Source organism: Antechinus flavipes, chromosome 1 (assembly GCF_016432865.1).
Source record: "Antechinus flavipes isolate AdamAnt ecotype Samford, QLD, Australia chromosome 1, AdamAnt_v2, whole genome shotgun sequence".
Classification (NCBI taxonomy): Eukaryota; Metazoa; Chordata; class Mammalia; order Dasyuromorphia; family Dasyuridae; genus Antechinus; species Antechinus flavipes.
The window spans coordinates 706,221,251-706,290,903 of record NC_067398.1 but is presented as its reverse complement, the minus strand read 5'-3'; the positions used below and the strand labels follow the sequence as shown (position 1 = coordinate 706,290,903).

The following is a 69,653-nucleotide window of genomic DNA, read 5'->3' as shown; positions in this document are numbered from 1 at the left end:
CTCAAATATAAAGTCAAGATAATGGGATCGATCCAGCTAAATTCTAAAAGATTCTTTACCAGGTTGGCCACAGGGAAAAGGAGAACAATCAACCAGTCATTCAGCTGATGAGCCTTTACTGAGTTTCCTTTTGACTTTCAACTGTAAGCTCCCCATGGGTGGTCTTCCCCACAAGATTGAGCTGTAGATCATTGCCGCCCCCAAGAAGTGCCATCTTCTCAAACTGTTTTTCTCTGTCCTGCGGCCACCGTCATGCTTAAAGGATGGGAGGGTGATGACATGGCCTGCTGGAGAGCCAGAGGCCTGGGTGGGCACAGGGAGGAAGTCAAAGGGTCCTCAGCTTTTAGCAGCAGAGAAAATAGAGGAAGAATATGGGTGGGGTGGGAGAAAGTTAGTCTGCAGAACCTGCAGCCTTAGAGGCTGGGGCAAAGGCCTGGAAAAGGTGGCCACCTGTGGCCCGGCACCTGGGCAAGCTTCTGGCTTGGCACTAATTGTCATCCTTGCCCTTCAGATGCTGTCAGACACATGACCGATGCTATGCAGCTGCCAAGAAACTGGACAGCTGCAAGTTCCTCCTGGATAACCCCTACACTAAGATTTATTCCTACAGCTGCTCTGACAATGAGATCACCTGCGCAAGTATGTGCACCTCAGACCTCACTGTGTCCTTGAGGGCCAGTAGGCCTCTCATAAGGGGAAAGGACACCTGATTTAGTGTCCTAGAAAATTCAGGCATTCCCTGTTCTAAGGTCCCTCCTAGCTCTGACATCCCCTGTTCTAAGGCCCCTTCCAGCCCTGACATTCCCTGTTATAAGGGCCCTTCTAGCCCTGATATCCCCTGTTCTAAGCCCCCTCCCAGCCCTGATATCCCCTGTTCTAAGCCCCCTCCCAGCCCTGATATCCCCTGTTCTAAGCCCCCTCCCAGCCCTGATATCCCCTGTTCTAAGGCCCCTCCCAGCCCTGACATCCCCTGTTCTAAGGCCCCTCCCAGCCCTGATATCCCCTGTTCTAAGCCCCCTCCCAGCCCTGATATCCCCTGTTCTAAGACCCCTCCCAGGCCTGATACCCCATGTTCTATGGCCCCTCCCAGTCCTGAGATCCCCTGTTCTAAGGCCCCTCCCAGCCCTGATATCCCCTGTTCTAAGCCCCCTCCCAGCCCTGATATCCCCTGTTCTAAGACCCCTCCCAGGCCTGATACCCCATGTTCTATGGCCCCTCCCAGTCCTGAGATCCCCTGTTCTAAGGCCCCTCCCAGCCCTAACATCCCCTGTTCTAAGATTCTTCCCAGCTGTGACATTCTATGATAAAAGTCAATTGCATAAATCCGGGATGTTCCTCATGCTTAGCTCAGACCTTTTTCTGTCTTCCCTCTTTAGGCAAAAATAATGAATGTAAAGCCTTCATCTGCGACTGTGACCGCAATGCTGCCATCTGCTTTTCTAAGGCCCCATACAATCCAGAACATAAGAACCTGGACACTAAGAAACACTGCTAGACTGCTGGCCCCCAGCCCCCCCAGAAGCAGCCACCTTCCTCTGAGCCAGTAGGTGGTCTCTTTCATTAAAGCATCCTTTTGAAAGGTTTCCTGTGGTCTGGCTTTTTCTTTCCTCCCCTTGGGCGCTTGGACCCAAGGATTGCCCTTAGCAAGGTTCTGTTAGTCTTCTCTCTAACTCTTGACATCTAGAGGAAGGCAGAGTTGGGAAGATATTCAGCACTGAAATCACCCAGTGTGGTAGAAGAGAGCACCAGGCCCAACATCGAAGAGGCATCCATTTACTCCTGATTTTTCCACCTGGGACAAAAGTGACCTTGGGAAGAGAAAACTGTATTAATGAACAAACGACGAACGAACGAACGAATGAATGAGAAAACATTTCCTGTCAAGCTCAGATCTGAGTCCCACGTATGAGAAAGGATATTGGATTTCAGGATAATTTATAATATGATGTCTGGGGGTTTCATGTTCTTCCAATCTTTCTAGGCTTCCTGGTTCAAAACTTGAAAATTAATTCATCTTTGATTCCTCCCTCTTACTGCCCTCATCTCCATCTAAATAATTGTCAATTTTTGTCACTTTTAGGGCTATAAACATCTCTTAAATCGGTCTGAATTATCCCCATTCTTGTCCTGATCACCTCTGGACTACAGGAATGGTCTCCTTACCCACAACCTAATTCTCTCTTAGCATTCATTTTCCTTATAGCTTTCAAAAACCTCCCTAAGTACAGTTGGGCTGACTCTGTCACTCTGTTGTCCAGAACTTTTGAAACCCCAATAGCTGTAGAGACCCCAATACTTCAAGAAACTGCCAGATCACCCCAGCCTTGGGAATGATGTAGTCACCTTAGGAATGTAGTTATTGGAGTGATGGGGCACAACCTTGAAGAGTGCGTGTAAAAGAAAGGGAGTTAGACCTGATATCTTTATTCCACCAAGTCATCCTTCAAGGATGTCTGGTTTGTCATCCAAAAGTCTGGACTGCTATATTTCACCTGGACTCAAACATGAAAGAACAAAAGAAAGAAAGAAAGAAAGAAAGAAAGAAAGAAAAAAGAAAGAAAGAAAGAAAGAAAGAAAAAGAAAGAAAGAAAAAGAAAGAAGAAAGAAAGAAAGAAAGAAAGAAAGAAAGGAAGGAAGGAAGGAAGGAAGGAAGGAAGAAGAAGGAAGGAAGGAAGGAAGAAAGAAAAAAGGAAGGAAGGAAGGAAGGAAGGAAGAAGGAAGGAAGGAAGGAAGGAAGGAAGGAAGGAAGGAAGGAAGGAAGGAAGGAAGGAAGGAAGGAAGAAAGAAAGAAAGAAAGGGGGTGTTTGTTAGCTCCCATTCCCAAGTTTCCATCTGTAATATCTGGGCTAGCTTTCTGCAGGTCCTTGGTCTCGGCAGAATAAACACCACAAAGATGGTCAGGAATAGGGTCTAGAGTCTTTATTTTGGCTCAGTCTTGATCTTAGTGGAGGAGGCAGGAGGCAGGAGAGCCACCAGGAGGATGGCCAAAATGGAATGTCTCTTTTCCAGTCCTTCTCAGCCCTTAAATACCCTATTACAATTACATCATTACAGCAGAATGATTATGTGTGAACTAGAGAACCATTATATCACCATGCTAAGTACTAAGTATATGTGAACTAGAGAACCATCATCTCATCAATTCCAATGAGTTAACATCTTGTTGTAAGTATCCTTGCTTCAAGTATACTTCTCCAAAGTTCTGGTCCTCTACATCCACCAATCACGTGAACCCCAATCCATGATGTCATTTTCACCCTCCTCTGTTTTTTTGTTCTATTCCCTAAATCCTTATACATGTATCTATTTGCATCTTGCTCTTGGTTATCTTCCCCCTACTGGAATGTAGCCTGCTCTAATTAGCATTACAATTCTAATAAAAATCTGCTTCTTCACTCTCCAAATTTTGGGAGGACACCTGTGTCACTGGTCCAGAATACCAATATTCTGGAAATATTGAACTCCTGAACCCCAACCCCTTCACCTTGGCATTCAAGACCAATAGCAAAATAGCTCCCACTTACCTTTTCAGGTTCATTCACCCTTCCCTTTATGAACTCTATGCTTCTATTAAATTGGACTTTAGTCAAGCAGCATTTATTAAGCATCTATGTGCCAGTCACAGTGCTAAGTGCCAGGTTACAAAGAAAAACAAAAGACAATCTGATGCAAGAGACAACATGCTAACAAGTTATTTATTTATTGTGTGAGCTTAAGCTACTCGCCTCATTTCTGGACCTCAGTCTGTTCTAGCAACTTCAGAAGGAAGGAACTGAATTACTAATCACCATCAGAGTCCCTTCCAGCTCCAAAAAAAAACAAACAAAAAACTAAAAACTAAAAAAAAAAAACGCTCAAACGATCAGCGCTATCATTTATTACACCAGGTACTATAATAGATTTTGGAGGAGCGAAGACAAAAATGAAATAATTCCCTGAAGGGCTAATTAGTCTGAGAACAACACAGGCTCATTTAACTAGATACAAAACTATGTAGCAAGTGTTGAGGTCTAGCTTTGGGGTACCTAAATGAAATTAGGGTTAAGGTCTAGTGGCAGGTTTGGGGTACAGATTCGGTGCAAGGGGGTCTAGTAGCGGCGCAAGTTCCCAATAAAAGCATTTATTGGCCCAGAGAGCTAGACTGATAAAAGAGGTTTATTATTAGATAAGCAAAGGTAAAGTATAGGCAAAGGTAGAGATAAGGAGGGCATTGGACAGAGAGTCCAGTGGACAGAGGGTCCTCACATGTAGCCATGTTTGGAATCTCTGCAAAGAGGGGTTCCCAGCGTGGCCTTTTTATAATAGGAGACTTAGCTCGAGGGGCTTTCGGGTGTAGCCCCAAAGTTGGCTCAAATCCGGGTGGGGCTGGGAACAGGTCAGATCTTCTATTGGAATTCAAAAGGACCAGGATTTGTGAGTTAAAGAGCAATTTACATTATTAACTAGGAGAGGGTGGGAATCTAGAAAGCAAGCTTTCCCGCATCAGCAAGTGCACTCATCTTCATGAGTTCGAATCTGATCTCAGATATTTCCTAACTGTATAATGATCAAGTTTGTTTCCTCATCTGTTAAATGAGCTGGAAATGATTCCCCCAAAAGGTACTTCAGTATTTTTGCCAAGAAAACTCCAAATCCGGCCATGACTGAAACTACCAAACAGCAGCAGTGGGGAAAAACATGAAAAACAAAGAGAAAAAAATTGTCTTATCTGCACTCAACATCAGTTCTCCATTTAGATAGACTGCATTTTTCATCAGGAATCCTTTGGAACTGTCACGGTTTGTGGTATTGCTCTGAGTTGCTAAGTCTTTCATATTATTGCACTGCTATTATTGTGCATAACGCTTGCCTAGATCTGCTCACTTCACTTTGCATCAGTTCACAAAAGCCTTCCCACATTTTCTGAACCTACCCCTCAACATTGCCCGCAGCATACTAGTTTCCATCGCAACTGGGCTATTCCTCAAGCGAGGGAATCCCGTTTCTGATTGGATCAGAATCCCGATTCTGATCCAAAAATAAATATTTTTGGATGTGTGTGTTTCCTTTTTCTTTTATCTCTTTGGTCCTAGGTTTGATTTTGCTGGGTCAAAGGGGATGCCATGTCCTTACAGAAGGGCAGTTAATACACAGTATCTGGATGGGTGGCTGAAACCTGAGGATAAAGGATGTTGAAAGGCTAAATGAAAGCGTTTCCATTTCATTCTAAGAGCAATGGGGAGCCACCGAAGCTTCATGACCAAGAGTGTGACTCCAATGCATCCCCCAACTGCCAAGCATTTCTCTGCGTCCCACCTATGCAGCCTCAAAAGGAAATTCTAAAGCCTTTAAAGAACGATTCAATAATGAAAAACAAACGCCCACAACGGCCAAGTACAAAAACGCAACAACCTGGTAAAGAAAAACTGCCTCGAAGGGCTGGAGAGCTACGTCACCCTAACAAGATCCAATGAGATCATTTTATTTTGCTCACCTTAACATGATTTATGAATATTAATTACTTGGGCGGGGCGCAACATTGGAGCCACTGTAATTATTTATTTGGCGCCCAATGAACTACTCTCCAGGAGAATCCGAGGCTCCAAAAACCAGACGCCGTGAAGGGGGAGAGCAGGGGGAGCCACGTGGCAATATTTACCTTTCTTCGTCACGTGACCTCGCCTCGTGCGCGCGATCGCGGCTCCTAGAGAGTGGACGGTACGCCGGAGAGACGATTGGTTCGCTCGTCCTCACGTGCCCTCCGACGCCTCTCCCAATTGGTGACCCATTTCCTCCGCCCCATTGTGCGGGTCTTGCCAGCGCTGTGCTTTTACTCCTCAGGTAGGGCAACCACGTGATCTGGAACCCCCGTGGCGGCCTGAGAGGAAGAGAAAGCGAGAGCTGTGCGCAGGCGCAGGTGAGAGGCGGGGTCGGGGCGGAGCTCCCGACGAAGGGGGCGTTCTCGAGAGGACCTTAAGAGGGAGGAAGGGTCCAGGTGCTGTTGCGGGCTCCGCTATCGAGTGCAGCCTGTGAGGTCTCGGGCACTCCGAGCCTCAGTTTCCCTATGGAGGTATGGCCCAGATGGTCGTCGAAGTCTTAGGAATTAATCAGGAAGCGCTTATTATGCTCCTAATATGTATCCTTTTTATGTCTTATTTGAACAAATTAGGGCTTTGTAAACCTTAAAGCTAGGGGGCGCCTTAGTGCACAGAGCCCTAGGCAGGAAGATTCACGTTCCTGAGTTCAAATCCAGCCTCAGATACTTACCAGCAGCGTGACCCGGAGCACGCCACTTCACCCTACTTGCCTCAGTTTCCTCATTTGTAAAATGAGCTGGAGAAGCAAATGACGAAACCACTCCAGTATCTTTGCGGAGAAAACCCCAAATGAGGTCATGTTAAGTCCAACAGGAGGGAACAACAATTCTGAATGCTATTTGTTATATTATTTTTGTGATTATGTATCCTCTATTAGATTGTGAGCTGCTTCAGGTCATGGACCATGATTAGGACTTTTTGTATTCCCAACACTCGGCATGTAGTAGGTGCCTAATAAATGCTTACTGACTTTCCAAAGCACTAGGCTGAGAATGCCAAGGCAAAAATAAATTGGCTTTTATTTTCTAAGATCTTGAAAAAATAAATAAAATTTATTTTAAAGGAGGGTTTAAAATAAATTTTATTTTATTTAGTTTTCAGTTGACCCACATTAATTTTCCCTTATTTCCTATCAAATCACCACTATCGACAACAACAGCAAAAACAGAACTTCGTAACAAGTATGGCCAATCTAGCAAAACTAATTTTCCCGTTGGTCATGTCCAAAAAAATTATGTCTTGATCCTGTATTGGGAGTCCATCAGTCACCTGCCAAGTGGGCAGCAGGTTTCCCGGTTGGTCCTCTGGAATCGTGGCTTGTCATTGCATGCATAAGAATTCTCAAGTTTTTGAAAGTTGTTTTTGTTTATGGTGTTATATTTTTGGACTTGATATTTGTGGCGATTGCTTGATTGAATAGTCCTTACAAAGACTGCTTTTTTTGGGGGGAAGGGTGGGCTTTAGGATAGGGGACTGGGAGAGAAAAGTCATCTGTGTGGCTGTTGTTACAAAGGGGATAAAGTGTTAAACTTAGAGTCAGGAAGAAGAGTTCAAATATCAATTGCGCAGGGGTAGGCCGAGCCAATATAATAAAAATGAAAAATTACCTAAATTAAGTTGCCTATTCGGTGCTGTACTAATCAAACCGCCAAAAATTATTTTATAAAGGAAGATCCTGCATCAGATACTTATTAGCTAGGTGACTCCTCAAACAAGATAATAGCATATATAAATACCTTTTTAAAAAATCTTGAATCTGCATTATTATAAATAAAATTGTGCTCCCTTTTGTGCTTCCATCACTGTGTGTTGCTTTATATGGGTCTTTCCTGTTTTCTCTGAAGCTGTTCATCTTCTCATTTTCTATATCTCCCAATAAATAGGCAACCCCCAGCTTTCATTCCTATTTATTTTTTGCTATTACAAAAGAAACTAATATAAATGGTTTTGTACATAGGGTTTTTTTTTCCCTTGGATGTCTGAGGTAAAGAGTAGGTATAGTTTAATGACTTGGAGTCATTAGGTGGTATCATAGCGCACAGACCCGAGTTCACCTCCCAGCTAAGACACTAGCTGTGTGACTCTGGACAGGTTACAAAACCTTGTTTGCCTCAGTTTCCTCATCTGGAAAATGAGCTGGAGAAGGAAATGGCAAATCACTCCAGTAGCTTTGCCAAGAAAACTCACAAATGGGATCACAGAGTCGAGTACCACTGAACAATATTTGCAAAGCTCTTTACATATATATTATCTCACTGGAGCATCATAACAGCTGTTGGAGGTAAGGGCTGTTATTGTCCCCATTTTACAAATGTGAAAACTGAGGCAAAGGTGAAGTAACATTTGTAGAGTCACACAGCAATGTCTGAAGTGGAATTTGAACTCATGATGAGTCTCTCTGACTCCAGACTTAGTGTTCTGTGGAACCCCCTCAGTGTACTCAAAGGAGTTATAACAGAATAAGAATAGTATAAAGAGATAGGTGGGAGGACAGAAGTGGGAGAGAAATGGGGAGAAAGGGGATATAACTTATCTGAAGCATAAAGTACTTCTCTTTACAACAATCTATTATACAGATGAGAAAACTGAAGCTCTGGAAGTTAAAAATGGCTGCCACCTGGGAAGACAGAGCTCTGCCCAAAGCTTTAGCCTCGAATCCAGTGCTTCTGCCACCCTGAACTTAGATTTCTCAGATGACAAGGGATCTAAGAGACAAGAGAGGCTCTGATGAAACCACAGGCCTGTCCCTCTGCCCTTAAAGGGCTTGCCATGTATCATGGAGCATCTTTGGCACAGAGGGTAAGACAGCATCCTTCTCAAAAGAGTACAAGATTTTTTTTATATTCTTCATTTCTCCCTGGAATCTTTGGTGGAAACATTAAAGTGACCAGTAACAGGCAAAGGGGAAATTCGAATTTGTGGGTAGGTCACAGCAATTGTGAGGGTCCTGGCTCTTAAGTGGCTCAGCATGACTGTTGGGCCTATCTGGGGAGGAGAGCTCCCGGAGTCCCAGTGAACAAAATAAAGTTACAGGGGCCCCCCGATGGAGGAGAGGAAATGCCCAGAAGGATCACTCGGCACAGATTGTATAAATGAATCCCTAATCGCTTTTGTCTGGCAAAGTTTGCGGTGGGATCCAGACTGCCACATGTCAGTGCTAAGAGACGCCCCTGATGGGTTTGGGCTGAGAGCCATGCGGGATTTATCAGCCTCAGCAAATGCCTTCTTTCTGATGGCCCAGAGCTTACCCAGTGACTGGCACCTAGTAAGCATTTAATAAGTGTTTGTAAGCTGATGGACTCTTCTTTCAAAAGAACTCCATCGCTTGTGATGAAACATACTACCCACCTCCTGACCGAGAGGCATTAGGACTCAAGAGTGCCAATTGAGACTTTTGCAAAGGGGTGAGCAGTGAGTAGAGCTCTGGGCCTGGAGTCAGGAAAACTCATTTTCCTGAGTTAAAATCTGGCCTGACTCTTACTGGCTGGGGGACCCTGGGGAAAAAATTACCTCATCTTGTTTGTCTCAGTTTTCTCATCTGTCAAATGGACTGGAAAAGGAAATGGTGAATCACTCCAGTATCTCTGACAAAAAAAAATGTAACACTCGAAAGGGTATCATGAAGAGTTAGATGTGAATGAATCCACTGACTGTGGCTAATTGGATTTTTTTGGTGTGTTTTTTTGCTTGACTTTACATGTTTGTACCAGAATGTTTTGTTGTTGATTCAAATATGTATTTACATATGTGTGTGTGTGTGTGTATTTCATTTCAGGATGAGACATCCAACAGAGCCAATAAACCTCTGGTTCTCAGGCTCCACATTTTGTAACACAGAGGGCCAGCCCTCAGGATGTTGTGCCCGCCTGATCTCCCTGGCAATTCTATTTTCTGGGCAGCCCTGCACTAGATTCACCTTTTAGCAACCCAAGGTTGATCCCTGTTGGCCAGTTTTAAATTACTGGCTCTTTCTTCTAAATATCAGAAATCTAAGCTGGAGGTTTTTTTTTTTTTTTTTTTAAATAATATTCTGCAGATAACGAAGTAGAAAGAAAACAGTTTTATTTTCTCTGGCCCAAGAACAGTAGAGGGACTCAGGAGTACCAGTTTCTAATTATTTTGCTCTCATGCATTCATTGCACAATCATTCCAGGTTCAACGTTCCCTTACCTTCCCCAGCTTCGACCTGGCTACACCGGGGTTTGCCAACAAGTGCCCTTCACATGGGTACTCAGAGAGTTATCATCTGTTCAGGTGACAAAGTTCAGTATATTTCCAAAAATCTGGGGATCTCAGTAAAGGCCTGTTTGTTTTCCAGGTATGTGTTCAGTGAGCTCATATTGCCTGCCCTAATTTCAGACAGAGGACTTCCATTTAGAGAGCTGTGATTCTCTCATTCTTTTTCCTTTGCTGATTAGATTGTTTAGAAAGCCTGAGGTGTACCTACTGATTCTCCGTAACAGAACAAGTTCAAAACAATGAACGTTCATTGGTTCCACAATCCACAAGTGGAATTTCACCGTTTCTCCTACAATTTGGGCTTTAAGGCAGGTGGTTGGCCCTGGTCTCTGAGACCAAAGAGAAATCTCTGGAGATTTCCACCACAAACTCTCCTTCTGTTGTTAACGACTGAAATAGAATACAATTCCATGTGTGTATGTGTGTCACACACCCTGCACCTGGTGTGCTGAAGAAAAGAAGTCTCCCATGATTCCTTGTTTAATAAAAATTCATCTAAATCACTACTTGCCCTGCCCATAGGAAATCTATTCATTTGTTTTCTTAAAGGTATTTTAAAAATGTTTATTGATTGATGGAAATAGTACTGTTAAAAATAACTTTAATAAAAGTAAATTAGTGTTTCATCCTCCCCTTTCCTCAAAGGGCACCCAAATTCCCATGGACACCTCTCTGGCTTCTGTACTAGGACCGTCACCAACCCAGAATGAGCAGGTCAGCTCTGAGAAGGAGGTGCTGCTTGAAACCAGCGTTGTCCACCTTAAATAAAGCTGCCGTTGGAGCAGAGATGTTCCTCGGTGCCCGTTCTCCAAACAATGTGCAATTTCCAAGTCACTGGCAGGAAATACGGCTGCACAATTGGACACTGGCCCCCCGGTTCCAAAGCAAGATGCTGGGATGGATGAATCTGGTCATGTGTGCCCTCTACTGGCTGAGAAACAGCATCTGCCATTTTGAGGTAGGTCTGGACAGTAAGAGTAGGGTGGGAAGGACATCTTGTAAGTATTCTGAAAAGAGAAGAAACAGGGGGAGTTGGGATCTGTGAATAGCATCACAGGGTCACAAATTTAAATTCAGAAGGGTCCTTGGAAGCCACTGAATAATTACCTTGTTATTGCTAACCTCAGAGTATATTAAGTCAGACGCAAATATATATATGCACACTACCTAGATTAAATAGTTTTTTATCTACCGTGGCCTGAAAAATCTAGTATATGTGGGAGAAAAAACCCTATTAGATTTAAAAACTGAAATGTGCCTTAAGAGTTTAGGAAAATCTAGAATTGTTTCTCTGTCAACATGGGAAAATTCAAAGGATTCTGTCATTTCCTCATCCCTGGAAATTCCCAGGAGGGGAAACACTCTCCACTTTTATAGATTGCAGCCTAACTCAGATTTAATAGATAAATATCATGAGGCCTAACACTCCCAGATCTCACACTGTATCACAAATTAGTAATCATTGGTATTGGCCAAGAAAATGAATTGGGAATAAGTTAAATACAATAGGCACTATAGTAAATGACTACATCATCTGGAGTTTAATAAACTCTAGACCTAAACTTTGGGTTAAAAATCACTTTTTGATAAAAATTGCTGAGAAAACTGGAAAGCAGTTTGGCAGAAACTGGGTTTAAACCAATATCTTATATGGTATAAGTACATATTATACTGTATACTGTATATCAAAAATAGATACTTAATTTAGACATAAAGGTGAAAATTAGGGGAGCATGGAATAATTTGCCTGACAAATCTATGGATAAGGGAAGCACTGATGACCAAACAAGAGATAGCAAAATGGATAATTTTGATTACATTAAATTTAAAAAGTTTTGCACAACAAAATCAATGCTGCCAAGATTAGAAGGAAAGCAGGAAACTGGAGGAAGCAATTTAAAGCAAGTTTCTCTGATAAAGCCCTCATTTCTCAAATACGTAGAGAAATGAATCAAATCTGTAAGAGTACAAATCATTTCCCAACTGGTAAATAGTCAAAGGATATGAATAGGCAGTCGGAAAAAGAAGTCAAAGCTATCTATAGTCATATGAAAAAAATATTTTCAATCACTACTAATTAGAGAAATATAAATTAAAACAACTCTGAGGTACCATTTCACACCTATGAGATTGGCTAACACGGCAGAAAGGGAAAATGATAAATGTTGAAGAAGATGTGGGAAAATTGGAACACTAATACATTGTTGGTGAAGTTGTAAATCCATCCATTCTGGGGAATAGTTTGGAACTCTGCCCAAAGGGTTATAAAAATGTGCCTATCCTTTGACACAGCAGTTACTAGTTCTGTATCTATAAGAGATTTTGGGGGGAAAAACTATATAGCAGCTTTGTGTGTGTGGGGGATGGCAAAGAATTGTAAATTGAGGTAACTAAACTGGACAATGGATAATGGTACACTGTTGTGTGATAAGAAATGATGAGCAGGATAATTTCAGAAAAACCTCAGAAGAATCACATAAACTGATGCAAAGTAAAATGAGCAGAACCAGCAAAACAGTGTGCACAGTAACAGCAACATTGTAATGAACATCAACTGTGAATGACCTGGCTACTCTGACCAATACAATGATCCAAGACAGTTTCAAAGGACTTCTGAAAAATGCTCTATCTTCAGAAAAAGACCGGAGGGAGTCCGAATGCAGATTGAAGTTTACTTTTTTTACTTTATTTTCTTGTTTGTTGCACTTTCCTTTGCAACATGACTGATATGGAAATATGTTCTGCACAATTTCACTATATCAAAGTGCTCATCTTCTCAAGGAGGGGGGAGGGAAGGGCGAGAATTTAAAATTTAAAAATTTTGAAGCATTAAAATATTTTACATGTAATTGAGAGATATTTAATGAAATAAAAATATATTGGGAAAACAACAACAAAAAAAAAATGACACAAGATAATAGGCCCATAGATCATAGAAGTACAAGGCACTTCACAGGTATAACTTCTTAAATAAGAAAACTTGAGAAGAGGAGAAGCCTGATGCGGTCCATTGCTGAGATCAGATATCACTTTTCACTGACCCTAGATCCCGAGTGACCAGACACCTTAGAAAGGCTGTGGATCTTGCCTGTTATTTTTTTGTTCACTTGTATTCAGCTCTTTATGACCTTATTTGGATTTTCTTGGCAGAGATACAGGGCTGGTTTGCCATTTCCTTCTCTAGCTTATTTTAAATATGAGGAAACGAGGCAAACAGGGTAAAGTGACTTGCCCAGGGTCACCTAGCTAAGAAGTATCCGAGGCTGGATTTGAATTCACGTTTTCCTGACTCCAGGCCTGGTGCATTATTTGCTGCCAGGATCTTGACTATGTGAACCTAAGTCCAATCTCAGTCTACTACGCTGCACTATCTCATTCTGTGATTATTACTCCACTTAACTTATAGAGTTAAAGTCCTCGATCCAGGCTTAGTCCCTATAAAAGGTTTTACCTTTAGCAGCTCAGGTCCAGTAAAGTCCTCCTTTGGTTTTAGGAGCCTTGAGCCCCAATCACTGCGGGGCTATTAAAGGCAGGAGCTCTGCGCATCGGAAATCCAGCTTCAGGCAGGCGAACTGGTCTGACCTCGTGGGCCCAATGTTCAGTATTGCAATGGGTAGTTTCTTCTCATGGGCTGCGAGAATGAACTTGTAGCCAGAGTATACCTGCGTGAGAAAAAAGGGTGCAGAGGGGACAGCTGACAATGACGTCATCCAGCTAGCTTCAGAAAAATAGACAAACCAGATCAATTACCTTTCAGCCAAACCCTTGTGAGCTCTCCCATCCAGTGGACAGACAGATCCCCCTCTGACCGAACCAGGGGGAGACACAAGGTACCTGCAAGGAAGATCCTACCACCAGAATGGCGTCGGCTTCCTTCACACGCATGTGCACGAAATCCACCTTATCATGATTCACCGTGTCCCCAAAGAAAACAACATCCGGTTTCAGAGGACCTCCACACTTGGCGCAGGATGGAACTTGGAAGCTTCGTACCTGGTCCTCAGTCAGGAAGACGTCGCCGTCGGGGGCCACGCCGTGGGCCTTGGCTTCCCAGGTGGCGTTCAGGGCTTCAAATCGGTCCTGCAGGGCCTGCCGGGGAGTCTGCACTCCACAATGCAAACAAAGAACCCTACATGTGAGACAGGAAAAGGAAACTTGGAGATACCCCTTTGGGACGTTCACCAACTAGATGGAAATGTGGTTCTGGAAGAAATGCCCCACACTGACCCAGGAGACAGTCTCTTAAGAGAAGAACCCTGTGGAGGTTGGGGAAAAAGCAGCCCCGGAAGAGGAACACCGTGACAATGTGACCCTGACAGAGGCTCTCCCCACCCAGCAGTCCCTTTGACCTCAGTCTAGTTATAGCTTTGGAGGTCAGGATCGCTGTAAGAAGCTCATTCACTCAAGTTTTCAGCATCTCCACAATCACGGTTTTCTCTCCCAGTCATTCCCATCCCAACAGTTTCCAACTTGTTTTTAGCAGGAGGAAAAATGTCACTTTCCTATATGCCCCATTTAGCTACCATTCCATGTCTCCCCTTTTCAGTGCCAAATGTCCTGAATGAGCGATCTCTACCCAAGGTTCTTTAGTCCAGGCTCTGTCCTCAGGGTAGGAGCAGAGAACATGGATGTCGGGGTTACACCGGGGCTGCCGTTTGGAAATGAATGAACAATGAGAGGACAAAGGGACCGAGAATCAAGGCTTGAGAACAGCATAAAAGTGAATCGGAGCGAACCACAGGAAGCACATGTGTCCAGAGCCAGTGAACCCTGAGTGCACGTTCCTCCACTGATACAGTCTGCCTCTCTAACCCTCTTAAATCTCCCAGCAAAAGCTCTAGGCAGCTCTCTAACGATGTGGCGGAGGTCCCGCGCCCACACCGAGGTTCACCTGTGCATGCAGCCATGGAGCTCTGTCAGGCGCCGACTCCCCGCCTTGGTGTGCAGAGCATCCACATTTTGGGTCACCAGCCAGTAGAGCTTCCCAAGTCTCTCCCAGCTGCTCAGGGTCAGATGTGCTGCGTTAGGCTGGTGAGACGAGAACTGGGGCCACCCGACAAAATTTCTCGCCCAGTAGCGCTGGCGGATTTTAGCACTTCGGACAAAGTCCACGTGTTGGATAGGGCGCCGGTCCGTCCGGGCGTAGAGCCCCACCTTTTCGGATCTGTAGTCGGGGATGCCTGACTCGGTGGAGACTCCAGCTCCCGTTATTACCAGGAGCCTTTTGGAAAGCAAGATGAAGCGCTGCAGCTCCTTGACTTTCTCTGGGTCCAGGGGAGGACATGGTGGTACGAAGGTGCCCACTGCTGTGTGGGAGCCCCGGGGGTGCAGGAGGCGAGGGGTGAAACTACACAGAGGGCTCATTCTCATTCTAGGGAAAGGAAGAATACAGAAAACAGTCTCAAATACAAATGATCAGACAAAGTGGGAGGGTAAAAATGTGCCCGGGCTGTCGGATGAAATATTGAAATCAATCATTTGGTCAAATGGAGACAAAGAATTAAACTGAAAAAAAATTTAAGTAAAATAATAATGAATTTAACAAATAAATCAATGAATAAATATGTAATAAGTGCCAGGCAACATGCTAATAAGCACTGGAGATACAAAAAAGAGGCAAAAGAACTTATAATGGAAGGGAAAAGGAAGGAAAAAATAGAAATGCAAGGAAAAGCTAAAACATTTTGCTTGAAAGAAAAATGAAACATTATACGCAGAAACTACAAAACTATCATTGGAAAGGACAAAAAGAAAAAACTTGAAGCAAAAACTGCGTAATTACTATGACCAAATTTGTCCCTGAATAAGAAAAATGAGAATTCAGCCTCCAATGTTCTTGGCTGAGGTAAGGGACTATGGGTATGGAAATGCTGTATCTTTTATTAGTTGATTGTATTGTTTAGTTTTGCTGAATTTTTTTTTCTCTCTCTTTTTTTTTTTATCTATTACTTCTGTATTGGGAGAGGGATACATTGGAAAATTAGGTGATCTAAAGAAAAAATATAGAAGTAAATAACTTTTTAAAGAAAGAAAAATGAAACTGTTTTCTATTCTCTCTGGACCTATCTCATTCATAAAAAATTTGTAAAGATGTATGGGGGAAATCGAACGTATGATGGAAAGAAAAGCAGTAGACAACTCAAATCAATCACCTTCTTGTGTCAAAAGTGAAATCCTGTCACAGAAAATGATGGCACGGAAAGGTGCTCAATCATGCCCCTTGGACTTCAGTAGACCTTCCTATAACCTGAAGTATTGAGTTAATTCAGGGACTAGAAGGGTATGCTTGGAATTCAAATACAGCCTCAGAAATTTACTGTCTATGTGACAAGTCACTGTGCCTCAGTTTCTTCAACTGTATCATAGCACCTACCTTCTTAGGGTTGTTGTGGGGATCAAATGAGATGATATTTGTAAAGCATGGCACATAGTAGGCACATTATAAATGTTATTTGTAAGCTTTAATCCATATGAAAGGTAATAAATTCTAGTTTACGATGTCTATACATATCATAAAATGGGCATTAATTAACATTCATAACTGGTTCATACTCCCTTGATAAGCTTCTCATGCCCCTGGAGGATGACATGTGTCTCCAGATTGGGAACTTCTGGTATAATTGAATAACCACTGAGTATGGAGACAGGACCTGCCACAGTCCCCTCTCCTTCTACTCCCTTTCCCATTTGGGAAGGGGATTGCCCTTGTCGAGATCCTGATTTAACCTTTAAATACCCAAGGCCTTGCCTTTCATTGGCCCTCTTTGTACTTTGTACAAGAGAGGAGCCAGCGTGCATGCCTTTCTAATTCCTCTTGTAATAAAACCACTCGGTCTTTTGGCGTCAGGACTGTTGGCTGACATATTCAAACACCAGCTCTGCTTCTTGTAACCTGTGGGACCTTGAAACAGTCATGGAGCTTCTGAAGCCTCCATTTCCTCTATAAATTGAGAGGGTTAGATTAAGGCCCCTCCTAACTCTACCTCCTAAGAACAAAAAATAGAAGTAAACAAGGGTTACAAGGTCCAAAATAAACCCATAAATTTAAGTCGTGGGAATGAGTAGACGTAAGGAAGGGCCAAAGTATCCCAACTAGGAAGAGACTTTTTTGAGTCTTGAGCTATCTCAAGACTGGGAAGGGGAAAACTTCCCAGAAAAAAATCACCCTCCTTGGAGATTCAGAGACATTTTACTAATAGAATCAAGATGCCTACCAAGTCCACACAAAGGGGATCCATAGGAAAAAGTTACCTTTTAACTCAAATTGAATGAGTTATAAATTTTGGCTAAAATGACATATGATGAATGGTTGGATGAACAAAAAAGTATTAAGTGCTTACTGTTCACCAAATATTCTACTAATAGCTAGGGAAACAAAATAGAAAAAGCTCTATCGTCAAGGAGCTTATTGTCTTATTGGGAGAGATAGTACATAAAAGGAAGTCCTCTAGGAGAAAATCCTCAAAGTAATTAATGGGGGATGAGGGGAAGCTTCCATGCCAAGATTCAAGGGTCGTGAAGACCACAAAGCGGTCAGAAGACAGTGCAGGGGTGTCAGATGGGAAGACCTGGTAGTTCTCCATCTCACCAAAAGGAATACAGTTGAAATTTAACAAGCACACACTAAGGAGGGGGAGGACAGGGAAGAAAGGGAAGGCAGAAAAACAGGTAGAAATAAAGGAAGTGGAAAAACATTAAGTAGCAGTGAAAATTTATTTTAAAAAACAAAATGAAATTTCTCTGCAATAATCAGTTTACTGTTTTTTTCCTTCCTTTTCCCTCCACTTTTAAAAGAATTCTCTGTTGTGTTTTATATATATATTATAAGGGATGACTCTTAGAGAAAAAGAAAGGAAGGGATACAGAGGAATATTTAGTTAATGTAAGAAAGACAGCAAAAAATACAAATTTTTATATTAAAAAATGAATTTCCTTAGTTAATTTTGCAGTTTTTCTTTTGTTGTTCTTTATTTTTTATTGTTTGTTATAAGGGATGACTCTTTGGAAGGATAAGAAAGGGATGTAGGAAATTTAGATGCTAAAAGAAAATAAGATTATTAGTTTTTTAAAGTATTGGCAGTTTCACAACTTTGAAGAGGTATCCTAGTGAACAGACATGAATTTTAGCTACTTGTAGTCTTACTATTGCAAGCCTCAGTGCCCAAGATCGCGTTCATCCTAGACAAATCCTTTAGAGTTTAAAAGCTGAAAATATTCTGGAGAAATCAAGGAATTGATAAACATTTATTATGTGTCCATGGACACAAGCTAAGCACTGAGGACAAGGCAGCAAAACACAAGGTCAAAAAGGAGATGACAGCACCTGTTTGAAGAATTTCTGTTCTTTCTCATCACTAGATCTGAAGTTGGGCACTTCTCACATGTGTAGCTTTCTATCACATCCTATGCCTGAAAGGGGGCAAGAGGAGGGTGGACAATTCCTTTGGTTCTGAATTTTTTTTAAGAGGGGCAACTTTCGCCTGCATTTTTGAATTTCCTTCACAGGCTAATTGTACAATATTTCAGAGGCTGATTCTTTTTGTACAGCAAAATAATTGTTTGGACATGTAGACTTATTTTGTATTTAATTTATACTTTAACATATTTAACATGTATTGGTCATCCTGCATCTAGGGGAGGGGATGGGAAGGAAGGGAAAAATTGGAACAAAAGGTTTGGCAATTGTCAATGCTGTAAAATTACCCATGCATATATCTTGTAAATAAAAAGCTATTAAAAAAGGGGGGGGCAACTTTTTTAAAAGGATTCGGCTCATCTCATCAAGAACAATTTGCTTTTCATTATTTTATAGCTACCTATTCCTTTTAAATGCAGGACAAATAGGATTCTGTCACTGGAGCTGAGATTAAGAAAACCATCCCTCTGCTGATGAGCTCCATTTTATCCTGAATATAATTTCATATGCATGATGTTTCTCCAATTAGACAGTAAGCTTCTTGAGAGCACTGAGTGTCTTTTGCCTTTCTTTGTGTCCCTGGCACACAATAGGGGCTTGTTGGCTGATTGATTACTTGATCTAATATATATTATACATATTCAATATTTATGTTGTAGTAATTTTAGAATATATATATGTAACAATGTAAATATGTGTAGAGATATATAGAGAGTATCCTAAAAGTCTTCATGCAGTCTTAAGCTTTAAAAGCTCAACACTGCACTGAGACTTTTGGGACACCTTATATCTGTTTAGCCAGGGGTTCTTAAAAGTTGTGTGTCCTGGACTCTATGGCTACCTCAAGCATAATGTTTTTTTCCTGCATTTATTATTTTATTTCCCCCCAATTACATGTAAAAACAATCCCCCCCCCCCCAAGTCAAGGGGCAAAGTTCACCAATTGAAGCGGGCTAAGTCCCAAAAGAATTTAGCCAAGAACCAAGAGCAAGAAAATAAATTTATAGGAAAAATTTAGAAAGATCAGGTGCTTCATATCACTGATATGCTTATTTTATGGCTTAGAGGTAGAACTCAAGGAGGAGTGGTCTTAAGTGGTCTTCTATGGCTTAGAGGCAGAGTTAGTTATACCCCATTATTGAATTCTATGACTTAGATTGTCTAATAATAGTAATAAGTTTGTTATTACTGACAAACAGAGAAACCAATTTTAATATTTATTTTAAAAACTTTGTTTCAGGGGCAGTTAGGTAGCTCAGTGGATAGAGACCAGCTCTGAAGTTAGGAGGACCAGAGTTCAAATTTGGTCTCAGACACTTAACACGGTCTAGCTGTGTGACCCTGGGCAAGTCACTTAACCCCAATTGCCTTAGCAAAAAAAACAACAACAACAAAAACTTGTGTTCCAGCTTCTTTTCCTTCCTCCTTTCCCACCCCATTTCATTGAGAAAGCAAACAATTCCATATAGGTTATACATGGGCAGTCAAAGCATGTTTTAAATGCATAAAATAGATATTCAGAATTACAAAGGATTACAATTATATTAAAATATAGTTGTAAGAAACACAATATCTTCCCAAGAACTCCACTGACTCTGATGAATGCAGGAAAGAACTTACATTCTTGCAAGAATGGGTGCCTAGGTGAGTAGATACATTTTTGAAACTCCAGGGGCAGCATTTTCCCGATTCCCCATTAATTGAATGTTACAGAAATTATATGACTTGAATCTCCATTCCTCATTACCTAGCCAGTCCCTGCTCCCAGGAACTTACACTCTTTGGGGAGGAAAATAACTTCCACCCTCGATTATTCTTTGATGTCCTTGTAAGTTTCCATTTTCTAATTTAAGTTTCATTTGTCCAATTTGATTTTCATAAATGGAAACCAAAATGCCATTCATTTTTCACATAGTTCCCTAGTGGGAAGAAGTCATTAAAAGGAAGATGCCATGAGATGGGAGTACCCCATTGACTATAGGGCTAAATCCACAGACAAATTTAGCAGACTAACTCCAAAAGAGTGTTGTCAGGGGAAGAATAATATACCATCGACGGATAGGCTAATACTAAAAGAGATTTAGCACCCTAAAAGAGTTAGTTATAACAAGGAGAAAGATGCCATCAAATGACAGTCCCCTAGAGTGGGCTAGTCCTAAAAATGAATTAGCCCAGATCCTACCTAGCTCATGTAGAGGAAATCTTTTAGAGGGGTAATATAACCTGGGAGGAGGGGACTGATATAACTTGGCTTTCTGATTGGATAAGTAAAAATGGAGGTTCTAGAGACCCCCCCCCCTCCAAGTGAGAGGGACTGTAATTGAAAGTCCATTAGAACAAAAGACCTATTTAAGAACAAAAGGCTGAGAAGAGCCCATCAGTACTGCATAGCTAAGGGATCATCCCTGATTTCAAGATTGCTACTTCCAAAATATATGGAGTAATAGATAGTGGTTTTTTTTTTTTTCTTGAAAAGAAACTGGGGGGGGGGGGGGAGCAATGTATATGCACAAAATATTTATAGCAGCTCCTTTTTTGTGGTGGCAAAGAATTGGAAATTGCGGGACGCACATCAGTTGGAGAAAGGCTGACCAAGTGATGCTCAATGATTCCGATAGAGCACTATGCTATGTAATGATGTGCTGTACGCTATTGTATTGTAATGATGAGCAGATGCTCCCAAAAACCTGGGAAGACTTCTCTATGAACTGATGCAAGTGAAATGAGCAGAACCAGAAAATTGTACACAACAACAGCGACAGTGCGGGATGACCGACTGTGAATGACTTGGCTCTTTCTCAGCCATACAATGATCCAGGACCATTTTAAAGAACGAAAGCTGCTATCCACATGCAGGGAAAGAACTATGGAGTCTGAATGCAGAGCAAAGCAGACTTTTAAATTTTTCCTTTCACAACATAATCAATATGGAAAAATGTTTTGCTGACTGCGCAGGGATAGAACCTATTTCAAACTGCTGCCTCCTCACTGAGTGGGGGGAGAGCAAAAGGAAGGAAATAATTTGGAACTCAAAAAATAATTGTTTTTACATGAAATCGAGAAAAAATAAAATATTTCAAAAAGAAAAAACAAAACAAAACGAGCGTAGATCTTGGAGTCCGTGGTTCTACGTCCGAATCCTGGCTCTGTCCACTTCGTGTTTCTGTGACCTTGGACCTCTCACGTGCTTCCAAGCTGCCAGTTCATCATCCATAAAACGGAAGAGGCGATTCTAAAAGCAGGATCCTACGAATCCTATGCAGGTCAACTATCAAGCTGCAGCGGGTACCACGAGAAAGGCCAGGGGTAAAACGAGGTAAAAGGTGGCAGTCCCCGGCCTCCGGGGAGGGGATTGGGCAGTGGGGGCGGGGGCGGGCACTTCTGCCCAGAGCTCGACCTCACGTGCCGATTGCTAGAGCCGCGCTCCGGGGTCCCACAACTTCGGGAGCAGAGCACCCAACTTTCTGGCACCCCAAGATCTAGCGGGGCAGGCTCCCTCCGCCCCTGGCCAAGCGCCCCAGCTTCACTTGCTTAAGAGAAATCAGCACCTTTTCGGGGGGCAGCTCTGGCACTTTCACCTCCCAAAGCAAGAATCACACTCACCTTCTACTGTCCGGAGACCACTGGCTGCACGGACCGGACACTCAAGGAAGGGCGGGCTGCTCACTTCCTCCTGGGAGTTGTAGTCAACCGCAACCTAGAGAGTGACAGGAGACAGGAAAACTACAATTCCCAGAAGCCAGTGGGCGACCACGTCCCGCCTCTCTGCTACCGTAATGCTTCTAGTGTTTGGGTTTATGTTGGGGTAGCAGAGTCTAGGTATGCTCTGGGGATTTGGGCTGTCCCCTGCTTGAGGGCCATCCTCTTTGGTCATAGAGAAATTTCTTCACAGTCCTTGGTAGTGCAGATTATATTTTACTATACGATAAGATAAGATCTATATGTTATTGTTTTGTATCCTATCATATTGAATTATACTATTGAATTGTATTATGTTATACTGAATTATTGTTATATTATTTATACTACATTATATCATTTATCTTATACTGAATTATGTTGAAACTAATTATATTGTATCATATTGTATTAAATTATACGGGATTATATTGTATTATGTTACATTACACTACATTATATTATATTATGTTACATTTACATATTATATGTGGAAGATTTTTTAATAATAGCTTATTTTCAAAATACAAAAATTAGTTCTCAGCATTCACCCTTGCAAAACTTTGTGTTCCAAATTTTCTCCCTCCCTTAGACAGCAAATAATCAATATATGTTAAACATGTGCAATTCTTGTATACATATTTCCACAATTATCACACTGTACAAGTAAACTCAGATCAAAAAGGAAAAAATAAGAAAAAACAAGCAAACAACAACAACAAGATGAAAATACTATGTTGTGATTCACACTCAGTCCCTACAGCCCCTCTCTCTGGAAGCAGATGACTCTCTCCATCACAAGAATATTGGAATTGGCTCTTTCCAAAAACAAGGTGATTCAGGCCAATTCTATCAGAACTGATCATCACATGATCTTGTTCCTGTGTACAATGTTCTCTTGTTTCTGCTCACTCCACTTAGCATCAGTTCATCTAAGAACTCTCTCTCTAGGCTTTTCTGAAATCATTCTACCAATCTTTTCTTATAGAACAATAATATTCCACAATATCCATATGCCATCACTTATTCAGTCAGCCATTCTCCAACTGATGGGCAGCCACTGTTTCCAGTTCCTTACTGCTACAAAAAGGGCTGCTCCAAACAATTTTGCACATGTGGGCCTTTCCCCTTTTTTTAATGACCTTTTGGGATAAGACCCAGTAGAGACACTGCTGGATCAAAGGGTAGAACATGGTTTACTAGTCCTTTGGGCACAGTTCCAAACTGCTCTCCAAAATGGTTGGATCAGGAAGTATTGTTCTTTAAGACAAGTCTAGCAATCAGAGCACACCAGATGTGGAACGGTGGGTCTGGCATTGGATCTACAGTCAGTTAGTCCAGAGTTCAGATCTGCACTCATTAGCTGCCTGTCCCTGGGCAAATCATTAACTGTTGCCTGTCTCAGTTTCCTCCTCTGTAAAATGAAGGTAATTATATAGAACCAACCTCCCAGGGTTGTTCTTTCAATCCTCATAACCCTACAAAGTAGGTTGTTCAGCTGGTGCTAACATTCCCATTTTACAAAAGAGGAAACTAAGGCCAGAGCCTCGAAACCCTGGGAAATATGAACCAAAGTTATTGTCGCTATTTCACAGTTATATTGTTTCTTTAAGGTTCAGAAGCTGGTTTCCTCATACTAACCATATAAAGTAAATATTATTGTCCCCATTTACAGATTGTTGGAATGAAGCGAAGGAAAGTGTCTTTAAAATTTTTCAAAATCATCTAAACAAATATCCCTTTTTCCAGTCTCAAAAAGCCCCACGGGATAAATAGACAAATTACAATTATCCTTATCTTGCAGATGAGAAAACTGAGGTTCAGTGAGCGGTTAAGAACTGTTCCCAGGCCCCATGATTAAGGATCAGCTTTCCTGCTGACTCCGGCTCCAGGGCTCAGTTTTACCACATTATACTACTGCTTATAAAACCAAGAATTACTAAAAATTTACCATGCGATGCATTCAAAAGTTTTAGGGCGGTTTTAAGTTCTTAAAGGCCAAAATTGTTCTAAAACTTCTAGACCACTGCTTGATTGTCCCTAAGGATGTGGGGTAGCGGTACAATGTTAAGACTGGGTCAGCAAACTTGGGTTCAAACCCCAGCTCTTATGCCTTCTCGCTGGATGCCCTAAACCTCCCTGGGCCTCTTCAGTAAATAGAAAGGCTGAACTCAGTGACCTCTCAGAGGGTCCCTCCAACTCTGGAATAGGGACCCCCAAAAGAAAGCGAGAAAACTCCAATAGACCCAACTGCACGATCGATCAAAAGCTCCCTCTCCTAGCCTTCTCTTCAAAGGCAGCCAATAGCCTCTTCCCTCCAAGCCTCCAATGGGCCCATTTCCCCGAGTGCCCTCACTCGGGGAAACTTGATTAGCATGCTCCCTCCCCCATAAGGCTTTGCTTCACTGTCCTAGGGTTTAAAAAGTCCTTAAAAAGTGCAAACATCAATTAGAGTCTCCAGCTTTCGGCGAAATGGATGGCACACGGGTGCATTTTGAGGTAAAATAAATTATTTGGGGGTGCATGTCCCAAAGGATAAAATCAGCCTACATTGTACAGCTATCGACTTTTTAGTGGGCGATGGGTTCGAGGGAAATCACGTTAGCTTTGCGCAGTGGCAGTATCGTAGCCAATGAGGTTTAACCGAGGCGCGATTATTGCTAATTGAAAACTTTTCCCAATACCCCGCCATGACGACTTGAAATATAGTCGGCATTGGCAATTTTTGACAGTCTCTACGGAGACTGAGCTTTCTGGTTCGAAAGAAAAAAGCTACCGGTTTCTCACTTATATTTTATGTCATGCAGTGTTTTCTAATAAGGTTTTGCAACCTTTCGAGCAGTTTAGAAAAGCTTGATTTTTTTTTTTCGAGCAGTTTAGAAGTCTTGGGTGTTTTTTTTTTTTTTTTTTTTTTTTTGTCTGTTGCTGTGTCAACCGTGATTTACAACTTCAGGGAAATTCAGTTTGCAAGGGAAATGAATGAAAGGTAGCTCTGATCTTAATGTTAGTCCTGCACAAGAGATTATTTAAGGAAAACACCACGCTGAAAATAGCATTTCCGGAGTTTGCTGACCTGAAAAGGATCCTGATGGAATGGGAGAAGTTGAATTTTCTTATCTCTATTAGTCCGATAAGATCCTTAGGTTTAAATAAACTCGTCACTTCCTTCCCGAGTCTTAAATTCTGTGATTGTGTGAATGTCTTTTTCGGCTACACTCAGTTCAGAGCGCGCTGCCAAACTCCGGCCCGTTTGGGGAGGGGGGGAAGGAATAAAGCCGCTTCGCTTCTTTTCCATGGCCGGGGGCGCGTGGGGTTGAATGGAGGGAAGGCTTCGATTGCTGGGGCTGGTTGGAAGTGACTTTATTTCTGCGGCGGGGAGGGCGGAAGGAAGCGGGACTAACTGACAGGGAAGGAGGGTTCTTACCCGGGATGTCTGCCGTTCCCCACCTCCGCTCTCCGCTCTCTGCAACGAGCAGCCTTTCCAACATCCTCTCGACCCTCTGAATCCAACTAGATAATGGCAGTTCATGGTCCCTCCTCCTCTCCAATCACCCCTAACCGTCCTTATCTGCCCGGCTAACTACTGCTCACTCAACTTCCTGCCCTGCGGCCAACTCAACGCTCAACTCTCAGCACGCGTTAAGTAAAACTAAACTCAAGCAGCGCGGGCTGGTCTATAGCGTCACCCTCATTTGCATAGGATTCCCCAGAATCCTCGGCGCCCGTTTGCTCGGTTTTTCCCGAGATTCTATTTTCAGACGCCCGTATGCAAGTGACCAGAAAGTTCCTGAATCTGTACCCCTAAGGTCCGGAGAGACCCCCAAAAAAGAACCAGCAGGAGTCACTCGATATCAGTCCGCTTCTTACCCTCTCTGTAAAGAGAGTCACCAGCCGTGGGGGACTGGAGCCCAGGCCGAGTCTCGTTAGCTTTGCGCAGTGGCAGTATCGTAGCCAATGAGGTTTATCCGAGGCGCGATTATTGCTAATTGAAAACTTTTCCCAATACCCCGCCATGACGACTTGAAATATAGTCGGCATTGGCAATTTTTGACAGTCTCTACGGAGACTGAGTTTATCTTGTAGCAAAATGAGAGTTTCGTTATCTTCTTGCTCTTCTACCTTTCTTTTATTGTAACTTAATTCTATGCCTCTATCGGTACTTTAGGATAGCGGGACGTGCGTAAAGACCCAAATTACGCCACGGCGTCTCCCGCGCAACAGATGATCTTTTTCCAGCTTATTTGTCGTGCAGGGTCGTGGGCGCCACCTTCCGGTGACCGCAGTAACAGCTTGTAAGGTGGAAAACGAGCCTGCTCTCTCAAGTCAAAGTCTCGTGTTCGAGGCTGGTTTTTACCGGGCTCAGGTAACACTTCCGAGGCTGCTAACTGAGCGATTCGGCCCAAACCGCGGCTCTGAGCCCGTTTCCGCGGCTGTGACGAGGAGCTGCAGCCAGTGGCGTCTGAGACGTGGAGGTGCGTCTCCGCTCGTTAGTTTCCCGGCGCAGGCTAGAGGTAAACACCGGAGTCCGCCCGCCTGGGATTAAAGGAAACTCGATTTGCCGCCTCGTTCTCGCATCGAACTTGGCCCAGCCGGAAACCGTTCTGTCCGGTCCCTTCTATTTCACAGCGGAAACTGACCCGGCCCCGGGCCTGTGGAATCACCCGTTTGATGCCATCCTGGAGGATGACTCGGAGTCCCTGCCCTCGTTCCTCTCCGCGGCGCCCCCTGCCTGTCAGGGAATAAGGAGACCCGTTAATGAGGGAGAACGGGAGGGGAGGCAGGTCGGACAGGCGAGCTCCTCTTCCCTCCATCCCCTACCTTAACAAGGGGTGAGAGCCCTTGAATCAGTCCACGTTTATTTAGCACCTTTAGTTCCAGTCACAAAGACGTAAAAGAACCGGTTCCTGACCTCGAAAGTTCTTTCTGGAGAAGCAAGGCTTACCTGATTGGCAAATCCGAGATACTTCCAAGGAAAACGGAGGGCAGGGAGACGGGCATCCGAGGGTCTGGGAACGCCCCCCGAGGAGCCGAGGGATTCCCAACCAGAGAGGCAAAGGGAAGGAGGCTTTCCCGGGAGGACGGCCCGAGATGCAGAGCGTGGAGTCGGCCCGGATTCTCACCGTGTCGTCAGTCTGGCTTTGTTCGGACTCAAGGCAGCGCCTTTGGAACTGAAGCAGAACAGATCGGAGCGGTGACAGCTCACTGGTGGTGACAGGATCCGTAAATCTACACGCCCCCCCCCTTTTTTTAAATTTTTAACGAACGATTTTTTTCCCCATCCCTTCTTTTAAAACAAGAGGAAAGGCAAAACCTTAGAGCTCTGGCCCTGGAGTTAGGAGGCCCCGAGTTCAAATTCATCCTCAGACACTTGACACTTACTAGCTGTGTGATCTAGGAAAGTCACTTACATCCCCCCACCCCCCAACCAACCCCCTCACAAAACAACAAAGAAACCGATAACCGAGCAAAATAAACTCTCCCATTGGCCATGGGGAACACACGGGAGCCACCTGCCAGTGGCTGCAGGAGATCCGAGCCGGAATGGCTCTCCCGCCGTGAGAGGAGGGCACAAGGAGACTGAGAGGCTGTTGCTGTTCCTTGACCTCTCTGACTGAGAGACCATTATGTTGTCTGACCTCCCTCCTCTTCCCTCTGCCTCCAATTTATCTCAGTCCGCAACACCTGTGTCGCCAAGGCTGCCCCGCGGCCCCTTCAGACGCCTGATGCACAGCTGGGGGGCTCTCGGAGAACCGACCTCCCCCCATTCTGAGCAGAGTCCCTCCCCTCTCTGCCCGGGTGTGACACACCTCCCCTTGGCTCCCACGTGTTTATGTTATTCTGCTGAGCGAGTTCGGTATCTGCTAAGCACTTAACTATCCGTCCTGCACTGTGGCAGGTGTTAGGGATGAGGCGGCCTTAGCTGGGGGGGAGGGGAGTTAGACAGGTAAGTAAACGCCGCTCCCCCCGCCCCGCCCCCCAGATGCCTCGTGATTCCCCTGTTCCAGAACGCCCAAGTCTTTCGCCACTTCCTTTTCCAGATGAGGAAACGGAGGCAAACAAGGTTAACTGACTTATTCAAGGTCACACAAGCTAATGAGCGTCTGAGGCCAGACTTGAACTCAGGAAGATGGGTCATAGGGGAGACACTAATACCTCGGAGCATCGAAGGGAGTTAGGAGTTTCAAAAGGCAGGAAAAAAAGGGAGAACATTCCAAGCCCGGGGGCCACCGTGGCAAAGAGCTAGGAATGTGGAGTGTGGGGAAGAGCCAACAGACCGGTCTGACCAGACTGGAAGAGGCAGGGGCTTCGTTTGCGGGCGGCCGGGAAAGAAAGGTCAGATGGGGAAGGTGTTTGTATTTTAATTTGCATGGCAACCCCTGAAGGGGCTGCCAGAGGGTGACGTGAACGCCTCAGATTCGGGCTTCAGGGCCGCGGTTCTGGCGGTTTGGAAAAGGACAGATTGAAGAACTGAATGAATGATTGAGTTTTTAAAAACATATTTTTGTGTAACCTCTGTCAAATTGCTTGCCTTCGTGAAGGGGAGGGGGAGGGGAGGAAGGGAGAGAACTGGGTGGGGGGGAGAATGTGAAATTGTTTTTATAGACATCTGTGGGAAAATTAAAATATTCAATTATAAAAGAAGAAGAAAAGCCTGTAATAAGTGTCTACTGTGTGCTAAGTGGCAGGTAGAAACACAGAAGTCAGATCATCCCTGCACTTTTCAAAAGGCTTTTATATATATATATATATAATTTAATAATAAACATATAAATAAATAGTGATAATAAATAAATAATTTAATTATAACTTTTTATTCACAAAACATAATTTTTCAGCATTGACAATTGCCAAACCGTCTGTGCCAACTTTCCCCCTCCCCCCCATGGCAGGTTGACCAATACATGTTACATATGTTAAAGTACAAATGCAATATATGTATGGATGTGGATATGGAAAATATATGGATATGTATACATGTTCATACAATTATTTTGCTGCACAAGAAGAATCAGATTTTGAAATAGTGTACCATTAGCCTGTGAAGGAAATCCAAAATGCAGGCGGACAAAAATAGAGGGATTGGGAATTCTATGTAGTGGTTCACACTCATTCCCAGAGTTCTTTCGCTGGGTGTGGCTGGTTCTATTCATTACTGTTCTATTGGAACTGATTTGGTTCATCAGGGCCACGTCCATCAGAATACATCCTCAAACAGTATCAATGTTGAGGTATATCATGATCTCCTGGTCCTGCTCATTTCCCTCAGCATCAGTTCCTGTCAGTCTTTCCAGGTCTTTCTGAAATTCTCCTGCTGGTCATTTCTTACAGAACAATAATATTCCATCACATTCATATACCACAATTTACTCAACCATTCTCCAGCTGATGGGCATCTATTCAGTTTCCAGTTTCTGGCCACTACAAAGAGGGCTGCCATATTTTTAAGAAAGAGAAGCCCCCATGGATAGTGGAACTTATGTCTAGGGAGCTGCAGGGTTTGAGGATGGAGGCAGGGGGCATTTTCTAGTAGTAACAGCCATGTGGATTTGAATATTCCAGCTAGAACAAGAGAAGAGGATGGGGGCAGGGAGGGGAATGGCACGTGAGGCAAGGCAGGTACTAAGAGTCCCCTGTAGAGCCAACTTTTTCCTGGTGGGCAGCTGGGTGAAGATGACCCTGTGGCTGAGTTTGCTCCCTCACCATCCCCATGAATCACTTGACATTGTCCAGAGGGACTCGGGGAGGAGAGGTGCGAGTGGATTGAAGGGGGAGGGCATAAGAAAGGTGTTGAATATACTTTAACATATTTAACATGTATGGGACTACCTGCCATCTGGGGGAGAGGGTGGGGGGAAAGAGGGGAAAAGTTGGAACAAAAGGTTTTGCAAGGGTCAGTGTTGAAAAATTACCCAGGCGTATGTTTTATAAATAAAAAGCTATATATAAAAAAAAAAAGGTGTTGAGATTCATGGATTGGGTTGTTGGAACGAACATTAAAAATCGTCTTGTCCAACCCCCGCATTTTACAGATAGAGAAATCAAGGCAGAGAAAGGCGATTTTGTTGCTTAAGTAAGTAAACAGATCCAGAGCATCAGTTCTGATGAAGTTTTGGTCCCCAGCTGAGCAAGGAGCCGAGGAGGCCGTTCCACATGGAGGTGCCGGGGAGAAAAAAGGTCTGCTCGGCAGAGATCCGGAAGGGGGATGAATGAAGGCCCTTCCTCGTGAGCTCAGAGACTCAGGACAGAGTCCTGGCTCAGCCCAAGATCTGTTTCCCAGGATCCTCCTTGCCTTCCTCTCCCCCATCATTGTCCCCGTCCCTCATGGGTATAAGCAGACTGGGAGATGCAGTGTAAGGGGGACCTCCTGGGGCTGGGGCCAGGATCCAAGGGAGTCAGGGTTAAGTCCCTGCCAGGGGGTAAGACTCTGCTAAGGCCTTCTCCAGGCCACAGCCCTGAGTTTTCTGACCTCCTTTCTCTCCTGGGGGTTTGGGGGACACCTGGGGGCAGAGCCCCCTCCCAGGGAAGTCAGGCAGGCAACATCATCTATTAAACATGGTTCGGGGACCAGGTGGGCAGACAGAAGGGCGAGTGAGAATCCCTGCCCTGCAGGAGTCACATTCAAAGGGGAAACAGCCGGCAAGCTGCTCTGTGCCTAGGAGGAGAGGCAGGAGAGATGGGAAGGAGCCCAGATGGAAGGGTTTAGAGTCAGAATCACCTTGGAGATCACCTTCCTGTCAGCCCCCAAGCTAGTCCCTCTTTCCCTTTCACACTGGGACTTGGGGCCCCCGAGCTAGTGCCCCTTCCCTCCCAGCTCACCCTGGGACTTGGACTTAGGGCCCCCAGAGCAGTTGCCTCCCTTCTCTGGTTCCAGGAGGACACAACCTCCCTCCCACTGACCAACCTCAGCCTTTTAAGAGACCCCCAAAAGTGTGACCAATGATCACCTCTAGTTAGTTGTTCCCATTTTTTTTCCAGTCACGTAGGAATCTCTGTGACTGTATTTGGGGTTTCTTGGCAGAGAATTTTCTTGTCCAGCTCATTTTACAGATGAGGAAACTGAGGCAAGCAGGATTAAGCGACTTGCCCAGGGTCACACAGTGAGGAAGTGTTAAGTGTCTAGACCAGATTTGAATCTGGGTCCTCCTGACTTCAGGGCTGGGACTCTGTCCACTGCTCCAACTAACTGCCCCAATGCGAATTATTATTATAATACCAGGAGACCCTTCCTCAAGTTGATATAAAAAAGGGCTCCAGTGAAGCCATGTGAGCAAAGAGAGAGATGGAAAGATGATTTATCTTAGGTAGGGCTGGAATTGACCTCTTATTCCAAGCTGTACTTGGAGGGGGACTTGTCACAATGACAAGACAGCTGGATTTGGAGTAACAGGACCTGGCATCTCTTCCCATATGATGTTGGGCCCATCATTTAACCTTTCTTTAGTTTCCTTATCTGAAAAACAAAGAGAGCATTTCCAGCCCTAAATCGATAATCCTATCTGCTAGAACACAGGGTCTCCAATTGAAAAACTGAAGGAAAAAAACAGTTGCTCTCCTGTGCTTATACATTTCTCAGCACTCCTGCTACCTCTGGGGTCAAATAGAAAAAGTGTCCAAGAGAAAGAGGGAAAATAATGATAATAAATAACTAGCCAAATCATTCACCTTCCTGAGTTCAAATCTGGCTTCAGATACTTCCTGGCTGTGTGAGCCACTTAACCCTGTGTGCCTCAGTTTCCCCATCCATTAAATAAGCTGCAGAAGAAAATGGCCAACTGTTCCGGTGTCTTTCCCAAGAAAACCCTAAATGGGGTCAGAGAGAGTCAACAAACACGTTCGGTCTATGGCTGTTATTGAAGTTTTAGTCATTCCTGAGAAGGCCTGTGAAGACCGGGACTGGGTCCTAAGGGCCTACAGTCTGGCCTGGGGAGGAACTGGTGGAAGGAAGTAGGAATATTTAGTTTAGAGTGGAGGAGTTGGGGTGGGAGAGAGGAGGGGACAGGAGGACTGGCTTCCCTTATTAAGGGCTCTCCCAGGGAAAGAAGAGTAGCCTTGTTCAGTTTGGCCCCAGAGGGCAGAACCAAGACCCGAGGGGGAGAGATTTAGACTGACTGCCAATGGAAAGTGTTTTTTAACAGTGACTAATCTCCCAAATGAGAATAGGAAGCCTCAGGAGGGAGCAGGTTTCTCCTCTCTGGAGTCTTCAAATTGTGGGGAATAGAGAGATAAAGTGAAGAACTTACAGAAATGTCTGAATTCTTTTTCTGTATTTTATTATTTCTGTGTCTCCCCCATGACCTGTATGACATGTGCAGGCCCATATGTACTTGAGCCTCGGCCAGCTAGAAACATATTTACTTAACCTGAGCTGACGACATTTATGGGTATTTGACATTTATTTAGTCTATTAGCTGGCCCACAATCTGCTTGATTAAGCCTGAAGGCCTGATTTTCTGTTTCCTTGAAATCAGGAGATTTCGGGCAAATAGAAACCTTCCATTCCAATCTCCCCAAATAGCAACGACCAATTAGATGCGTCCCCCTCCCCTTCTCCAGGCTCTCTTACTTGGGATGTCATCTCTTGTATAAAAGCTGTGTATTTTTACTACTTCTTTAGCCCTCCTACCGCGAGCTTTCTCTTTCTTATCTCGTGATGGGACGGCTCATCCGGAGGTTTTAATAAACAACTTTTCTGCCTTCTACTGAATGATCTCTGAGTAGTCATTTTGGGTAAGGGTCTTCTACATCCCTCACACTACTATTATTTCCATTTTACAGATGAGAAAATTGAGGGTGACAAGAAAGTGCATTGCCTAGGGTCCCAGAGCTAGAATTGATCAGAAGATCAAAAGAGTTGTCTTATTCAAATCTCAAATCTCCAAGATAAATTATTTATTTATTATCCTTGCTAAGACTACTACTAATAATAATTTCATGTCTCCATTCCTTTCCAGGCTATAACATTAACTCATCTACCCAGGTCTTTGTTTTTCAGGCCATAGAAACCCTTCCACCCTGGAAGTTCACTCCACACCTAGATCCCTTCTCACATGGGAAGTATCTCTGCCTTGTGGTCCTCCCTCTGACTGGTAGGTTTCTCCCAGAATCACCATGTTAAGGAGGGAAGGACTCCTTTCTCTCCAGGCTTCACTCCTGATTCATTGTCCACAGGACTTTCTCTGTCATGTCGATCGGAAAGGTACCTCCACCATCCCTCCATTGCCCCCTTCAGCTTCCTTTTATGCCTTGTCTTTTCGCGTTAGCATGTAAGCTCCTTGAGGGCTTGCAGGACTAATTTTTCTTCTGCTTTTAATTATAATACAATATAATTATAATTTATATATAGATAATGCTCATCGTAATTACTTAATAAGTGCTATTTGCACTTATTATCTGGTTTATAATTGCTGGCTATTCTCTTATTCGATGGAGTTCAGGTAGAAACCTGAACCAGTTTCTGTCCTGCTGCTATTTTATTTTTAATGTTCTGCAGAATATCACATAGTTCAACCACACATTATTATTTTTGTTATTAATTATTATAGCTTTTAATTTACAAGTTAGATGCATGGGTCATTTTACAGCATTGACAATTGCAAAACTTTTTGTTCTAATTTTTCCCCTCCTTCCCCCCCACCCCCTCCCCCAGATGGCAGGTTGACCAATGCATGTTAAATATGTTAAAATATAATACAATCTAAGTATACACGTCCAAACACTTATTTTGCTGCACAAAAAGAATCGGACTTTGAAATAGTGTACTATGAACCTGAACCACACTTATTATTGCTATTACTATTAATTATTATATCACAGATTAAATTTAAAGATGGAAGCAACATTAGAGACAATCTCATCTCTATGTTTGTTATAGAGGAAACTCAAATCTATAGAGGAAATTTTGGAGAAGTGAATACAAGTTTCTACTTTCTTAGCTCTTGATTCACAAGGGAACAAATGTGTGTGTGAGAGTGTGAGTGTGTGTGCAAATGTGTAGTGTTGTAGTGTGAGTGTGTGTGTGTAGTGTGTGTGTAGCATGTGAGTGTGTGTGTAGTGTGAGTGTGTGTGTGAGTGTGAGTGTGTGTGTGAGTGTGAGTGTGTGCAAGTGTGTAGTGTTGTAGTGTGAGTATGTGTGTAGTGTGTGTGTGTAGCATGTGTGTGTAGTGTGTGTAGTGTGAGTGTGTGTGTGAGTGTGAGTGTGTCTATGTGTGTAAGTGTGAGTGTGTGTATGTCTGTATGTGTGTCAGTGGGTATCTATTAACTCAGGAAGGAAGGGTCAGTGCCCTGTGGCACTTGGCTGGTGCTGGAGGCCCATACAGGGGAAAGGGCGCAATCTGAGGGAGCGAGTAAGTCTGCTGAACAGGAAGACTCGGGACCTGGCATGGGAGAGCCCGGTAGGAATATTCCCTGGCCGGGATCCCGGCTGTGGGCAGTGGTGAGTCCCAGGTGCCTCCTGAGGGCATTCAGATTTTTCCAAATCACATTCCTTTAGCTCCTTCTCTTCTCCCCTGTTTTCCGCACCAGGAGGTGAGAGGACCAGAACACGAAAGCCGGATGATCTAACCTACTCATTTTGCAGATGGGCAGACTGAGTCCTTAGGACCTTAAATGACTGGGCTGAAGTTGACCCAGGCGCAGAGCTGGGATTCAAATAAAAGGGATCCTGCCCCGCCAGCCCCACAAGAATCCAGTCTTTATCTGGAGTCAATGCAGGCTTTCTTTGGTTTAAAAATATGCCCGGCCTCGGGGCTTAAATTGGTGGCATTCTCTGGACAGAGCCGGGCCTTCCCTGCTGCCAAATCGCTGTAGATCCCTAGTTGCAGATAGGGTGATGGGGATGAGAGAGACAGAAATCCTGTTCTGTGTAACTTTAGTTTCTCCTCCTATATGTTTTGAATTTTTTTTCCCTTGACACTTAAAGATTGAGTATTCTAGCATGATGACATCTTTTTAAAAATTAAATTTTAATTTAATTAAACTTTTAAATTAAAATTTAAAATTATTAATTTGTTCCGTCATTATCAGTTATATCCAACTCTCCTTGGCTGCATTTGGGGTTTTCTTGGCAGAGATGTTGGAGCTGTTTGCCATTTCCTCCAGCTCATTTTACAGATGAGGAAACTGAGGCAAACTGAGTAAAGTGACTTGCCCAGGGTCACACAGCTAGGGAGTAGATTTGAACTCAGGAACATGAATGAGTCTTCCTGACTCCAGACTCAGGGCTCGGTGCAATATGGCCAAAGTTGCGGGTGACTCCTGTTGTCTGTTTAGTTCTGTCTTCGATAATGGTCGGTCCCAGTATAATTGATCGTTTCAGTTCTCCAATATATTCCAATGTATTGTTTCTGTGGAAGGACGATTTGTATTTTGTTATCTTACAAAAGACAATGAATTTCTGGTGTATCGGATCGTGTCTTATTATCTAGGATATTATATTCTCTCATTTTATTCCCATTGGTAGAGGACATTATTAAAGCCATTTTACAGATGAGGAAACTGAGTAAGGGTAGGTGACTCACCCAGAGTCACACAGCTAGTAAGTCTCTGAGACGGGCTTTGAATTCAACTTTCTGACTCCAGGCCTAGCTCACCATCCACTGAGTCACTTTTAGAAGCCTGCAGTCAAGTGTTGCACAATTTCTACCAATTCCTTGCCTAATCTACATTAATCAGTAATGATTATTATCATTTCATTCTCGTCTGGTGTGTGGGAGTGGCGGGGCTCATTTTCCTTGGCACACTGCCCAGCTGTGGGTAGTCTGGGTCTTAGGTGCCTCCCAAGAAGTTTTAGGGTTTCTTAGAGGTCAATTAGTAATCATAATTAACAACAACTAACATTTGTGTAGAGGAAGCTAGGAAGGCACGCTGAGCTTGGCCGTTCTCCGGCTGCCTCAGTTTCCTCAGGTGTAAAATGACAAACCGCCCCGGTGTCTCTGCCAGGAAGACCCCGGTGGGCTTGTGAGGAGCTGGATGTGACCGATAACGACCGAACAAATTAATCATTTTAGAACCTTTTTAATAGACGGCAAGTAAACAGCATTTACCCAGAACTCCGAGGTTTGTAAGCTGTTTTGTCTCTCTCCTCCCATTTGCCTTTTCTTCTTCCAGAAGATGGTGGAGAAGGAGAATTTGTAAAAATCTCCCATGGAGGGCTGAGAGGGACCTTAGAGCCATCCAGTCCAATCTCCTGATTTTACAGATGAGGAAACTGAGGCACTGGGGAGCCAAGTGACTTAACTAAGATCACGGGGCTACTGGGAGGAGCTGGGATTCCAATCGGCTTTTAAAAACCATAGCAGAGAAATGGTTCCAGGAGAAGTCACTCTTCCACTCTCCTGTTACGTTTGATGTCCAGGGGGCTGTTTCAAAGGTCAATCCCATGATCGCTTTTGTGATTTAAGGGCCAGGCCGGGCTGCCTCCGTTGCCCTTTTCTGCCGCTCCTGGGGGAGTCTGGGAAATTCTTCCTTCCCCTCCTTGTTTTCTGGCCCAGGCCGTGGGGCAGGGGGAGTGGGGGGAAGGCGGGGCGGGCCCTGGGCTGGGTCAGGGGATCAGAGTGAGATAATCCATCCCTTAGATCACGGGCCTCGGGCCGGCCTGGCTCCCCTTCCCCCCCCCCCCAGCCGGGGTGAACCCAGTGGCCCCCGAGAAAGTGAGCTCGGCCTTGGATGTGGCCTTTCCCAGGGAGGGGGAGGGGAGGGACCAGCCACATAACAATCTGCTCTTTATCCCCAGTCAATGCGGGCTTTCTTTGGATGAAAGATCTGGCTCCCGGGGGGCCTAGGTAGGTGTCTCTGGACAGAGCCCGGCGTCCAGGCTGCCCAGGCCCCGGCGTCCGGGCCCCCAGCCGCCTTTCCCAAGAGTTTAAGTTTTATAAAGTTCTCCCCTGGCCAAGAGAATTAAACCGGAGGAGGCCAGTGGAAAGTCAATTCAGTCCAATTCCAGTTAATTCAATTTGAGTCGAGTCAATCCAGCTCCGAGCATTAAATGCCTAATACGGGGACGGCTCTCGGCTAGGCCCTTGGGACGGTGGGGGGAGCGAGTCGCCCGTTTATTCCTGTGTAGTCCTGGGGGGCGACTCCCATCGGGAATAAGAAAGATTACATTTAATAGGGCCCACCTTGGGCCGGGCACGGGACAAGAATCCACGCCCACCGGGGGAGGTGGGGGAGCGGCTTGCCCAGGCCCACGGGGCCAGGAAGGGCCGGAGACGTCTCTGGTCTCCCCCACCGGCCCAGCCTTCTGCTTGCCAAGGCTCTCCACGCCCAGGTCGCGTTTCAGAGCTGCTCAAGGCAAAAAGAGGCAAGAGCTTTACTCAGAATCAAGGGCCGGGAGGGGCCCGGGCAGCATTTGCACCCAGGCCTCGGCCTCCGAAGCTTGTAGAGCCAGAAGAGAGCCCAGGGGGGGTCCAGGCTTCCTGATGTGAGGAAAAGAAGGCAACGTTCCCTGTTCTCCTGGGAGGGAAGGGAGACCAGGAAGGTGGCCTGGTCTGGATTCTAGAGAATCATTGGCTCTGAGGGTTAAATTGATGAGCTCTTGGGTCTCCAGTTGGGGTCGGCCTGAGGCAAGCAGGGGAGGGCCCTGATGGGGAGCTGCTCGGCTTAGGGACCCTCCCCTGTGGAGGTCCCGGGCAGCCCCAAGTCTCCAGTCTGCCCCGGCCCGCGCCTTTGCCGAGTCCCTTTTGGGTCGGCCCGCCATAGCCCTCTGCTTTCTCCTTGTGGAACCTGACTTTTCCATTGTTAATTGTGAAAACCGTGTGCTCTCCCAAATCGGGGGCCTGTTTTACCTCCTCATTTTGTCTGTAACCGCTTCTCCTAAAAAATGTCCTTTTTGGGCAAAGGGAGTGGCCATGGTGAATTCTTCATGACCAAACCCCAGCATTCGGGGCCAGACCCTAAAACTGGGTGCCGGCCACTCGCCTCAGTCTCACTGTTTGGGGAGGAGCCTCCAACACATCAAAATGGTCACGGATTTCCCCTGGGCAAACACCTAAGGCCACACCATCCAGTCAGCAATGGAGGAGGCGAGGGAAGCTCCAGACCAACAGAGAACCCCCAAGTTCTCTCGCACAGGCAGCCAGTGGCAAAGCTGCGACTCGCCCGAATCCTGGCTCCCAGACCCTCGCTGTTTCCACAACCCCAGGCCCCCCAGGAGGCTCCAACTCCTGCCCTCCTCAGGGGGCATGAGCTTGTTATTTCTGGACCTATGTCTTCTTGCACAAAATGAGAGCCTCCGAGGTCCTTTCCAAGCTCTGAATCTAGGACTTCCAGCAAGCAAATAGAAGGCAGAGTGGAATCTGAGAATTAGCATTTATAAAGTGCCTACTATGTGCCAGGGACTGTGCTAAGGGGCGGGGTTTAATTATTATCTCCTTTGATCTTCACAAGGACCAGGGAGGTGGGTCCTCCTCAAAGTGAACAGGGAGCTAAGATTTCATGGAGTCAGGGAACTTCCAGATGAACTTCTCTCCACCAAAGGGCACCTTGTTACACAGAGCGACTTACTCAGGATCACATGGCTGGAAACAGGTCAGGGGCTGGCCTGGGGCCCAAGCCTTCTAGGCACTGAGGCCGGATCACTGGCTAAGAGTAACTTGGAGAACGGTGAAAGGAAATCTCCAGCTGGAAGGACCAGGGCCAGACTCAGGAGGCCTGGAGCTGAGCACGAAAAGGAGTCACAATGTAGCCTGGGGTAAAACGTGGAAGGGTCCAGAGCCTTGCCCCCCTTTAAACCACCCCAAAGCTCCTGCAAAGTTACCCTCTCCCAAGCGGGCTGAGGATCCCTGGAGACCGAGCCTCTGAGTAAGAGGCAGCTGGTAGGCTCTGCCCTGGCAACAGGGGCATTTCTGCGGCATCAACCACAACCTCTGGCCGTCAGGGTGGCTTAACCTCCTTTCCGAGGCAGGCTGGGAGGTCAGGGGGACATCTGGATTTCATTCCTGGCTGCCCTGCGCATGGAGGGCCGCTGCAGTCCTGCCTTCTTCTCCCTGGGAATGCAGGGGCTCCAGCAAACGCACGGGGTCTGCAGGCTCCCACCCGGATCTTCCAGCCCTTCCCCGTCCAGGTTTGAGCAGAAAAATGCTGCCTCTGAAATAGAAACTGAGAAGGAACCACAGAACGAGGCCCAGCTCCAGGCTCGGTGCCCATTTGTGTAGTGACTGAACAGTCACAAGGGGAGACCGAAAGGTTCTCAAGGCAGCCTTTGAGCTGGGGATACAGGAAAGGGAATCGAGGCGCAGAACCATCGACCACTTGCAGAAGTCATCCAGCATGACTGTTTTTTTCAGAGGAAGGCCAGACGGATTAAGCAATTTAGGATTAAGATTAATTTAAAGATTAAGATTTTAGATTTCAGGACTAGGAGGATCTTGTTCAATCTCTTGATTTTACAGATGAGGAAACTAAGCCACAGAGAATTGCAGTTATTAAGTCACTCATTATTATATTACATATTTATATACCTTAGTATATAAATAATATAATAACACAATATAATTAAGTATATATTACATACTTAATATATGTTATATATTAAGTAACTATTAACTTCTACCCTCATAGACTTTTGGGGCTGCAAGAAACCAGGGTATCTAAATTAGCATAATTTAATAATAATTATAACAATTAGTGGCTCCCTCTGATGTTTTCTGCATTTTCTGTGGAGGTAGACTAATAAGCTATCCTACATGTACACTTATTTTGTATTTAATTTATGCTTTAATATATTTAACATGTATTAGTCATCCTGCCACCTAGGGGAGGAGGTGGGGGGAAGGAGGGGAAAAACTGGAACAAAAGGTTGGCAATTGTCAATGCTATAAAATTACCCATGCATATAACATGTAAATAAAAAGCTATTAAAAATTCAGAAAAAAAATTCAGAGGTATATTCATGGTTACATGAGAGCTTGTACAGGATTCTAGGACCTTTTGACTCATATCTGTAGAATAAAATATCACACATTATGTTTTAATTGCATTCTGAGATTTCTAAAAAGTCAAATTTAGAGGTAAAAAGTTATGATTTTAAATTATTAAATTAAATTACATATTATTAAATTATATTAAAACCAGTCTATATATACCCAATCTGTAGTCCTAGAGAATGGATTATAATGCTGATATTAGTTTGTATTCTTAAACAGACTTCTCTCCAGGGAACAAAAACCTGCCGATCCGCCAACCTGAGGTTATATTTTTTCAGTGAAAATTAATAAAATCACAGATTTCTTCCTCTTACCCATCGACTCTGGTGAGTCTAATTAGCAGGAAGCCGTCCGAAAATTCTATTCACAGAATTTAGAGCTGAAATCAAACTTAGAGCTCATCTTGTCATTTTACAAATGGGGAAGATGAGAACCATAGTCTGGCCACTGAACCTACAAAGGTGAGGATCAGGGCAGTGGACAAGGCCTAATTAATATCAAGTTAAAGAATAAAGTGGGGCTGATCCTTAGACCTAGGCCTCCCACCCCTCCAGGTTTGTGACACTTATTGTGTCAACACCCGTGCAAAACCACAGTTCCTGAGACCCCACCGATGTGTTTATTTTAATAAGCTGAGGAGGGAACAACCAAAAAAGACGCATGTAATAAAAAAGCATAGCCAAAATAAATGACACGATTTCTCTTCCATAAATATCTCTTCCCACAGATCACCACACCACCAGTGTGTAACCAGAGAAAACATGAAAAAAATACATATTACCAAGAAAACCAATGCTACTCACTTTTTGTGGTTGTGTTGCCACAAAAGCTACTCTTTGCTAATGCAATCCCCTTGATAGCTTCTTTCTCAACAAGGGGAGAAAGAAACTCTAAACCTCCTGTGGTTTGTATATTTAAGATACCTTTAGCTCTCTGAAGATGCAGAGCTCAGTCAACCATGCTTTAGAAACCGACCACAAGAAAGCCTAAAACCATTTGAAATCTGTCCTTTTCTATTTGATGGGCTGGGGCTTGCTCACCCCAGTGGTCTCCAGCTTGGGCTTAGAACATTCTTTTCAACTTCAATCATACTCCTAGCTGTTCATCTTCATGCCTTCGGCTAAGCGCGGGAGCTCCAGTTGGCAAAATGGCGGCCATGTAGGGTAGAGGATGAAGGACAAGGATGAAGTTCCCCCTCCTGGTGGCTTGGCCAATGAACTTGAGAGTTAGGGGGTTAAAGGAAGCGGAGACCTCCTCCCTAGGACCTTTGGGCTACGTTCCTTCCTTTTTTAGAGCCTTTCTAGAACTGTGTCTGCTTAGAGAAGGAAGGAATGGCCGGGCCCAGAAGTCAGCCCCGCCAGCCCGTGGAACCCAGTGCCAGCAGCCACGGGCAGCCTCCAGGCGCTCGCTTAACCTCGTTAGCAGGTGCACCTGACAGAGCTCAAATGAGATTTAATGTGGTTTGAGCTTCTGAGGAGGAAGATGAATCACAGACTCATAAAGTCATTGACTTCTAGGATGGAAGGGACTTCAGAGAGCATCCAAGGAAAGTCTCTTTTTGTGACTCCCTCGTTTTCTAGATAGAAAAGCTGAATATTCTTGCCCTCCTTCCCAGAGCCCTTTCGGCCCTTCTGCACCTTGTATCGGCCCTTTCTCCAGCGCTAAGTTCTTTTCTCCACTCCAGAGGGAGAGCTGCTAGAAGGTAAGGCCTGAGCCATTTTAAATATCCTTGTGTACCGACACCTTGAATGGGGAAAGTGCTGAAAGACCCTGTGGAATGGATGAACAGCTGGGTGGCTCAATGGATATGAGATGGTAATAAAGGTTACGAGAAGTGGTAAATAGATTTGGGAGAGCATAACTGGAAATGTGAAATTAGTGTCATAGATTTGGTTCACAGCATAAAGAAATTATGATGCAGACCTCCATCCCCGGTTACAAAGGTTTGCTATTTTATGTGCACAGCACAGGGCAGACAAGGCTGGGGAAGGCAGTCATCCTGAATGAGCGATTTCGGGGAACACAACTTTTAAAGCCAGGATCTAGGGAGGATTTGGGGGAGATAAAGATTAGGTAGGAGCCAAGTGGGATCCACCAGGCTGATCAGGTCTCAGACCTGTCTATGGATTTGCCATTCAAGATCTCAAAGGTGAGGCTGAGTTCTGGACCTCACTTTATTCTATACTAATAGGACAATCTGGGAGAACTAGCCTCCTTTTTGAACCCTTTTGTACATGTGATTATGGGTGATAATTGCAGAATGGGATCTTTTTAGCATTTCCTGATAAGGGAAGAGAATAAGCTGGTTTTAGAGTTCTAGGCTTGGAATCAGCCCAAATCCAGCCTCAGACACTTCCCAGCTGGTGACCCTGCACAAGTCACTAAGCCCTGTCTGCCTCAGTTTCCTAAACTGTAAAATGAGCGGTTGAACTGGATGTCCTTTAGGATCTCTGGCAGCTCGAGTCTTGAGTTAGTGAAGGAAGGCTGGCCTCCATGTTTTACTCTTCTCCCATTGGACCACCTTTGGAAATAGAAGCTACAGTTCCCATATGGGGAGATTAGGGGGAAGCATTTATTGTTTCATTCTGTTTTTTGTAGGTTCTGTTGTTCCAGGATCTGTTCAGAGACTTGGCTGAATGTAGTTTCCAAGGGAAACTGGTGGAGCACAAGCGACTTCCTGGCTTCTCTCCACTATTTTCTCTTACTTTCTTTTCAAAGCTGGAGGAGGCATTTATTAAGTGCTTGCTGTGTGCTAGGCTGGGGGCAAATAGGATCAGAATACCAAGGCTAATAGAAAGACAGGGCAGCCCTGTAGGGGCTTGCATTTTTAATGGGGGAGGGCAACACGAACAAGGAAGCTGGGGGAGGGGAGGGGTGGAGATGAAGGTATCCGGTGAGGGGGCCTCTTTGAGAAAGTCCGGGAGAGTCAGGAGCATTGCCTGGAGGGGGCTGAGCGGCCCGAGTGTCCACCTTAAAATGGAGCTTCTGGGAGGAAGTAGCCAATCAGGGGGGAGGGGCTAGAGGAACAGAGAGCACTGTACTTCCCAGTCCTGGGCTGAAGGGAGAGGAAGAGGAAGCTAGTTTAAAGGGGAGATTACAATGATGGTAACAATGTAAATGAGAAAAAAAAATCACTCAAAGGAAGTTGAACTTTGAGTAATGGAAAAACCATCGAAGCTTCCTGAGAAGAGATGATGAAACTTGGGAGACAGTTAAATATGGTCTCTGAGTTTTTTCCTTTTTTCCTTCTGGTTACATTTTAGGTTCTGCTTTGTCTCTCTTCCAATCTTGCTTTAAATATGTTTTTGGTTAATTGAATTTTTTTCTCAATTATTTTTATTTTTAAAAATTTTGAGTTTAAGTCTCTCCCTCCTTCTCCCCCCTTTTAAGAAATAAATATGCTCTTAATAAATTTTTTTTTGCATTCATTTATTTTTATTCACTAAGAACTCTCATCCTCACTCCCACCCTCACCCCATTGCAAAGTAATCACATTTTTCTGGGGGAGGATCTGCATTTAAAAAAAAAAAAAAAAGAGGCATTGGGTGGGGTTAAGGTTAGGTGGGTGGAGGATGTTCCTCTGTATTATGCCTTCAGTCCAGCTCAAATTTATTTGTGTTCTCAGTCAGAGAGGATCTTGGGAACATCTGAGAGTAGCTAATTCTTAGTTAGATAACTATCTGTAACAGAGGCCTTTGATCTCCACCCAACCAAATGAGAGAAAAGGGAAGTTCTTAATTTTTTTTTCCCCCTTAAACCAGAGACAGAACCCTAGTTAGAGAGTATCTGGATCAGATGTTTTTGTTTAGTCACTATTATTCATCATTGAAGCTGGTTCAATCTGGAGGAGTCTGGTATTTTAATATAAAGTTAAAAAGGCATCAATGAATAATGATAGCTACCGTTTAAATAGAATGCTTATTATGTTAAAAAGTACTTCATTTGATGCTTGGGAGGTGGATACTTATTATTATCCCTATTTTATAGCTGGGGAAAATCAGGCAAGTAGAAGTTCAGTGACTTTCACAAGATCACACAGCTAGTAAGTGTCTGAGGCTGGATTTGAACTCAGATCGTGCTGACTCCAAGCTTAGCCCTCTCTCCACTAGACACTGAGCTGCTTGAATGTTTTTGAAGAGATGTGGCCCACCCTGGGACCAGGGAGATAGAATAGGAAGCAACTTTAGATACCCACTAGTCCAAGACAATCATTTTAGTGAGGAAACTGAGACCCATAGAGGTAGAAGAAGCCTTAGCGGTCACTTAGTTCTTTCATTTAACAAGTGAGGAAACTGAGGCACAGGGAGACATAATTTGCTCAAGGCCACATATTTAGCAATTGGCAGAGTTAAGCTTTGAAGCCAAGTCCTCTGATTCCCCCGTCAATGATCCGTCCTCTTCCTGGCCTTGCTCTGCCACTAGCTGACCTAGCTGGCCCTTTCCGAGCCCAGATGGATGATCTTTTGAGCTCTCAGGTCCCTTTAAGCTCTGAAGTCCCAGGATCCTGTAGTTCTCTGAATTGGCTCCTTCTGGGGTAGAATGGGTGTGGGAGGAGCGACCTTGAAGCAGCTGGAACCATTTCTCTCTCCACCTTCCTCAATTCAAGGGGCGCACAACAAGTTTGTTCCTGCCTGCATTCCTTCACACATGCCATTCCCTCCTGGAATGCTGTCCCGCCTCCCTGATCCCCAGTTCTCCTTCTCCAGAAGCCAGTCCCATCCCCCCTGATCTCCAGTTCTCCCTCTCCAGAAGCCGGTTCCACTCCCCCTGATCCCCAGTTCTCCCTCTCCAGAAGCCGGTTCCACTCCCCCTGATCCCCAGTTCTCCCTCTCTAGAAGCCAGTCCCATCCCCCCTGATCTCCAGTTCTCCCTCTCCAGAAGCCAGTCCCCTCCCCCTGATCCCCAGTTCTCCCTCTCCAGAAGCCAGTCCCACCCCCCCCATCCCCAGTTCTCCCTCTCCAGAAGCTGGTTCTGAACTCACCTCTTCCAATGGCTCTTTTCTTTCCTTTAGTTTTTGAGTCCAAATTGTGTTTGTTTGAAGACGCTCATGTGTTGCTGTGTGAGCATCATATGGAAAGAGACTGGAAATGGGAGCTCAAAGACTTGAGGATCATTAAATCAAAAAGCATTCTGGTGCCCAGCTAGGTATCAGCATTCAAAGAAAGGGGGAAAATAGTCCTTGTGAGAAATTTACAATTTAGGCGACATGTACATGTGTGTGGATGTGTGTGTTCTCTCTATGAAAGAGAGAAGAGGGAAATAGATAAAGGAAGAGAGAGAGGAAGGGAGGGAAGGAGAAAAGAGAAAGTGAGGAGAGAGACAGAGGAAGAGAGAGGAAAGAAGGGAGGAAAGGAGAGAGAAGAGAAAGAGGGAGAGAGAAGGAAAAAGAGGGAGGGAGAGAGAAGGAAAAAGAGGAAGGGAGGGAGGGAAAAGAGAGAAATGAAGGAAAGGAAGGAGAGAGAAAAGAAAGAGAGAGGGACAGACAGACGGAGAGAGAGGAAGAAGAGAAGAGAGAGAGGGAGAGAGAAAAGAAAGAGAGGGAGAGAGAAGGAAAAAGAGGAAGGAGAGAGGGAGAGAGAAGGAAAAAGAGGGAGGGAGAGAGAAGGAAAAAGAGGGAGGGAGAGAGAAGGAAAAAGAGGAAGGAGAGAGGGAGAGAGAACTAGAAGGAAAGGGAGAGATGAAAGATAGTATCTGAGTAACACCCCCAATTTCCATCCCAACCTTCTATCTCCACTCCACAGAAACTAAAAGGCAGATAATGAGGTGTTTTAAGAGTGTGGAGCCTTATACATTCCATGCATCCCTTTAGGAAGTGTGATAAAAGTGGAAGATTTCCCATGCCCCTCGCTGCACTGACATTCTGTTAGTAGCTGTGTGCCCCAGGAGGTCACTGATAAGAAGAAAGTCCCTGTGTACCCCAAAATATTTATAGCAGCTCTTTTTGTGATAGCAGAGAATTGAAAGAGAGTGGATGCCCCTCAGCTGGGGAATGGCTGAGCAAAGCGCAGTCCAGGGCTAGAACGGAAGGATGAACGTGGCGGAAGAAGGGATGGATGTGGGAAATCCAGAGAAACGTGGAACGATCTTGGTAAATGGATGCAGAAAGAAATAAGAAACGACATGTTCACTGATTGCAACGAAATCAAAGGAAAGAACACCCTAAAAAACAAACCAAAAAAGTGAACGCTGCAAAATAGAAAAAGCAAGCATGTTTTCAGATAAAAGATAGGAGAAGCCCCTCCCACCCACCCTTTTGCAGAGGAGGAAGGCCTCCAAACTGCACATTTTTCCAGGCTTTTTGTATGTTTTGATCAGAAATATTGATTTTTTTCCCCCCTCCTTCCCCCTTTTAGCCTCAAATTAGCGTTTGTTACATGGTGTGGCTCTTGGGAGTGGGCGGGAGAAGGATACTGGAAGAAATTATTCTGATGTAGAAAAATTACATCAACAAAAACTTTTTTTTTTTTGAGATTAGCTTGCCAACTGGAGGCAACAGCTTCGTGGAATTTGATAACCCTGATTCATCTGTGGGGGATGAGGAGGAATCTTCTCAATTTCCACATCATCTCCCCTCCCCCCCAGCCATGGCAGTAAAGCTGCTCTCCCAGCATCCAACAGGGAGATTCACTCTCCATACAGACACAGACACACAGGGAATCAAGTCCCGCGGGGAAGAAAGCGGCTTCAAAGAGCAGAACCTCTGATAGCAAAGAAGATTGCTGGCAAGAGACTCAAGTGAAAGTTAGTTCTGAAAAAAATAAAAATTAAAAAAAAATTAAAAAAAGAAAGTTAGTTCTGGGGGCCGTGGATAGAGCCCCAGCCCTGAAGTCAGGAGGACCTGAGTTCAAATCTAGCCTCAGACACTTAACACTTCCTGGCTGTGTGACCCTGGGTGAGTCACTTAACCCCCAATTACCTCATTAAAATAAAACAAAAAACCTCACAACAGCTGAGGGGGCTCAGAAAAGGCTTCCCGTGGAAGGTCATGCTTGATCTCAGATCTAGAATCTCAACAAGAGATTGATTCTAAGTTGAAGAGGTGACTAGGGAGTGGGTTCAGACGTAGGGGAGACATGGCCATCCTCACCGCAGATGTAACTAACTGCCTGTGAGGTTCTGAGGAGATCTCTGCCCCTCTCTGTGCCTCAGTTCTCTCTCCTGTAAAAGGAAGGAGTTAGGGTTGCCACCTCCGGGGGCCCTCCCACTTCTATGGTCCTGCTGCTTACGTGCCTTCCCTGACCATTCTGCCCCTCAACGACGTCTCCCTCCCACGGATTCATAGTTCAGATGGCGATGGCGACATTTACGTGGGGCCTTCATGGCGCAGAACGTTTTGCTCCACTTTCTTGTGTGATCCTCACAAGTCTGTTCTCATTTTCCTCCTATTTTACAGATAAGGAAATGGAGGCTAAATTTAGAGCAGGAAGAAAACTCAGAGGCTATTTATTCCTAATTTAGGAAGTCCCAACTTCCTAATTTTTACAGATTTAGAAAATGATTTTTCTATAATCATGCAGCAGAATGGGATCTTCTAAGAGTATTAGGAATGGACAGAGAGTAGGCCCTAGAGCCAGAAAGACCCAAATTCAAACCTCAACTCTGACAGCTCCTGGCTTTGTGACTAAACAACGTACTTCATTCTTTGGAAAATTGTCTAAAACGAAGTTTCTGAAGACTTGTTTTGCCGGGGGGAGTTTCCTCTCTAGAATGGCGCTAGATGAATGAAATCACAAGTGCTTATTCCTTTGACTCCCAAGTCCAGCCACATGATCTTAGGAAGTCTATTCTCCTGTGGAGGACCTTGCTTTTCATGTATGTGTTTTACAGAAACAAACTGGAGGACATTTCTGCAACACCTCCGTACCCCCCGAAAGTATGGATGGACACTGGGGTCTGGATCAAAGATTTCGAGCTCAAAGGAGCCTTAGCTTTGGTCTATTCCAGGGGTCCTCAAACTTTTAAAATAGGGGGCCAGTTCACTGACCCTCAGACTGTTGGAGGGCCAGAGTATAATAATAAAAAAAAAAATCTTTGTTTTGTGGGCCTTTAAATAAAGAAACTTCATAGCCCTGAGTGAGGGGGATAATGGTCCTCAGCTGCCACATCTGGCCCACGGCCTGTAATTTGAGGTTCTAGAACCAAAACCTTCATCTGACAAGCTGAGGCAACTGCAGCCTAGAAGGGGTTAAATGAATTGCCCAGGGATACAGACTTCCAAAGAGACAGAAATCCATCATGTCCTCAGTCCTCAGGAATCCCTTCTTTCCCTTCATTACCCTCTACCCTAGTCCCACAGTGAACCATACAAAGGATCACAGGCTCTTTCTCTGTACATTTGGGGATCCCTTTAAATCTTCAGAGGTTGGGTAAGATTTTGACCTTATTTCACAGTTATTAAGTATATTATTTTGGGTTTTTTTAGTTAATTAACAGACAAGCTTGATTCTTTTCAGATCCACAGTTTTAATTGGGTCAGTTGGTCAACTAGGTATTCTTTCTCTCTCCATATCTCTTTCTCTGTCTCTCTCTTGCCTCTCAGTCTCTGTCTCTTTGATCTTTGTTTTTTCCTATCTCTCTGACTGTCTCTCACATTTCTTTCACTTTTCTCTCTCCCCCATCTCTCTTTCCCCATCTCTTCCTAACTCTCTTTCTGTCTCTCTCTTTTTTTTCTCCCCATTTCTTTCTCTCTCTCTGTCTTCCCCTTTCCCTCCTCTCCTTCCCTCCCTCTCTAGGTTTTTTTTTTCTCTCTCCCCTGGAGGAAACAAGGTCCATTCTAGTTGGCTCTATGGGCACAACGCCCAGTTAAGACTGAAGCTGCTCTTTCATACATTTCTTCTCCCCACCCCCCCCATATCCTCTAAGATCATCAATTCCAACTGAATTCAACAAGCATTTATTAAAAGTGTCTATATTCAAGGCACAGTGCTAGGCAACATGGAATACAAAGAAAAGAAGGAGTCAGTCTTGATAAGTATCAAGTGCCTAGCATGAGTTCATCCCAGGCACATGATTTGAACCCTAGACTTCTGGCTCCACAGTCAGCTCATTTCCTTACCATTCTACCTGGAGCCCTCTTAAATATTTATTAAACCAACGGCCTATCTAGCTCGTTCCACTGGTGCAGTGGGAAAAAAGGTTTCAATCTGGAATCAATTTAGAAGATGCGATTTTGAATTCTGTGACCCTGACCTGTGACCTCCTATGACCCTTGTCCAAAGAGCTACTTGCTCTTGCTGAGTCTGAATTTCCTTAGACATAAAACAACAGGATTATATGAGATAATCTTTAATGTCGATTCCAGTCCTAAATTCTTTATAGAGGCAGCACTTGAAATTTGCCAAGAGCAATTCTGTGAAATGGGTACAATATTATTGTGTGCATTTGAACTACAGGGAGATCAGGGAGGTTTTATTTGGCCAAACTGACACCCGTGTTTCTGGGATTCTGTTGCTGGTACTTTTATAAAAGCAGGATAGAGTGTGGATCTGCTGCTTTCCCCAGCTTTATTTGTATTTATTTGCCTTCAAAGAGGCTCTTGGGAAAGTGATTCACCTTGGAATCTTAATTTCAATCACTTCACAATCCTTATTGTATATTTTTTGGGCAGAGTCCCCAGAATGCTTCAGGGAAGCAATATCACAATTAAGGATTCAACAGAATTTAAAAGACTTTTCTAATCGTAATTTCAAGAACTGTCAAGACTCAAGAACTATGAGTCTCCCATGCTTCAAATGGCAGATTTTGTCAATTTTGTTTTGTGATTTTTCTCCATATAAGGCTGTGGTAACTCGTCTTTAGAAGATGTAACTATAAATCTAAGTGAAACAAGTAGGGTTTTTGGATAGAGTTTGTTCCGTTTTAACATTAAGGTGTTATTGGTCTCTTTATCTCTTCAGGACATTGATGAAATTTCCTTTGTTGATATAACGTGCCCCTGAAATTCTTTCCTCCCTCATAATCTTTTTGAGACTCGGAGATAAAGTGACTTGGCCAAGATATTATAATGACTAAACCAACACTAAGTCACAGCTTATTCGGCTTTCTGAGATTACAGTAGTACAGTTTGAGCCCTTGGAGGATAGAGACTGCTGTCCTTTTTGGCTTTTGCATCCCCAGGGCCTTAATAATTAAGCTTATTAAGAGAAGCTTAATAAATACTTGTTTAGTGGAGGCTGATTCTCAAACATAAACTACTAATTTATACCCCTATTGCCACCCAATATGAACTAAAATAGTGTGGGTTTTCTATTAAAGGAGGCTTAATAAATATTAGGGAGATTGTATAATTCAGACTTAGACTTAAGTCCTATTTGACCATCTGGGCAAATCACTTCATCTCTCTAGGGCTCCACGGGTTTCTTCTTCTTTAAAATTAGGAGGTTGGCATTCTGGAAGCAATATGGAATTATGCTCAAAAAGTCATCCAACTGTGTATCCTCTTTGATCCAGCCGTGTCTCTACTGGGTCCGTATCCCCAAAGAGATCTTAAAGGAGGGAAAGGGACCCTCATGTGCCATAATATTTGTGGCAGCCCTTTTGTAGTGGCCAGAAACTGGAAACTCCAAATCATCAGTTGGAGAATGGCTGAATAAATTGTGGCATATGAATGTTATGGAATATTATTATTCTGTAAGAAACAATCAGAAGGATGCTGAGTGAAATGAGCAGGACCAGGAGATCATTATACACTTCAACAACAATACTATATGAGGATCAATTCTGATGGACCTGGTCATCTTCAGCAATGAGATGAACCAGATTAGTTCCAATGGAGCAATAATGAACTGAACCAGCTACGCCCAGCGAAAGAACTCTAGGAGATGACTAAGAACCATTACATTGAATTCCCTATCCCTATATTTTTGCCTGCAGGCATTTTTTTTTTTATTTCCTTCACAGGCTAATTGTACAATATTTCAGAGTCCGATTCTTTTTGTACAACAAAATAACAGTTTGGACATGTATACTTATTTTGTATTTAATTTATACTCTAATATATTTAACATATATTGGTCATCCTGCCTTCTAGGGGAGGGGGTGGGGGAAAGGAGGGGAAAAATTGGAACAAAAGATTTGGCAATTGTCAATGCTGTAAAATGACCCATGCATATAACTTGTAAATAAAATGCTATTAAATTAAAAAAAAAAAAAAAAGAAAAGAAAGAAAGAAAGAAACAATTAGCAGGATGATTTCAGAAAAGCCTGGACAGACTTACATGATGCTGAGTGAAATGAGCAGAACCAAGAGATCATTGTATATGGCAACAACAAGATAATATGATGATCAATTCTGATGGATGTGGCTCTAAAACAGTGAAGTGATTCAGGCCCATTCTAATAGAGTTGTAGTAGAAAGAGCCATCTGCATCCAGAGAGAGAACTGTGGGGACTGAGGGTGGATCACAACATAGTATTTTCACTGTTTGTTGTTGTTTGCTTGCTTTTTGCTTCCTTTCTCATTTTATTCCCTTTTTGATCTGATTTTTCTTGGACAACATAATTGTGGAAATAAATATAGAAGAACTGCATGTGTTTAACATATATTGGATTACTTGCCAGCTATGGAAGAGGGTGGGGAGAAAGGAGGGAGAAAAAAAATCTTGGAACACAAGGGTGAATGTTAACAACTCTGTGCATATATTTTGAAAATAAAAAGCTTTAAAAAAATAACTAAGAACTATAGGTCTATTTTCACATCGCTCTCTGTGAAATGATAGGGTGGGGACGACCATTGTTGGAGGAGTTGTACACAAATAGGAACACTTATACATTATTGGTGGAGCTGTGAATCCAGTCATTTTGCAAAGCAATTGGGAATTGGGTGAAGAAAAAGACTAAAACATTTGTATCTTTTGATCTAAAGATTCTACTGGGAAGAAAAAAAAAAAAAGGAAGTCCTGATATAAACCAAAATATTTTTAGTATTTTTAGTAGCAAAGAACTGGATACAAAATAGATACTCTCACTTGGAGAGTGGTAAAACAAATAGTGGCCAGTAGGAAGACAAACTAATTAAAGAGTAAGAGAAGGAATAATAAAAGTAATAACACACGCATCAAGAAGAAAATAAAACTATTGAAACGAATGCTATGAAGACTGAATGACCCAGGTGCTCCTCCAATAGGATCAGTCAATCAATCAATTAACCAATCAGCCAATCAACATTTATTAATTTCCTAATTTGTGGCAGGCATTGTGCTAAATACTGAGCATCCAGAAAGATTAATTTTGATATATTGGTTCGTTTTGCTGAACTTTTATCATAAAGCTCTGGGAGGAGGAAAGGGGAGATCTAAGGGGGTATAAAAAACAAAAGCAATCAATACAAATGTTTAAATAAAGGGCTTTCAGTTGGTGATCTTGGGAGCCCCTCTGCCCCCCAAGCTTTAAGTCTATCGCCCTATGATTGATGATTAGTGATCAGAGGAGTCTGTCACATACATCTGGCCACAATTTAGGCCCAGAGTGGGGACTGCTTCCCTTTAGGCCGGGACCTCACTTCTGGGACTGCTTCTGAGGTCACTTTTTTGGCCTCCAGTCTTGCTTGTACAGTCATTTCTAAGCATGAAATTGCCTGGATTATATTAAACCGATGCCCATTTCTCAGCCAGGGGTGGGGAAGCTGGAGAATGAGGCAGAGGACAAGAGGAAGCAACAAGGAGGGGTCCCCAAAGTGAGTTTCCTTTATTGTGTTGTCTCTCACACTCTAAGCTCCTATCCTATAAACCTGCAGTTGTATCTCCTGGGATCTTGCTTCCCCATTTGGAGGATTCTCCCCCCAAATACACAATACTGTCTGTAGTGACTGAGGTAAGCCGTACTCCCAGGAGCCTCTTTGACTGAGAGGAGGGAGAGCTGACAGGTCCACACTCCTGCCTTTATTATCCAAACTGACCAGTAACTGAACCCCATCATGTTGGCCAGTACAAAACTTCCTGGTCTCCCTCCTCTTCAAATGCGGAGAATAACGTACCCACCACCCTCTCAGAACTGCATCCTTTGTGCAAGATTTGGAGAGTGGATAGAATACAGGGCTTGCAATAAGGAAGATGGGATTTCAAAAATGGCCTCGGACACTTATGAGCTGGGTGACCCTAGGCAAGTCACTTTATCTCATTTGCCTCAATTTCCTCAAATGTCAAATGAGCTGGAGCAAGAAACAGAAAAGGGCTCCAGCGTCTTTGCTGAGAGCTCTTGGGATTGGTGATCCTCAAATCATGATCCTATGCTAGGCGTGGGGGTGAGGATTCTGGGTAGGATGTGTGTATTTTTTTTTTTTAATTCTTTTATTTTCAAAATACAAGCATTCACCTTTGCAAAACCTTATGTTCCATTTTTTTTCCTCCCTCTTTCCCCACCCCCTCCCTTAGGTGGAAAGCAATCCAATATATGTTAAAGGTGCAATTCTAGAATTATTTCCACAAAGATCATGCTGTCCAAGAAAAAGAAGATCAAAAAGGGCAAAAATGAGAAAAAACAAAATGCAAGCAAATAACAAGAGTGAGAATGCTGGGTTGCGATCCCCATTCAGTTTCCACGGTCCCCTCTGAGTGCGGAAGGCTCTCTCCATCACGAGACCATCGGGACTGGACCCATCACAAGACCTCGGAACTGGCCCCATCACTTGGCTGTTGGAAAGAACCGGGTCCATCAGAACCGATGGCCGATAATCTCGCTGTTGCCGCGGGGTACAGATTTTGGAGGCAGGGAGCCCAGTGTGGACGGCCCTGCCGTAGTATTTGCGGGACGTGGGTGGGCTGGGTCTCTGAGGGGCTCCCACACGGCAGAGGGGGATGGGCTGTCCCAGGGCTGGACTTCTGAAGCGCTTCTCGTGCGCCCCAGCCCACACTGGGTCGGGGGATTGGGGTGGCTCCCGTACCATAAGGGTGGGTTCCGTGTATGGCAACCGGAGCTGGATGCCCGTGGGTGCTCCCAGAGGCGTCGGGAGGGATGCCCGTGGGTGCTCCCAGAGGCGTCGGGAGGGATGCCCGTGGGTGCTCCCAGAGGCGTCGGGAGGGATGCCCGTGGGTGCTCCCAGAGGCGTCGGGAGGGATGCCCGTGGGTGCTCCCAGAGGCGTCGGGAGGGATGCCCGTGGCCTCTGGGTGGAGCCTCTGTGGTGGGTGGGGAAACATGGAAGGGGTGTCTGAGGGACGCCCCCCACATCTGGCTCTCACAAGGTGTTGCAGGAAGCGGGAGGGGTCTTCAATGGACTGGGAAGGAGAGTGGTTCTTATTGGTGGGGGTGGGACATCTGGGGTCTCCCAGGTGATGGGCACGAGGGGAGTCTTCCTATGTGGGGAAGCCTAGGTCTTGGTGGCCCCCCAAGGTTCGAGTTGGGAGTTGGGTAGGGGGTCTAGAGGACAATTTCCGTCCCCGGGGAGGGGCGCCCTGGGGAGGAGGGGAGGTGTTGCGGGCTCCCACGTGGATGTGGGTGGGGGGTGCTTTGTATCCCGTGGGTATGGCAAAGGCCCCTAACCACATAGGTTTTAGTGGGAGGTTCCCACGTGTCGTGCGGGGACAAGGGGACTCCCACGTGGGAGGGTGGCGGAGGGGACCGCCTCTTCAGCTTCTCCAGGGGGCGCCGCACGTGGCGGGTGCGTCGGCGGGGGGCGGCCCCACGCGGGGAGGCGCCGCGCGTCCGGCAGGGGGCGCCCGGGGCCCGCGCCGGGAGCGCCCACGCAGGCCCCTCCCCCGCCGGGCTCCGCGCGCGCGCAGGGGGCGGTGCCGGGGCGTGCGCGCGCGGGCGGACACGCGGGGGCGCGGGCGCGCTCCGGGCCGAGCTCGCCGCGGCGGCGGAAAAGTTGCGGGGCGGAGAGAGCGCGAGCCAGCCAGGAGAGCAGGGAGAGCCAGGAGAACGGCCCGGCCATGGACGACCTCGGTGAGTGCGCGGCCCACGCGGGACCGGGGCCCCCACCCCGCGCCGCCGCCGCCCCACGGGGCGGGGTTGGGGACCCCCCAGACTGGCCGGCAGCTGGCAGCCCCCCCGGGCACTTTTAACGAGCTTTGATCTCAAAGATCCCCCACCGCGCCCCCCCTCGCCGCCCCCGCCCCAGCACCTCCCAGCCGCCGGGGGTCCGCGGCCCCGGCAGTCCAGCCGCCCACCCCTCCACCCCTCTTCCCCTGAGCAGTTTCCCCCCCTGCACTTGCCTCCCGCCCCCCAGTTCTGGGGAGTTGAACCTGGGACCGAAAAGGGGCAGCGGGGGAGCTCGGCGGAGGACTCCCACCTGAGGCTGGGGGGACGGGGGTGGGGGGCTCGCTTACAGGTTGAATGCGCTCCTCCCGGGGTCCCCTTCCAGCCCAGAGGGGCTGGCCCTTGGCGACGGGGGTCTCCGGTGGGATGGGTCGGTGCCTGCGTTTGTTTCCCGTGAAACTGCCTGGATGTGAGGGGGCTGGGCTGGGCTTCTGGCCCCTCGGGCTTGGAGCTGGGGGCTGGCCCGGGCCGCACCCCTCCCCTCGACGTGTCTCGGGACTGGCCGACCCCCCGAAGGGGGTGAGGATGGCCGGCCAGAGCTCGCGGGCTCCCTGCCCCCGGAGCCCCCTCCCCAGGAGTCCCTTACGCCCCGGAGGCGGGAGGAGGGAAAAGTTAGCGCAGAGACCCTGAGAGGCAGAGCGAGCGCCGGAGTGACTGGACAACTCTGCTCAGGATGTCTCCGACAGACAGGACAGATGGGGCCTCCTCCTCCTCCCCCGAAGCCCGGGCGCCAGGTCTGAGTGACACTTGGGGCTATTTGTAGGCACAGGAGCGTCGGGGGGGCGGGGAGGAGGCCTCCCTGCCACTTGTGGGCCTCCCCCGGGGACAGCCGGGCCCCGGCTCCCGAGCGGCCAGCCGGGCTCCGCTCCGCGTGCCCGCCGGCCCTGGCTCCGCTCCGCGTGCCCGCCGGCCCTGGCTCCGCTCCGCGTGCCCGCCGGCCCTGGCTCCGGGCAGGTAGTCTTCCTCGTCTGGGAGAGCCCGGGCCGGCCCCTCTCCTGAGCCTCGGGTGGTTACTGGGTGCGGCGGGGAGGGGAAGGACCCGAGTTGGAGCCGCTGAGAGACAGGGTGGTGGGCGGCCCGGTGGGAGTCGGAACTCGCGCCCTCCCTCTCCGATTCCGCCCGCGGGGCTCCGGGCTCCTGTGGGCTCCCCTGCATCGGCTCTCACAAGCTCTGGGCACCTTCTCCAGGCCCGTTCCCCTGGAAGCCCTCCCTTCTCTCAGGGCTCCAGCAGACCGCTCCCGAAGCACTGAGGAAGCACCTACTGTGTGCCCGGGCCTGCCAAGAGCTGGGGCCACCTGCCCCTCCAGGGGCTTCCCCGTCCTTCCCTAGCTGTGAATGCCGCCCTGGGGACCCCTTTGTGTCCCCCTTTCTGCGCACTTAGCTGGGCCAGTTTCCCCATTTCCTTATCTGCCCCTGCCTCGGGCAGAGTGTGAGTCTGAGGGCAGCAATGGTTTTCTTTTGGTATCTCCTGCTCTTAGCGCCCAGTGGGCCCTTCCTGTCGCCTCTGAGACCTGGTAGAGGGAGAGTCGGAGCCCTGGGTCCGAGGTCCTCTTTGGGCCCCTTGGGTTCCTCCCCTGGCAGAAGGTGGGCGACGCCGGGCACGATGCCCCGGGCTCCTTCTCACTCCTGGAGCTGGGAACTCTTGAGCGTCCCAAGCTGTTTGCAGCCTGTTTCTCTCTGTTGTGTTCAAGGGGCTGGAGTTTGTAGCTGAGGTCCTGGATGCCTGCCCTCAAACGCTTCCTCCTCCCCCTCCGTGGGGGGAAAAGAACAGTTACTCCCTGAAAGGAAAGATGGGACAGGTCGGGGCAGGGGAGCAGGGGCCCGGATCTGGGTGCAGCTGTGCTCCCGGGAGCCCCCGGGCCCCGCCTGGCTGCCGGGCCCAGGCCACTTGCCGGTGGGTGAGGGCGGGCAGAGGAATTTGCCCGGCCCCTGGGTCTCGGCCCCTCTGCCTTTCTGGCTGGCTGCTCCCGGACTTGGCTGTCAGCTGTTTTTCTGAGGGTGGACACAATAATGGCCCGGGTCTCGTGTTTTTATTTTTTCCCTCCCCAGAGTGCTTTGGCCTGGGAGCCCCATTAGAGAGCTCATGAGCCATCTTTTTTCTTTTTGGCCGGCTGGGCTGGGGGTGGGGTGGGAGGGGGCAGAATCTTTGTAGCCAGACTTTTGTTTTTGGAAAATAATTGGAGAAACGTTCCCTCCCTGGAGCGGCCTGTGACAGACGGGCTGGCCATGTGTTGTTTAATAAGTAACAAATTTATAACTCTCCCTTCGCTTGGGCAGAGAACGTAAATACACAGTGTCCAGCCCCGCCGTGCCCTGCCTCCCCCTTCCCCCTCGGCCCCGCGGGGCTGGTAGCTTCTCTGGCCGAGCTCCTGGCTGGGTTGTCCTGGATGGAGTTTCCCTGGCGCCCGAGCCGGACCCTCTCGGTCCTCCCCGCTTCTCGGCCCCGGGGTTCCGAGCGGCTCAGCTGGTGCCTTATGCCCGTGCCCCTTGGGGCCGGTCACCCAGCCCCTTCTCTGGGAACCGGCCGGGTGGGCCCGAGGCCGCCCGGTGGCCGGGAGTCAGCGAGAGCCGAGTTCAGATTCTGCCTCGGCCGCCTCCTGGCTGGGCGACTCTGGGCTTCCTCAGTCACTGGGGCTGGTGATTATAATTATGTGCCCTTTTGTAGCACCCACTTCCAGGCTGGCGGGAAGCTCCAGGTCCCTGAGGTAACTCCCTTTGCCAAGCCCACGGATCCGTGCCCGCCGCGATGGCGGTGATGATTGCGGCCTGCCGGGTTATCCATCCGGCTCTGTCTGTGTGAGATCTTATAATTTACTGTCTCGAAGGCCGATGGCCGTCTCCGCCGGCGTTCTGTCCTGTGTGACTAACCGGGGGGGGGGGGGGGGGGGGGTGATGCGTTCCCGTGAAATGCCTGCCCCGGGGACTACACCCAGGAAACGGCCTTGGGGGGCCAGCCCCGCCCCTTGGGGCTCGGAGCCTCCCAGGCCTGCGGGGGCCCAGCCAGCTGTTGGCATTGCCCACTGGCCTCCGCAATCTGGATCTGTCGTCTTTCAGCTTCCCAGAAGCCCTGACCCTTCAGAAGACAGAGCCTTATTGTCCTGCTGGGGGGCAGGGGAGTTGCCTCAGGCAGCCGGGCCTGTGGAACCTCCCTGTTTCCATGGAAAGTCTGGACTTTGTGCAGTCCGTCTGTGGCTCCTCTGTGTGTCGGGCCGGGGTCAGGGGCGCCCAGCTGCTGGGTCTGGGGAAGTGACTCGCCAAGCCCTCCCCGGGCACCGAGCCGGGTCTCCCTGGAGCTGGGCAGCCATTCAGCGTTCCCGGGGCTCCCGGGCCTTCTAGAAGGTCAGCCCCCTGAGGGCAGGGAGCCTGGGTGGCGGCCGGGCCTAGAAGCCTGAGAAAGGGGGGTCCTCTGTCAAGCCAGGCTCTCGTGGGCCTCGGGCGTCTAGAGAGGATCGCGGGTCTTTGCTTGTACCACACGCTGAGGCCTTAAGTTTCAGGAGGTGAGGAAGCAGCTACACGGCTAGTGAAAAAACCAGCAGACTTAAAGGCTGGGGTCCTGGGTTCAAATCCCAGCCCTGCTATTTTCACTTCCGGCCTGAAGCCGAAGATCATTTCCCCTCCGTAAAACGTCCTCATCTCTGCGCCGTTAGGCTTTTCCTGGCTCCAGGGCGAGTCCGTCCCAGGCTTTCCCGGCAGGTGGGATCAGAGACAGCGGCTGGTAAGAAGAGGATTTGAATTCGGGTTCCTCTGACGCCAGGGCCTGCGCTAGCCATCGGGCCGCCCCGCCCAGAGCACTTCATGAGGATTTTCCCTTAAGCCCGGAACTGCCAGTCTTTCCTTTGCCAGGCGTGTCTGTGTTCCCTGAAGCTCCCTGAAGGCGGGAACTCTGTCATCCTCTTATCTCCACACAAAAGGAACTTGAGAGATGTTTCCTGGAGCTGAATTAGATTGAAATGAATCCCGGGGACCCCTGGCGAAGGCAGGTGGCAAAGGGCCTTCTGCCCTCGGAGCTCCTGTCACTTCCCGGGTGACCTTGGCTGAGGCACCGGACTCTGGGCCCTGGCCCTCCTCCCTGGGGTCCGGCCCTCCTCCCTGGGGCACCAGTAGGCCGCAGGGCCTCGGGCGCACCCCGTTGGTGAGGGAGACCCTCCTCTGAGGCGCTGCCCACCTGCCCGGCCCTCCTCCCTGGGGTCCGGCCCTCCTCCCTGGGGCACCAGTAGGCCGCAGGGCCTCGGGCGCACCCCGTTGGTGAGGGAGACCCTCCTCTGAGGCACTGCCCACCTGCCCAGCCCTCCTCCCTGGGGCACCAGTAGGCCGCAGGGCCTCGGGCGCACCCCGTTGGTGAGGGAGACCCTCCTCTGAGGCGCTGCCCACCTGCCCGGCCCTCCTCCCTGGGGCATCGGTGGGGCACAGGGCCTCGGGCGCCCCCCCCCCGTCGGTGAGGGAGACCCTCCTCTGAGGCACTGCCCACCTGCCGGCCCTCCTCCCTGGGGCACCAGTCGGCCTCAGGGCCTTGGGCGCCCCTCCGTCGTGAGGGAGACCCTCCTCTGAGGTGCTGCCCACCCGCCCGGCCCTCCTGGGGGGCAGAGTCCACATTTTAAGGACTCCCCTGGCCAGGGGCACTCTGGGTACAGGAAACCCTGCTGCCTCTTCTGGGAGATAATCTTATCTGAAGGCGCCCTGCGAGCCTCCCAGGGTTACTGCCCCCTTCTCGGGGAGCCCGCAGACCTTTCTTGGGAAGCGCTTTTGGACTTTTGCTGCTCCACGAGGCAGCAGAAAGGGCCTGGAGGTGGGCTCAGCGTCCTGGGTTCGGATCCCACTCTGAGGCTCCCTGGGGATCTCGGGCTGCTCACGCCTCCCGTCTAGTCCCAGGCCCTTCTCAGAAAAAGGGAAGGAGGCTCCTTGGGCTTCATCACTATCAGTTGACCATCGGTTTTACTTTGAAATACAAAGTTCCTGCCACCATCTTATTCTCTGCTTTTGGGGAGGAAATGCCCCGGGGGATGGACTTGGCCCTTTGCGAGGGTCTCCTATTCTGGTCCTTCTTCTAGGCCGGGAGCCGGAAGGAGAGTGTCCTGCGGCCCTCCGGGTGGGACTGGTTCCCTGGGCAGCCCGCTCCCCTTCCCTGGAGCTTTCCTGTCCCCCGGGGGGAGGGGATGATTCCTGTTTATGTGAGTGTGGGCCGAGTGGCCCCCTCCCTCTGGCCCAGAAGCCCGGCTTTCCTGTTTTCCGTTTGCTCCCTGGCCTTTGGGGAGATAGTGGGAATACTGTGCGCGGATCCAAACCTGCAGACAGACAGGCTGTTGATAGGAACGGATGGGCCAAGGCTGCCGGCCAGTGTTAGGGGGCCTCCCCTTCCCCGTGGCTGTGGGGGGGGGGGGTCAGGGAGCAGAGCGCCGGGTTCAGAGTCATCCCCTTCGCTGCGGGCTCTGCGTCTGTCACTAAAGTTTGGGCCTCGGTTTCCTCATCTGTGAAATGGGGATGATAAGACTGTGTGGCCCTCAGGGCTGAGCTGGGAAGACATGGATCGAGGCTCCCAGGATGAGTTGTCATGGACACCGATCCATTCTGAAAGGCCGCCTGGCTCGGGGCCTCCATTTGTGGGTCAGGTACATGAGCTGTCCGGGACCTGCGGCTGATCTCTGCAGTGGGGTTCGGGCCCTCGGAGTGACCCTGAGCCTTGGGCTCCAGGGAGAGAACCCCCCCTCCCCCCGAGGTTTCCAAAAAGCAGGGGCTGCTCCCCTGGGCCCGGCTGGCTCCGGCGGCCCCCTGCCCTGCCGGCGAGGGGCGCTCTCCGTCCCCTGCGACCTGGGGCCGGGCTGCTTGTGGGCAGGAGCCTGGGGAGAGTCTGGGCCGAGGGGGCGGGGAGGAATGCCGATGGCTCCATGTCATGCAGGGCCTTATCAGGGGCCGAGGGGGGCAGGGGCCGGAGGGGCCCAGAGCCTGACCTCGCGGCCGCAGCCCGGCTCGGGGCCCTGCTCGTGCTGAGTCAGAGCTGTGCCGCCCGGCGCCCTCCCCGGCACGGGCAGCCCCAGGAAGGCCCCCGGGTCGGCCCGGCTTCCCGAGGGAGGTGAGTGCCCCGCGCTCCCCCGGGACGGGGAGTTGCCCGAGGTTTCCTCCGGCGGCCACGTGGTGGGGCCGTCCCCCGGGAGCGTGTGTCCCGGCTCGCTCTGCCGGCTGACACGGGAAGCAGGCGTCGTTCCTGGGGGGCCGGGAGGAAGCTTTGTGTCATTCTTGGCCGGCTCTCAGGTAATTGTTTTAATGAAATGGAATGCAGCTAATTCCGAGCTCCGCTTGGCAGGAACAGCCGCCCAGGCTTCCTCGCTCCGGTTTTTGGAGGGGGCTGGGGGGGGGGTTGTTTCCAGCTGTTTGCACTGGGGAATTCAAGCTGTGGGACCCGAGGGGGGGGCGGGACCCCCCAAGGAGGACTTGGAAGCCGGGGTCGCTCCCGGGGGGGACGGGGAGGAGGAGGGGCGGCAGCCTCTCTCACCCCCTCCGGGTCTCCCCAGTGCCTGTCCCAGGCAGGGCCTCCCCCCCAGCCGACCCTTCCTTGCCCCCTTCCTGGGACTCGAGTTTCCAGCCTCCTTTCCTGGTTGTCCCGGCCGCCAGACTCCCCATCTCGGGCGAGTGCTCCCCCTTCCCCGGTCATTTCTCCCATCCAAGCCTTCCCTGTCAGGGCGCGTAGGGGCAAGTTTGCTCTTGCAGCTTCCCTCCCGTCTCCGGGTTCCAGCAGCAGGAGGAGGAAGAGGAGGCTCCGGAGCAGCTCTGGAGCCGGGCCGAGCTAGCTGGGGGACAAGGCCGCCGCGCTCCCGAGCCCCTCGGCCTCCCCTTCCTCCCCGCTCCCACAGGGAGGCTGCCTGAGTCCCGCCCGGCCCCTCGGCCCCAGGGACCCCGTCCGCTTTGGGGACACGGCAGCCCTTGCTCCCAGGAGCACCTCGGCGCGCCTCCTCTCCGCGTGGAAAAATACATTGTTGACCTTTTGAAAAAGCATCTCCGAGTGAGGGGAGAAACTGCAACAATCGGGAGGACAGAGCGTCACGTTGTCCTTGTCTAGAAAGGTCTGCCCGCTGCCTGGCCCTTCTCTGCCGGGCGGTGGGGAGCTGCCTCACAATCGGCCTTTGAAGCCCCTGCGAGACCGCGCTGCCCAAGCCCAGCCCGTGGCACTGGCCCCCGCCCCCCACCCGGCTTCCCACAGCCCCCTGGCCTGCAAGGCCCGTCCCGCCCCCCAGGCCGGCCGCTCCCTCCTGGCCCCTGGACGGCTTTATCTGGGAACAAGTTGCATTCCCGCGTAGGAGTCCGGCTCCCCGGCCCCGGGCCCTGTGCTGAAAGCGCCCAGAAAAAACCGCCCCTGCCCTTCTCCCAGCCCGCCCCGAGGAGGCTCAGAAATCCTCGCCGGGGGCCGTTGCACAGGGAGCTGCTCCTGGCCCAGCTTGCCTGGGAGCCTCTCCCCGCCATGAAGCGGCCCTCCTGCTGCGGGAAAGCTGGCCCGGCGGCTCCCTCGGGCTCGGAGTCAGGGTCCCGCGGCCTTCCTGGGGACCCAGGGAACCTTTCTGTGAGCCCGGGAATCTCCTCCGCCACCTTGTCCCTGCAGGAGAGGGCCCTAGACGGGGGAGAGAGGGAGGCCGTGATTCTGTCAGCGTGAGAATTCCTTGTATGGAAATCCCCTCCGCTGATTGCAGATTGCGACTCCCCAGTCTTAGGGACTTGCTCGCAGCCCCTCGGCCGGTGTTGGAACCGGATCTTCCCGGCTCTGGGGCCCGCTCCGCCCACTCCCAGCCGGTCCTGCTGCCCGCCGTGGTTCTCGGACAGGTCAGTTAGTTCCCAGTTCCTTATGGTTTCCATGATTTCTGTTTTCTGTTTGTGCCCCATCCCTAATACAAGGATTCGCTGTATGTTTCCATTGAAAGTCCTCCATCCGGTCAGCATTTTGTGACGGTCTAAAGGAAACAATTCTGTTAATTCGGCCGATGTCACTGAGCGTCTGGTCTGTACCCGGCCCTCGAGACGCTTACAGGCGCCCTTCCGGGCGTTACCGCAGGGAGAGAGACAGGGGCCGTGCCAAAGGGAAACTGAAGTGCCCACTGTGTGCAGGTGCCTCTGCATAATCTGAGCTCTGTCCAGGTAGGGAGGCCCGCCAGAGCCGGGCAGTGGGCAGAGGCGGGCAGAGCTGGGCAGTGGGCAGAGCCAGACAGCAGGCACAGCCAGACAGTGGGCACAGCCAGGCAGTGGGCAGAGCCGGGCAGTGGGCACAGCTGGACAGCGGACACAGCCGGGCAGTGGGCATAGCTGGGCAGCGGGCAGAGCCGGGCAGTGGGCATAGCCGGACAGCGGGTACAGCTGGGCAGCAGGCAGAGCCGGGCAGTGGGCAGAGCCAGACAGCAGGCACAGCCAGACAGTGGGCAGAGGCGGGCAGAGCCGGACAGTGGGCACAGCCGGGCAGCGGGCACAGCCGGACAGCGGACACAGCCAGGCAGTGGGCAGAGCCGGGCAGTGGGCATAGCTGGGCAGCGGGCACAGCCAGGCAGTGGGCACAGCCCTGGGATTCCAGTGCTCCAGACCAGTCACAGCAGCTTTCTGGGCTTCAGGGGCCTCAACACTCAAAAGCAAGAACCCAGCCGGACCCAGCAGCCTCCAAGTCTGACCCAGTGACTCAGGGGGAGCCCGCCCTGGCAGAGGATGACAAGACAGCCTTTTGTGTTCTGACTGGCGAGTGGCGCTCTCCTTTGTCTGGTCACTGTAGGGCGGGGAGCTCCGGGGGGGTCACTTGGTCAGGCCCAGACCAGGAATCCATCCTTTCTGACTCATGACCTCCGGGAAGGGTCGCCCCCCCCAGGAAGCCCCTTCTCTGGGATGGCCTCAGAGGTGTATCTGCAGAGAGCTCCTGCCCCCCTCGGGCCACTTCTGCTTCCTTGGTCCTGACCTCCCTGACCAGGGCTATGAGGGGACCACATGTGGAGGGGGGGGCCCACCCGAATCCCGCTGCTAAGGATCTTCCTCCTGCTCTTCCTTCTCCTCTCCCTCCTTCTCTTCTTCCCCACCTCTTCTCTTCTTCCTTCCCTCCTCTTCCCCTCCTCCTCTTCCTCCTCTCTCTCCCTGTGGTTGCTTAATAGAATACATCAGTGAAGTAGATTGACAGTGATTAAGTGGGATGTGAAGTGAGAGGGTGTCGGGTGCATCCTGTGTGTGCTGGAGGAGTGGAAAGAGAAATAATTATCCCCCAAAGCAGCTCCTGGCGGCTGAGGGCCCTGGGGATCTCTGGCTGGGACTGCCGTCATCCTGTCGGACCGTCCTCCCAAGAATCTTCCAAAGCTGATGCTGTTTTGTTATCCCCATTTTACAGATGAGGGAATTGAGGCCCAGAGAAAAGGGATTTACCTAAGCTGGTAACCATCAGGGAGAAGCAGAAGCCAGAGCTTGGTGACTCTGGGTTGGGGGCTGCTTCTGTCTTCAGGCCTCTTGGGCACCCTCCTGTTCCAGAAGTTCCAACCATGGTGTGTGAAGCCCCTTTTGGGCTCCGGGTGCCGAGCAGTGGTCTGGTACTGGGTTTGGGAGAAATACTTGGAAACCATCGAGCAGTGACTCGGAGGAGGCTGACTCTGACTCGCCTGAGGACGTGGGACCCGTCAGCCACGCTAAGGGGAGAGGGGCCTGCGGCGATCCGGGGGCGCCGAGACCAGGCGGGCCGCTCACAAGCACCAAGGTTCTGGGAAAGCCGGGGACCAGAGATGCTCCTCAGAGCTGGGACGGCAGGCCCCGCGGGCAGCCCCCCAGAGCTGGGATGGCAGGCCCCGCGGGCAGCCCCAGCGGCAGTTCCCGGCCCGGTCTCCCTGCACCGCCAGCGGTCCAAGTCCCTCTCTGTGTGGGGGCTCTGTGCGAGGGCTGCTCGTGGCTCTGGGAAGCTGAAGCCCACATGATGGCCACAGCCTGCTACGGGCCCAACCAACAGTCCTTATGCACGGTGTGTTAGGGAGGCGTGTACCCCACCCTGGAGGAATGGGCGGGTGGGAACGGTTTGTTTCCAGGACCGTGGAGGCCGCTCAGTCACCCACTGCCTGCTGGGCCGTCGCTGGTCATGAGAGGCTGAGGACTCGGGGTCCGCTTCGTGCAGGAGTCAAGGTGGGGACGTCGCCGGCCTGAGCAGGGTGGTCGGCTGGGACTCCGGCACTCAGCGGAAGGCCGCTACTCTCGCCTCCTCCCCGGCGGGCTTTTGCCTTTTGGCCACAGGAAGCTCCGCCTGCCACTTAGCTCCCAAAGTTAAGCAAGTGGAGGAAAGTTTCGGCAGTTTTTAAGGAAAAATCAAAGTTCTGCCATTTCCTTGAAAGGTTGTACTCTAGAAGGACGTATAGCAGAGTTATGGTCTCAATTAAATACAACACTAACTATATAAAAAAGTGAAAAAAATACTGCCCGAAGAGACACCACAGAGTCACATAAAACCTCATTTTATTTATTTAGTTGTAACAAGGACAAAAGGTTCTCGCCTCGGTATTTCAAGGAACTTTAAGGAAGAGCTCCAGCCCAGAGTCCTTGGGGGCAGACATTTCCCAGAGGGCAACCGGAAAGAGCCAGAGTTTGGAGAAGACTGGGGCCAACCTTGAAGGCGCTTCTAAATCCAATCTAAATTGAATTAAGAGCTAAGAGGACCCTGAGGAGTCATCGCTTCTTTATTAAAACCCATTAAATACTAGAAGACATAGAATTAGATGCAGAATTAGATCTGGAAGGGACCTCAGAGCTTATTTAGCCCCGTCTCCCTATGTTGTAACCGACAAGTGACTTGCCCAAGATTGCTCAGGTAGCAAGGATTTGAGGTAGGATTTGTGGGTTTTTTTCCCCTTCAGTCATATTTTGTTTTCCCAAATACGTGTAGCATTCATTTTTGTAAGACTCTGTGTCCTGATTTTTTTCCCTTCCTCCCTTTCCTCTCCCCTCTCCAAGACAGCAAGCAGCCTGATTATCGATACATAGGTTTGTACAGTCCTTCTAAATGTATTTCCCTGTTTGCCATTTGTGCAAGAAAAACCAGACAAAAAAAACGAGAAAGAAAAAGCAAGCAAACAAAAACGTGACAACAGTAGGCTCTGATCCATATTCCATATCCATAATTCTCTGACGCGGACGGTTCTCTCCGTCCAGTCTGTTGGAATTGCCTTGGATCGCCTCTTTGCGGAGAAGAGCCACGTCCATCGCGGCTGATCATCACATAATCTTGTTACTATGTACAATGTTCTCTTGGTTCCACTCGCTTCACTCGGCATCCTTCCTGTAAATCTCTCGGGCTTTTCTGAAATCGGGAGGTTGAGGTAGGATTTGAACTCGGATCTTGTGCTTCTGTGATCAAAGCCTTAGAGAAAGGGGTATTGACTCCCTGGGGAGACTTTGAGCGAGGAGGAGGAGAAGAGGTGGATGATAAAGGGGAAGCAACTCCTGAAGGCAGATTTTGGATTTGGACTGTCCTCATAATTATAAGAGATGTGGCTCTCAGCTTTCAAGTCTGTGAAAGACTTTACAGATCTTCTGTCATTTGATCCTCCCTTTGACCTAGGGGCTTATGATCTGCATTTTACAATTGGGGAAAATGAACCTGAAGGACTCTACTGAAGAGCACGAGAGGGGGCCTTGCGCCTGACAGGTTCACCATGTTAGGGACTGTCTTTTGCCCTTTTCATATTTCCAGTAGCTGGCACCCAGTAGGTGCTTAATAGATGCTTCATCGGTGTCTAGCACCCAGTAGGTGCTTAATAGATGCTTGTTGACTTCTTTGTATCTCCAGTACAGTGCCTGATACCCATTAGGTGCTTAATAGATGCTCATTGATTACTTTGTATTCCCAAAGCTTAGCACAGTGTCTGGCACACAGGAGGTGCTTAATAGATGCTTGTTAGCTGGCTGAGAGCATTCTGTCCCTGAAGCTACCTGAGCCGCGGCCTACGTCTGGGGCTGTCGGCCCTTCTTAGAGCTTCCCTGCCCTTTCGGAGGCCCTTCTTGCATGGAGACCGGGATCCCTGGGTTCGAGGAGCTTTGGTTTTTGCCCTTCTGACTTTTCCTCTCTCTGTCTCCAGGAATGTCCCTCTTCCCCCGGTGGAAGTGGGAGGGCCCCTCAGCCTCTGTCTCATTTCCTCTGGGGCCCTGTAAAGTGGACGGTCCCTTCTGGCTCTCAAGGCCTCCATCTGGTGGGGGGAAGGGCTGCCGAGCCCCGGGCTTGAGTCCCAGCCGGTCCCCTTTTGCCTCAGTTTCCCCATCTGTCAGGTGCCAGGGAGCCGCCCGTGGGCCCAGGGGCCGAGGTCATTTAATCACAGCTGAGCCCGAGCTGGCAGTTTGTGGCCCGCCTCGGACACGTCCGGCCCGGGCGACCCTGGGCCCGGAGAAGGTGCAGACTGTGCGGGGAGGGAGTTCTGAGCCCGAGGCCCGCTTCCCCCGCGTCCCAGAGACCTCGGCCTGGTCTGAGCTGGACCTGGGGGGGAGCCCGCGCTGGGACCCAGGTTCCCCTTGGAGCCCTGGGCGGCGGGGGGCTCAGCACCTCCTTTCGCATCCTGACCCCTCGCCTCCCTTCCTGCCGCCTCCTGGAGGAGAGGGGAGAAGGCTCCCTTTCTCTGAGGCCTTGGGTCGGCCCCCTGGCCGGAGACAGCCCGGTGGGACCCGGAGCCGCCCCAGAGGCCCTCCCAGCTTGACCCCCGGACTGAGCCTCTGGCCTCTGTCTGAAGCCCCGCAGGGACGGGAGCTCACTGCCGGCTCGGGGACACCGGTCTCGCGTCCAGCACCTGGGTAGGAAGGTTTCCTGAACCCCCGGGCAGGGGCTGCCCTCCTGCCTCTTCCACCTCTCTCCCGCTTTCTCCTCAGCTCCCCTCCGCTCCCTCCTTCCCTCTGCCCTCCCCCTTTCTTTAGTCTCAGGGGATTTGAGCCTCAGCTTGCTCTGAGGTCTAGCGCCCCCCGATGGTTGGCAGCCATTGCCCAGCGAGATTGCTGACCGCGTGAGGGGGAGGCCTCCGGTCTCTGCCGCAGCCGCCAGCTTTGCTTTCGAGGCCGCCCGCTCTCCCCTCCCCCCCGGGAGCCTGAACTCAGAGCCCCAGAAGCCGGCTGGGAAAGCCTCCCGCTTTTTGTTGGAAAACGTTCATTAGAATGAAATGAAAACGTGAACCTGCCGGCATTAGAACCCTCACCCACAATTCTCTGCTGCCATCATTAAATTCTAATTGAAAGTGACTGGGAGAAACTCCGGCCTAATTTCCCTCTGGGAAACCCGGCGTTTAATGACTTTCCCTTTTTTAAAGATGGGTATCGATAGCTTTCATTTCCAAACGTGTCCTTCCCAGCTCCTCGCCGCGGAGCCGGCCCTTGGTACAGAGACGCAGCGTTAGAGAGAGACGTGGAAAGGGAGAGACGGACGCAGAATTAGAGAGAGAGACAGAATGAGAAAGAAACAGCCTCGGACAGAATTAGAGAAATAGTGACACAGGGAACGAGACAGAGACAGAGACACACAGAGACAGAGACAGAGACAGAGAGAATCAGGGACAGAGAAAGAAACAGCCTCGGACAGAATTAGAGAAATAGTGACACAGGGAACGAGACAGAGACAGAGACACACAGAGACAGAGACAGAGACAGAGAGAATCAGGGACAGAGAAAGAAACAGCCTCGGACAGAATTAGAGAAATAGTGACACAGGGAATGAGACAGAGAGAATCAGAGACAGAGACAGAGAAAGAAACAGCCTCGGACAGAATTAGAGAAATAGTGACACAGGGAATGAGACAGAGAGAATCAGAGACAGAGACAGAGAAAGAAACAGCCTCGGACAGAATTAGAGAAATGTGACACAGGGAACGAGACAGAGAGAATCAGAGACAGAGACACCCAGACAGGGAATCAGAGACAGAGACACAGAGTGAGAGAGAGAAAGAAACAGCCTCGGACAGAATTAGAGAAATAGTGACACAGGGAATGAGACAGAGAGAATCAGAGACAGAGACAGAGAAAGAAACAGCCTCGGACAGAATTAGAGAAATGTGACACAGGGAACGAGACAGAGAGAATCAGAGACAGAGACACCCAGACAGGGAATCAGAGACAGAGACACAGAGTGAGAGAGAGAAAGAAACAGCCTCGGACAGAATTGGAGAAATGTGACACAGGGAACGAGACAGAGAGAATCAGAGACAGAGACACCCAGACAGGGAATCAGAGACAGAGACACAGAGTGAGAGAGAGAAAGAAACAGCCTCGGACAGAATTGGAGAAATGTGACACAGGGAACGAGACAGAGACAGAGAGAATCAGAGACAGAGACAGAGAAAGAAACAGCCTCGGACAGAATTAGAGAAATAGTGACACAGGGAATGAGACAGAGAGAATCAGAGACAGAGACAGAGAAAGAAACAGCCTCGGACAGAATTAGAGAAATGTGACACAGGGAACGAGACAGAGACAGAGAGAATCAGAGACAGAGACAGAGAAAGAAACAGCCTCGGACAGAATTGGAGAAATGTGACACAGGGAACGAGACAGAGACAGAGAGAATCAGAGACAGAGACAGAGAAAGAAACAGCCTCGGACAGAATTGGAGAAATGTGACACAGGGAACGAGACAGAGACAGAGAGAATCAGAGACAGAGACAGAGAAAGAAACAGCCTCGGACAGAATTGGAGAAATGTGACACAGGGAACGAGACAGAGAGAATCAGAGACAGAGACACCCAGACAGGGAATCAGAGACAGAGACACAGAGTGAGAGAGAGAAAGAAACAGCCTCGGACAGAATTAGAGAAATAGTGACACAGGGAACGAGACAGAGACAGAGAGAATCAGAGACAGAGACGCACAGAGACAGAGACAGAGACAGAGACAGAGAAAGA

At 48.2% G+C, this 69,653-nt stretch overlaps 3 protein-coding genes, 1 long non-coding RNA gene and 2 other non-coding genes across 17 annotated transcripts in view; 4 read left to right on the top strand and 2 right to left on the bottom strand.

The window, feature by feature from the left end:
- PLA2G1B (phospholipase A2 group IB) overlaps positions 1–1,583 on the top strand; it is a 9,376-nt gene extending 7,793 nt beyond the window's left edge. The window contains exons 3-4 of the mRNA XM_051972933.1: positions 512–639; positions 1,377–1,583. Of these exons, the coding sequence (XP_051828893.1) occupies positions 512–639; positions 1,377–1,495 (247 nt within the window). The 3' untranslated portion in view covers positions 1,496–1,583. The remainder of the gene's footprint in view (positions 1–511; positions 640–1,376) is intronic.
- Positions 1,584–9,621: 8,038 nt separating this feature from the next.
- SIRT4 (sirtuin 4) lies at positions 9,622–25,821 on the bottom strand. Of its 4 annotated transcripts, none has more exons than XM_051972931.1 (6): positions 25,334–25,816; positions 21,835–21,928; positions 14,707–15,186; positions 13,668–13,944; positions 13,267–13,477; positions 9,622–10,822 (listed from the first exon to the last, which is right to left on the bottom strand). In XM_051972931.1, exons 3-5 carry the CDS (start codon positions 15,183–15,185, stop codon positions 13,325–13,327), a joined length of 909 nt encoding a protein of 302 aa, XP_051828891.1. In that variant the 5' UTR covers position 15,186; positions 21,835–21,928; positions 25,334–25,816; the 3' UTR covers positions 9,622–10,822; positions 13,267–13,324. The 4 variants fall into 4 exon arrangements, with proteins under 4 accessions (XP_051828891.1, XP_051828889.1, XP_051828892.1 ...); XM_051972929.1 differs by having other exon boundaries at positions 13,650–13,944; positions 25,334–25,815; XM_051972932.1 differs by having other exon boundaries at positions 13,809–13,944; positions 25,334–25,804.
- LOC127546159 (U4 spliceosomal RNA) lies at positions 24,513–24,653 on the top strand. Its single transcript, XR_007950001.1, has one exon. It is a non-coding gene; the product is annotated as a U4 spliceosomal RNA (small nuclear RNA).
- Positions 25,822–25,834: 13 nt separating the features above from the next.
- Positions 25,835–25,975, top strand: LOC127546160 (U4 spliceosomal RNA). Its single transcript, XR_007950002.1, has one exon. It is a non-coding gene; the product is annotated as a U4 spliceosomal RNA (small nuclear RNA).
- Positions 25,976–40,515: 14,540 nt separating this feature from the next.
- Positions 40,516–45,352, bottom strand: LOC127545551 (uncharacterized). Its single transcript, XR_007949687.1, has 2 exons — positions 44,812–45,352; positions 40,516–44,421 (listed from the first exon to the last, which is right to left on the bottom strand). It is a non-coding gene; the product is annotated as an uncharacterized LOC127545551 (long non-coding RNA).
- Positions 45,353–54,580: 9,228 nt separating this feature from the next.
- Positions 54,581–69,653, top strand: part of PXN (paxillin) — a 43,969-nt gene continuing 28,896 nt past the window's right edge. For 4 of the 9 annotated variants that reach the window (XM_051972920.1, XM_051972922.1, XM_051972921.1 and 1 more), the window contains exon 1: positions 54,581–54,708. In XM_051972920.1, coding sequence (XP_051828880.1) covers positions 54,696–54,708 — 13 coding nt within the window. In that variant the 5' untranslated portion in view covers positions 54,581–54,695. Of the gene's footprint in view, positions 54,709–60,797; positions 60,869–61,025; positions 61,048–69,653 lie in introns of those variants that run through there. The other 5 variants (XM_051972926.1, XM_051972927.1, XM_051972928.1 and 2 more) reach the window with 5 other exon arrangements.

Coding starts and splice junctions, on each gene's coding strand:
- SIRT4 (XM_051972930.1), bottom strand. CDS start 15,185: ATGAGAATGAGCCCTCTGTGTAGTTTCACCCCTCGCCTCCTGCACCCC. Junction 13,945..14,706: donor CTCCATGGCTGCATGCACAG/GTGAACCTCGGT, acceptor TCTCACATGTAG/GGTTCTTTGTTTGCATTGTG. Junction 13,478..13,649: donor TGGTAGGATCTTCCTTGCAG/GTACCTTGTGTC, acceptor TTTCTCACGCAG/GTATACTCTGGCTACAAGTT.